Source organism: Leopardus geoffroyi, chromosome C3 (genome assembly GCF_018350155.1).
Source record: "Leopardus geoffroyi isolate Oge1 chromosome C3, O.geoffroyi_Oge1_pat1.0, whole genome shotgun sequence".
Classification (NCBI taxonomy): domain Eukaryota; kingdom Metazoa; phylum Chordata; class Mammalia; order Carnivora; family Felidae; genus Leopardus; species Leopardus geoffroyi.
Window position 1 is genome coordinate 84155814 of NC_059338.1, and position 72089 is coordinate 84227902.

The 72089-nt window shown below is 41.8% G+C and overlaps 3 long non-coding RNA genes across 3 annotated transcripts; 2 read left to right on the forward strand and 1 right to left on the reverse strand.

The window, feature by feature from the left end:
• The first annotated feature begins 15171 nt into the window (after window positions 1–15171).
• Window positions 15172–30293, forward strand: LOC123585462. The gene is made up of 3 exons (XR_006706202.1): window positions 15172–15317; window positions 16563–16640; window positions 29063–30293. It is a non-coding gene; the product is annotated as an uncharacterized LOC123585462 (long non-coding RNA).
• A 3978-nt stretch (window positions 30294–34271) lies between these two features.
• LOC123585464 lies at window positions 34272–47306 on the forward strand. The gene is made up of 3 exons (XR_006706204.1): window positions 34272–34410; window positions 42046–42190; window positions 45548–47306. It is a non-coding gene; the product is annotated as an uncharacterized LOC123585464 (long non-coding RNA).
• Window positions 47307–47408: 102 nt separating this feature from the next.
• Window positions 47409–48479, reverse strand: LOC123585463. The gene is made up of 2 exons (XR_006706203.1): window positions 48090–48479; window positions 47409–47746 (listed from the first exon to the last, which is right to left on the reverse strand). It is a non-coding gene; the product is annotated as an uncharacterized LOC123585463 (long non-coding RNA).
• Between the last annotated feature and the right edge of the window lie 23610 nt (window positions 48480–72089).

Here is a 72089-nt window from a genome sequence, read left to right on the forward strand (position 1 = left end):
TAGAGCTGATTGCTTGAAGAGGTAGCTTACTGCCTAAAGGTAGGCTTGATTTCTTTTCATCAGCCCATAAAGGAATCAAGTGATCCAACAAACTGTTATGGTTTACCAAGAGGTGGGGGGTAGGAAACAGCTATGACCGTGTTTCTGTGTTTACAATGAAGACATTCCGGCCTCCATCTACACACACACACACACACACACACACACACACACACACACACACGTTGCTCTCTGTCAACTTCCAGCGTGTAGCAGCTGGAAGCGTCCTTGGGCTTGCCTTTCGGTAAAGATTCGAACTCATTACTTAAATGAGAAGGCTGTGAAGCCATCTGCTCTTTTGCACTAAGTCTTATCCAGCAGACAGCCCTGGCCCAGAGGGCAGAGAGGAGACTGAGAAGAAAGGGGATCAGTCCCCAGCCTGGAGGTGGAATGGATCTCTTGATAGCTACCACCACCTGCCTACCCCACTGTTTCCTGTGTTTTATGTGAACAACTGGGGAGTCAATCATTTCAAATGGGAGGAGAAATTGTACAGAACACCCCCCAACGTTGAAGTCCTCATTGTTTGTGTGTCTTTAACTTGCCAGGCACTCCTATCATGTGCTCTTGAAGAGCTGGGTAAGCTTGACTCAGCTCTCAACCTCACAGTCCATGGATGTCCAAAGTCCTCCCTTGACCTTTTGCTAATTCCCAGGGGCTCCTCTCTCATGGTCACCCTCCACCTGAAACTTCTTTCTGTTTCAGTCAAACGAGGAATTAGCTTTTATGAGTTTCCATAAAAAATATATACTAGAACTCTTTTCTGAGATTTGGAAGTTCTAGGGGAGGTCCCAATACTGAACCTGCTATCTTCTGCCATCCACTGCCCTTTTCTGTCCCATCCAGTCTTTTCTCTTCCTTTATTCTTCCATGATTGGACCTGATGGCCCCAAGTCTTCTCCTTCTGTGATGTGAAGCAGGAACTTAGCTATCTATACCTCCTGGCGTCACGTGATCCCATGGATGTCCAGAGCAGAAAAACTCTAGTGTGAGCACTTCAGCCATGTCCTTGGAAGGCAACCTTGATTGCCACCAATAACATTGTTTTCTTTGTTATGATTTCTTTGTTTGCTGTCTAACCCTTGTAACAAGGCTGAGAATGAGATGAAGAAACGGAATCAGAGGCATAGAGTTTCTTGTCCTAATGCATACTGCTGAGAAGTAATGGGACTAGGACCGAACTCATGTGTCTCTGCTTCTGCAGCCCATGTTGTTTCTACTCAGCCATATCATATTCAGCACCAAGTTGAGGAGGAAGACACCGAGATGATAGGGAAAGCTTTCCCAGAGATAAAAAATCATGGTTCCTATTCTTGGCAGGACCTACCATCATTGATTGATAGACAGCAATGAAAGCAGATTTTTATAAAAAGGAGATACACATCTAATATCATTCTCTCCATTATGCATTCATTTCTTTGTTTCTTTCTTCTGCTGTAAGAAATCACCACCAATTTTGTGGCTTAATAAAAAATTTATCATCTTATAGTTACAGGGGTCGGACTTCCAAAATGGGCTTCATGGGCTATCGTCAAGGTTAGAAGAATCTGCTTCCTTGCCTTTTCTGGCTTTTAGCAGCTGCCTGAAATCCTTGGATCCAGGAATCTGCCCTTTTCAACCCATTATTCTGTTGCCACACTTCCTTCTGTAGCTCCTAGCTCCCTATGATACGGGTGTTTGTTGTGATTGCACTGGGTACATCTGGATAATCCAGGATGATATCTTCACCCCAAAATCCTTAATCACATCAGCAGAGATTTTTTTTCTCACAGGTCCTGGGATTTAAGATGTGGACATCTCTGGGGGAGGGCATTGTTCTTCCTACAGCACCTTCTATCATGATTTGTTTATTTTTTAGTTCAAACTACATTTCGTAAGTAGTTTTGGCCATGTAGCAGGCAGTGTGATAGGAATTGTGTACACGGAAATAAAACACTCTTTCAAGGAACTTACTCAAGGAGAGAGACAGACATAAAAACTAGTCATTAGGACCCGTGTGCTAAGTACTATAAAAGAGGCAAGTGTAGGGGGCTCCTGGAGCCCAGAGGAAGAGACTATCACTCCATCTTCAGGGCTGTAGTTCATCACAGTTCTCCTGGAAAATGAGATGCCTGGAAAGTCTTTAAGAAAAACTTGTTGGGATGAGCACTGGGTGTTGTATGGAAGCCAATGTGACAATAAATTATATTTAAAGGAAAAAAAAAAGGAAAATAGGTGAAGAGTAGGAAAGACTCAAGCCTGGTGGGTCGTGAGTATTATATGCAGATTTGTCTACATGCAGAGGGACAGTGAGTTTACCTAAAGGAGAAGTTCAGTATTGAGGAGGCAGGGAAGGACAGCCGTGGCTGGGTGTAGATATCTCTGGGGACATCAGCAAACAGGATGGGATGGCTGCAGGGGATGCTCTGTGGTCAGACTTTACCTGTTGTAAAGTCATACATTATGGGTCGGCTGAAGCTGTTGAAATGCTGTGTTCTGTCATTGGAGCTGGTCTGTACTCTTGGACTGTCTGAGCTTCAGATGGAAAGATCACTTCATCATGTTTGGGGGGAACTTGTGAATGTGGAGTTAATGTGGATAAAGGAGGTGAAGACTGGATGAAGACTCTTGTAAAGGTTTTAGGAGTAAGGAAAGAAGTGGAAAATGGCTATATCTCATAAAATAAAGAAGAATTACACTTAGTCAAACCAGTATCTATATATCTATATCTACATTTTTGTTGCCATATTGAGGATAATTTGATTTTCATAGCTTACTTTTCAATGCCATTATATTCTACAAACATTTATTAAACATCTACCATGCACTGACCACTGCATTTAGCGCGAAGGACACAAAGATAAGAACACATGGCCTCTGTCCTCCAGGATCTCATAAAACAGCATCAAAAATTCCAGAACAAGAATATGAACAAAGGGCTATGAAAATCTTTTAATAAAGTTGTGCGTGAACGCCCGGATATGAATGTGTGACCGTGTTTTGTGTTCGCTTTTGCAGTGCTGGCTGCATTTTTCTAGTATGCTTTCATGTAGCAAACCTCCCTTAGGTGCCAGCCACTTGTCCAGCCTCTGGAGGTTTTAACGGTGAGCAAGACAGAGAAGGTCCTGTTTTCGTGTTGCTTACTTTCCAATCGGTATGCCAGGGAGAGGGCAAACAAGATAATCATAGACATATGTTATAAAGCAAGTAAGTGATGATGTCAGGGGCATCTCTGGGGGGCCAAAGTTAGATTGAGTGGTTAGAAGAATTACCTTTACATTCCTACATTACATTTACGTTTCTACACTAAGTAGAAGCATAAAGGAGATGATGTCGCAGAGTAAGAGTCTTCTGGGGACTGTACCGAGGGAACTAGAGGCATTGGGGTGGGGGAGGACAGCAACCCACCAGCAGGAGACCTCCTCTGGTGCCTCAGGATACCCTGAGCTGTGCTTCTCTCCCAGGGGCAGGCGAGCATCAAGGGGGAACTACATACCTTTGCTGTCTAGCCTCCTAGCCTTATGTGAGCCAAGCAGATGAGGTACAACTTGACATAATTTGCAGTGTGTTAGGTTGCTATTGCTGCGAAACAAATGGCCACAAAGGTAGTAGCTTAAAGTGACAGCAATTTATTTTGTCACGGTTCTGTAGTTAAGAATTCAGGCCAGAGCTCAAACGCAGGGTCTACTCAGTGTATCACTAAAACAATCACTAGCTATGACAAGCTAGTACTATTTCCATCCCATCACACAGACGGATAAAACGTTTTTTCTATTGAGCTGAGTTCCCAGCTCTTAATCCTACACCATTTCTATAAAATGGTTCTCAAACTTCAGAAAGGGGTCATGTAATGATTGGTCCTTAGATAAGAGACAGAAGGAAATGATGTTCTTTCAAGTTGTGGTCTAGTATCTGTTTATCTAACCACTAGATTACTTTTTTTTACTCACTGAAAAGGGAGAGGCAGTGTGGCTGGTGGAATTAACCCCTCTAAGTAGGTTAACTTTATGTAAATGAAAAGCAATGAGTCATTAATTATAAATTCATGGCCAGATTCTCCTTTCTTTGATTTGTGAACTTTGCCACGTCTTCTGACCTTTATAGATTTATGTTTCACCAGTCTACTTATTGCACAATGGTCTATACCGTGTGCTTTTCATATTGTGCTACCAAATTTTGATCTATATTTTGCATTTCTTTTATCTTGTCATAAGGATATATCTTGCAACAGTGTTCTTCAAGAGAAAGCTGTGAAGCTGAAGTAAGAGGAAAGACGAATGGCATAATATAAAGCCAGCTCCCAAAGGAAAAGTTCATTTTTATCAGAACATACCAGAAATTTCTCTGACAAGCTTATAAAAAGCATGGTCAGGGTAGCAAACATGCTTTCTATGGACTTTGTGAAACATGCTTATACCAAAGGAGTTATTGTGGTTTAATTTTTTTTTTTTTTTTTTTTTGAGAGAGAGAGAGCAAGTGGGGAAGAGGGGCAGAGGGAGATAGAGAGTGAAAGAGAGAAAGAGAGAGAATCTTAAGCAGGCTATACACTCAGCACAGAGCCCGACACAGGGTTCAATCCCACAACCTGGGGACCATGACCTGAGTCCAAATCAAGAGTTGGACTACCCAGGCACCCCTTGTGGTATAATTATTGATGGCTTATTTTGTGTTATTTTGTATAGTATATTCTTGTGATTTCCTTAAATACAATTTTTTTTCTGGTATTTAAGTAGTACTTACTCATTCTAATTTTCCAAAACTTGTTTTTCTTTAAAAAAAAAAAAAAAAAAAAAAAAAAAAGCTTATAGGGACACCTGGGCGGCTCAGTCAGTTAAGCATTGGGCTTCAGCTCAGGTCATGATCTCATGGTCTGAGTTCAAGCCCTGCATTGGACTCTGTGCTGACAGCTCAGAGCCTGGAGCCTGGTTTGGATTCTGTGTCTCCCTCTCTCTCTCTCTGCCCCTTCCCTGCTCATGATCTGTCTCTCTTTGTCTCTCTCAAAAATAAATAAACATTAAAAAGAAGTCTTATACTCATGTTTTAATTCCTCCAAGTGTGCTGTCAGTATTTTTAGCTTTCTTCTTTGAACTCGGTTTGTCCATCTGTAAAAAAGATGGGATGAGAGAGTAAAGTCCATCTCCAGAGGTTTCTGGAATTGGGGGAGTACATAGTGAGTGGGGCCTCAGGTTTCCTACCCTTACTTCTACCAGAGATTCTGGCTTTATCTTCTTTATATTGTTCGGTTTTGGACTCTTTTACCTCCTTTTCACTTCCAAGTAACAGAAAATCCTACTCAAACTGGTTTAAGCGTAAAAGATAATCTATTTATTTACATAACTAAGAAGTCCAGGGACAACTGGCTTCAGGTACACCTTGTTCTACAGGTTAATTATATTTACTTTAGGGGCTCATTTCTTTATATTTCTCAGAGATCTGCTTCCCGTGCCAGCATTGGCCTCAGGTCGGAAATGCTAATGGCAGCAGCAAAGGAACTGGGTGGGGATCAATCCCCCACAATATAAATGGAGTAAGGCTATTTTCTCAAAGAAAATTTAGGTATATTTTATCAAGAAAGAGGCAAAATAGGAGCAATGGGGACCTACCTCAGGGTCCATTTAAGGTGCTATCTTAAAAAGAGTTTCCATTGTTAAAAACAAGTTTGAAAACTCTAAAGAAGGCCATTCCTAAGATCTTTTCAGCTCTACAATCTCTCTTACTCTACTTTTCTCTCCTTTGACTGTGTCATACTCCCCAGAATGTTCTAGATCCACAGCTGATCTAGTTAAAACTTGGAATGAATTAATAGCTTGAAGCATAAAGCATTGAGTATTACAAATAATGTCTCATATATTCTCGGCATAAGTCCTGGTGGTGCATCCCACGATTTGCATTAACCCAGAGGCCAACGTGTAATTATTCAAATGAGATTTTTCTTTTTAAAAGATGAGCGATTCCCTGAGGGTTGATACTCATACCCAATTGCCATTTGGTGAGCGGAACCAGTTATTGCCTTTAGTCAACGTTTATTACAGGTATCACTGAAGGAAAAGAAAAATCTTCCACTTATGATGGGATCTTGAAGGTCTGAGAATTCCGTCTACGCAAGCCTGGCTCTTGAAGTCAGCTCCCTCCCTGCCAGCTCTGGGATTCTCTGAGGCCACACCTGTCACTATGACTTTAAGTGGGGTTTAAGAGTAAATCCCATACTTGAGAGCTTGGAGACCCATGTCCTTGGTCAAGTACTGTGAAGTCAAACAACTGAATCACAAATAAGGCAATCAATAAATATATACCACGCCTAAGGATTTGGTGAGGGGAGCCTGGTCATGGCATCAGGGATACTAGCTTCACGGAGTTTGTTTTGTCCGGAATGCCTTCCTCTTCTTTCATTCTCATGGCCCATCTCAGAAGTCTTCCAATAGGCCACCCTCCATCAGATGCTAGAATTTCTATTTCAAGAGATTCCTAAAGTAACTCCTTGTGCAGCACTTAACCGCTAATGGCTCTTTTGGTCTTCTGCTTCCCTTACTGGCAAAAATTCTCAACCTCAATTTTCTCGTCTATAAAATGGGGATAATAATCCTTCATCAGAGTCACTGGAGGGATAAATGCTTTGAAAGTGCTTCATAAGTGTTTGTCATTCAATAAATAGTCAATACATTAGTTGTAAATGTAAATCCTATAAAAAGGTTAAAACTGAAGGCAAAAGTATAACATGAGGAAGAGTGAAGATTTGACTCAGCTTTTGAAGCAGCCACCTACAACTGTTACTGAAGTACTTAGTACTTCAGTAAACCATCAGTTTCACCTTGTCACTGACCATTAATCACCTGGGATTAACATGGCCTTGTAGATAGATTCCAGCGTTCTCCAGGCCTGCTCAATGCCTGCTGACAATCTGCATTGCTCATGTGGAATCTTTTCTTTGAAAAACAGGATCCCACTGAGAGGAAATACATCATCTCTTCCTTGGACGTGTTGAAGTGGGATTTGGATCACCCAGGGATATGCTAGAGACCATCCCTGTGTTGGTGGCAATATTATGGTAGCATTAGTTGTAACATCCAATAAGTTCTCTTTGAGGTTTATGATTCTAGGCCCCTGAATGAGTCTTTCCTCCTTCCTTCCTTCCTTCCTTCCTTCCTTCCTTCCTTCCTTCCTTCCTCTTTCCTTCCTTCTTTCTTTCGTTCTTTCTCTCTCTCTCTCTCTCTCTCTCTCTGTCTTTCTTTCTCTCTCTCTCTTTCTTTCTTTCTTCCTAATGCATTTTATTTTTCTAGATTTAGATGAGTTACTTAATCCTAGTTCTTCAAATTTCCCCCTTATATAGGTGGGAAAATAAATTCTAGTCTCCAGTTTATTTCCCCATTAAGAGATGATAACACATGAGGCAATAATGGAAGATTTGTGTTACAAAATCCTTGGAAGCAACATTGAAAATAAATCTGAGATTTTCCTCTAGGATATAAATGATTCATATGCCTAAGCAGTGCATATATTCCAAATACGTCTGCAGTTTTCTCTGGAAAATACCAAACTCTTATAGGGACCACATTGAATCATTTCAGCCTTTTCTGAGTAGGATCACAGTTTTACACAGTCAAAAATGAAAACTAAGAACAGAGTTCTGTTTCTTTTCTCCCCCCCCCACCCCCCACCCCGCTCTTTTGACAACCAGGATGGAAGCTGGTGATGGGAAGGAAATTGATATAACATTTGGAATACTGTCCCAGATATTCGGCTGTGGTATAACATTTGGAAGACTGTCCTAGATATTTGGCTGTGCTGCATTCCCCTCAACTACAGAACATTCAAAGCATCTGCTCCCTGATGATGCAAGTTTCCACTTGTAGAGGGGCGGGCTTACTTCTCTACCTGTTTCAACATCTTTGCTCCTTCCCATCTCCAATCATGGTACGTAAGCAGAAACAAAGGCTAATGACTGTGCTTGTTTTTTTGGCAATTTTATGGATGGGATTTAAAGTTAATGTACTATCCTTTCCTGCCTAGTGTCAGAAGCCAGAATCCTAAATTCACAATACTTTGCCCCTTGGACGTAAAGCCTATTTGGGCTCTGCTTAAACTAGGAAGAAAGAATTAGAACAGGGAGGCAAAGAGGTCAGAGTTTAAGTCATTGCTCTGTGTTTCTCGGCTGTTTGATTATGCATGACTGTGTCTTAGTTTTCTCATCTGTAGGAAGGGGATAATAATACAGACCTCCTGGGGTGTCTGTAATATTCAAATACAATCATTATTTAAAAGGCTTTGTTGTATGGTAGGCTCTCACTAATCATCAGCTTCCTTTCTTGTTTGCTTCCTCATTCCAAGTTTAATCTGCTGATAGAAGGGGAGATAACCAGCCACAGTTGGTGAATGGCAGCCTGACTCTAATATAATTTCATAGGTACAGAGCCAACCAAGGACAAAATGGGGGAGCCATTGACATTTGTCTTTAGCTTTCTTTCTTTCTTCCTAATGCATTTTATTTTTCTAGACTTAGATGAGTTACTTAATCCTAGTTCTTCAGATTCCCTTTGTTGTACCTTCTGATTGTTGTACCTTCTGATTCCCTCATGGTATTTGCTCCGCTCTTTCTCTAGGGCACCTGGATTTCTCATGTGTTTTTTTTCCTTCTTCTCATCAATCCTTGTCTCTAGAAACTGTCTGATAAACTCATTCCAAACTAAGGTGAAAAGGACTGGTAAGATTCAATATATTTTTGGGGATAGAGATTTAATCCAAACTAATGAACCACTTGCTGTGGAATACTGGGTAACAGCCAAGTCAATAGTTGATTTCCACATCTGCATCTCTTATTTATTCAGCAAATATGCACAGAACTCCTTCTCAGCGCCTGGCTATGGAGGCTTGACATGGTCACTGTCCTCAAGTGTCTCCCAGTCTTATCTGTCCCAGCTATGTAAATATAAATAATAATGACAGACATTCATAGAATAATTACTATGTGCCAGGCAATGTTCTGTGTGCTTTACATACATTAACTCATTAATTCTTTGCAACAACCCTATTAGTTGGTGACTGTGATCAGCTGCAGTTGGAGATAAGGAAGCTGAGGCTCAGAGGAGTCAAATAACCTACCCAAGGTCACACAGCTAGTCAGTGTGGTCCAGCTCCCGAGCTTTTGTTCTTTATTATTTACTGCCTCACTCTGCACAAGACAGTGTGATGACCACTTCTAGGTTTTGGTTGTTAGGAAATAGTGATAAAAAGACTATGGATGCTATATTTGGAAATGTAACAAGAACAGGAAAAATTATAAATATCTATCAATAGAAGAATGCTTAGGTTCATTATAGGATGTCTACATGATGAAGTGCTTACAGGGGCGCCTGGGTGGCTCAGTTGGTTAAACATCCTACTCTTGGCTTCGGCTCAGGTCATGATCTTATGGTTCATGAGATCGATCCCCGCATCAGGCCCTGTGTTGAAAGTGCCAAGCCTGCTTGGGATTTTCTCTCCTCTCTCCCTCTCTCTCTCCCCTTCCCAACTTGCACACTCTATCTCTCAAAATAAATAAATAAACTTGAAAAACAACGAAGTACTTACAACCACTAAAAAGATAAGGAAACAACTCTAAACTTCAAGAGAAGAAAAAAAAAAAAGAGGATGCCAAACAGTTTCTATAGTATGATTCTAATTTTTCAAAGAAGGTGTGCTCATGTATATAAATATCTCTGTATGTCAGGCAGTGTGTAAGGCACTTACCAACACAAATACAACACAGTCCTAGCACTGGGGGAGTTGCCAGTTCAGGAAGAGAGAGACATTTCAATATTGGATTTTTAGGCAACAATAAAAGGTCATGCATGGCGCAGCGGTGCCTAAGGCATGTGGGCTTTGCTGAGATCATGAGAGAGACCAGGGAAACAGTCCCAGGGAATATCAGCCTTGCCTCTTTCCCTCTGCAACTCCATATTCCAAGGACAGACTGGTTTGCTATGTTTTCATTTGCCTAAGAAGGAATGATGGAAAGTCAAAGCATATCTATCTTCTTCCAAACTTCCAGCAGCCTCCCCGTGAGTTAATGTGTGGCTTCAGCTCCTATGTTCCCAGCCGAGAGCTCCTGTCTCTCTCAATGCCCTCCCAGTGTCCCCTGTAATGTGTTATTTTAATACAGGACATACTCTGGTTTCTGGGTGGTCAGTGAGTTGAAGCTCAAACCCTGGTTTTTGACCTCACCTTTCTCTGTTTGGAACTCTCCCTAGACTTGCAGCTGGGTGTTTGGCCCTCAGATGAATGGCCCCCCTTCTCTGGGGCACTGGCAACCAGTCCTTCCCAAAGAGTGAAAACCATCATTTCTACTGACTGCATGCTGACTATGAGCCAGGCATATTCTTTGTTCCTTATAGCAATTATATGGGGTTGAATTTATCACCCTCACTTTCAAGGAGAAGGTGTAACTCCGAGCAGGTGAGACCTCTCCTGAGGTCTTCTAGACACTTCAGGACTGTAGTGCCTAATACAGTTCTTAGCACATAGACTTCATTAGCTGTTGTGTTTTTGACTCTCACAGCTACTAAGTGCCAGGTCTGAGACCACAATCTGTGTCTATATCATCAGAAGCCTTTTCTCAATCTGCCATGCTAAGCCTCCTCCATCTGGGTTCTTGCTTGCCACAATGTTCTTTTCTGGAATATTCTTCCTCTCTGGTTGCTATTACTTTTTGAGCAGAGGTAAGTGCATTTGCCCGGACAATCCCTGTAACTATCAGTAACTTGTGGTGGCTTCCAGATCAAAGGTCTAGGGAGCATGCCCAGGTGGAGGGTGGGAGCCCTCTGGATATTTGCAGGAACATGATTTCACATTATGTACCTGGTAGGGTAAGCTTTCATCCTTTTGCTGCCTCCCTCAGAAGCCTATCAAACAACTCTGTGCCTTTTCCTTCTCCTTTTTATCACTCTCTGGAACAGAGTTGGGACTTGTGTAACTGCAGTTCCTTTCTGTGGGAAAAATAATCTCATTTCAATATGTGTGGGTGGGTAGATTATAAGTAATAGGCTTGGAGCTCAGTTGTAGGACTAGGGAGGGACTGGGTTAAATAGTTGTATGACTAACAAGCTGCCGCGTTTTTATGGTCTAGAAAGAAAAGGTTGCTGTAAGGATTATCGGTTCAGATTGGAAATGATTCACCCAAAAGTATTCAATACTTTGGGTGGTAGGAATGGGGAGAGGAAAAGAATGTATCCCTCTACCTCCTGGAAAAGAACAGTATAAAGTGTACTCCGAGGAGTTTAATCCTTCCTTTTTTCTTTTAAGACTTCCTCCTCCTTGTGGGGAAGGTCTCTGAAATTATGGAGAGAAGAAGGTGCCCTGTAGGAGATACTGCTTGACATTCTATTTGTGTTTGGTATTAGCAGCTTGTTAGATGAAGTGAGATTTGCAGGTCAGCTCTCAGGATAGGTGATTCTGAGTAGTCACCTCACCTCTCTGGGTTTCGGCTAAGGGCCGGTTGGTCTAGATAACCTCGGTATCCTCCAAGTTCATTCGTTCATTGAGTGTTTATCGAATACCAATTAGGACTGAACAAGCTGGCAGTGCGCTGTAGGATCCACCAAGACCCCTCTCACTTCCTGCCTGAGTTCAGAACCAGTTGAGAGGAAGACACTGAAGTTAGACGGGTGGAGATTCACATGTCACCACTATTACAGACAAACACTACCAAGCATAGCAGGATAAAGGGAACAGAGACATTTGGTGGCTTTTCTACCACCAAACGTCACAAGGAAACTAACTTGTTCACCTGTTCTCAAGCACTCTGGACTATCACAGGGTTCCCCCTTTCTGTCTGCCTTGGTGGGTATCCTTCTTCAGCAAAAATTTGCAGCATGGAGGAGCAGGGCAGCATGCATGCTGTCTTTCAGATACACCCCCAAAGAATAAGAGACAGGGAGGGACTGTTCCAACAAGCTTAGCTCCTTCTCCTGAATGCATCACATCCATAGCAAAGTCACTTCCTTTCCCAGTGGAGGGTAAGACAGAGAGTGGAGAGAGGCCTAAGGGCTTAGGGTAAATTCCTCCGCATGGAAACCAGCAAAGTTGGAGATAATTGTGGTCAAGCCAGAAGACACTCTCCACACATCTGCTGTCACCGACATTTCCCAGCCTCTCTTACTATTACAAATTGGGGCCATGTATCTTCGTCTGGCCAAGGGATTTGAGTGGAAGCAATTGTCACTTGTGAGTTTAATCAGTAAAAACGCTCGTCTGTCCCTCTTATTCTCTGCCTTGGTGACCCTGGAGGCCATATGTTCTAAATAGCATGGCTACAAGACCAAGAAAATCTGTCCAAACTGAAACGGATTTTACATGAATTAGAAATAACCTTTATTTTTCTAAGCCACTGAGATTTGGAGATTTATCTGTTACCACAGCAGAGACTGTCCTATCTTGATGAAAATAATGCTGCCCCCTGAACCTCAGGGACCAGAGATACCGTGAAAACACAATGGACGTGATCTTTGTACTCATGGAACATTTAGACCAGTGAAGCAGATAAACAACAAACAGGTGAAAAAATAAATAGGTATATCCCGTGGTAAAGGCTGTGAAGGAATAATTGTGAAGAGTAGTTGGCAGGGTATAAACTTAAATTTGGTGGTCAGAGGAGGCATCACTGAAAAGGTGACATTTTAGCCAATCTAAAATGTTACATGTCAATAAAAAGTGAGAGTTCTTTTACACAGTAATCTCTTGCCTTTGAAATTCCAGTATATTCCTCTCATGGCATATATGCACTGGCCAATAAATCATCAAGAGGAACTCCTCTTGTTGGTGATATTCTGGCTAGTGCATATATGCCAAGTATTTCTTTAGCCCATTGCCACTGGCTAAGATAATGTTATCTTCCTTTCCCTGGGTGGTTTCTATTATAACAATAAAGCTTTGATTTTTATTTGATAGGTATGTACTTATAATATTAAGTATGCTTTATCAAACTACTTCAGATCCCTTGTCAACAACATTCAGTTGCCTTCTCCTTATCCCCACCCTGTGTAATGCATCCTTCCTGGTTGAAAATCATTAATCCAGGAGTATGACTTTGAAATCTCAGCATTCTAACCCCAGCGACCAGTGTGTGGTTAGAGAACTAATAAGCATATACTTCCATAGGAGCAACATGTACATTGTTTTAATGGAAAGACCTACACTTTTCTTCAACTGATGGCCCAAACATAGTCTGGAGTTGACTACAGTGGACAACTGCTTTTATCAGGCTGTCCAGGATTCCTTCTCTCTTATTGTGGTAACAGTTTCCTGATTTTCCACCAGGGCATTACCCTCTCCTCACTCTCCATTCGCATGATCTGGGTGAATTTGTGACTCAGGTCGTGGCTATCAAAACATGGCATTGTCCTAGTTCCAGTGATTAGTCCAAATATGGCTGTGTGACATGTGATTCAGTCTACTGAAAGTCAGGCCTGAGTTTTTTGTGGGAATTTTGATGGAAAAGAAGCTTGACCTTCTCTGTGGGACATAAACCTAGGAGAGCATAGGGCTCTAGCCACTAGTTTCTATCTCATCTTAGAATGCAACTAACACTAAAGGCGGTAGGCAACTTTAAGCAATAGATGATTCCATCACTCATGCCAACTTCCTCCTGGTCCTCAAGTCGAGTTGGGTTTTCTAAGCCTTGCAATGAAAACAAATTTAACTAATACAGAGGATAAAATTTACAGAAGGAAAAGAAAGATGGGACAAGTGTCAATTATACTGTTCATCTAAATTCTCTTAACTTTTTTCTCAGAAATTCTAGGTACAGGGGTTCCTGGGTAGCTCAGTCGGTTGAGCGTCCAACTTCAGCTCAGGTCATGATCTCATGGTCCGTGAGTTTGGGCCCCACATCAGGCTCTATGACGATGGTGCGGTGCCTGCTTGGGATTCTCTCTTTCTTCCTCTCTGCCTCTTCCCTCACGCTCTCTCAAAATAAATAGATAAACTTAAAAAAAAAATTCTAGGTACTTCAGAGTGGTAATGATAATTGCCCAGGAAGTTCATGTTCTGATAGCTTTACCTTCCTTAGTGGGAAACATATTTATTGAGAATAAAGAAAAATAGATTCTACCTAATTACAAGGTATTATTCAAGATATGAAATGGAAAAAAAACCCAAAAAACTATGAACACAGCAACTCCCCTCCACCCTCCAAAACAACAAAAAAGGCACATGAAACACATTTAAAAGCCAGGCAATAAAAACAAAAAATAAAAAGGGAAAACAACAAAAATCTTTCTGAAAGTTCTTTGCCCACTGGGAGCTTAAAAGAATGTTAACTGCCTAACTCCTTAAAGCAGACTTAAAGTGGGGTGCCTGGGTGGCGCAGTCGGTTGAGCGTCCGACTTCAGCCAGGTCACTGATCTCGCGGTCCGTGAGTTCGAGCCCCGCGTCGGGCTCTGGGCTGATGGCTCAGAGCCTGGAGCCTGTTTCCGATTCTGTGTCTCCCTCTCTCTCTGCCCCTCCCCCGTTCATGCTCTGTCTCTCTCTGTCCCAAAAATAAATAAACGTTGAAAAAAAAAAATTAAAAAAAAAAAAAAAAGCAGACTTAAAGTAATCAACTCGCACAGTGATTTAATTCCCTCTCATTCTCTGTCTCTCCCTGGGTAATGCATTACTTTTGGGGGTGTGGTTTTAATTCTAGATGGCCCAAAGGAGAGGAAGCAGTTCAAAATTGATAATAGGTCAATTATCAGCAAGTGGATAACTGCCTTCAGGGGTCGTCAGGTTATGGTCAAAAGCCAATTCTTCCTTTCTCCATTCAGGAAGGAAAGAAGGAAGGAAAGAAGGAGAGAAGGGAGGGAAGGGGGAGGCAGGAAGAAAGGAAAGAGGGAAGGGAAGTAGTGAACAAGCCTAGAGTTATCAAATGCATCATTAAAAGCCTAACTGTTGGGGCACTTGGGTGGCTCAGCTGGTTAAGCATCCAACTCTTGGTTTCATTTCAGGTCATGATCTCATGGCTCGGGCTTGGGCTCTGATAGCACACGGAGCCTGCTTGGGATTTTCTTTTCTACTCTCTGCTCCTCCCTGGTACACGTGCTCTAACTCTCAAAATAAATAAATAAGCTTAAAAAAAACCTAATTGTTATATGTTGCTTCAATTTTATAAAAGAGAAAATGGGGGCTCAGAGAGGGTGATAATTATAATTAATCCTTATTCAGTGTTTCATATGTCACAGGTGCTTTTGTAAGTGCCTGCTATGAATTAGCCTGTTGAATTCTCAGGACAGCCCCAAGAGGAAGGCAACATTATCCTCGGTCCGCGGAAGAGGAAACAGAAACACAAGCAGGTGAAGTAACTTTTCCGAGCTTACATAACTTGAGTCAGAGCCGGGAGTCGAAGCAAGGTGGTTTTGTTCCAGAGCCTGTGCTGTTAACCATTAGGCTGTTTGGCCCCTGTAGGCCAAGGGATCTGTGCAGGCTGATTTGCTCAACGTTTCCAAGTGAATTAGTAGTTGTACTGGTCCTGATTCTTTACTCCAGATAACATAGTTAGAGTTCGCTTTTTTAAAAAAGAGATCCATTAAAAAGTATAGCTAGCTCCCACAACTGACGAAGAGGCTGGAGAAACAGACGGTGGGCTAAAAGTCCAGGGAAGAATCTCAGAGCCACACCATGAGACCAAGCCACCCAGAGAGAGGCTGCCCCTGTCATGACTGGGGCACTGTAAGCCAGCATAAGGACTCCAGAACGGGGCTGCATCTGTATCAGTCTGTGCCAGCAGAATGGACTCCCTGAATCCTGCCTCCTTCTTCATGAACCTATCTCACTGCCCCCTAAATGTCCTCCAGGGCCCATTCTATTACCAGAATCTATACTGTATGTTGACCCACCAACAAGAAACATGAATTCCATGCTGGAAAGGAGACACTCAGGGGCACCTAGGTGGCTCAGTTGATTGAGCGTCTGACTTGGGCTAAGGTGATGATCTTGTGGTTCGTGAGTTCGAGCCCCGCATCGGGCTCTCTGCTGTCAGTGCAAAGCTTGCTTGGGATCCTCTGTCCCCTTCCCTTTCTGCCCCTCCCCCACTCGTGTGCACTCTCAAAAATAAACAAGCATTAAAAAAAAAAAAAAAGGAAAGGAGACACTTACACTTAGAGAACTACCAAAATGCCAAGAGGGTGTTCACATGGGCTAAATGACAGATGCCCACCAAAAATCATAAAACTGAGATTTGAGACCAGGTTCAGCCAGCTCCAGAGTCCATGTTCTTAACCATGTTATTCCACACTGCCTGCTAACGCCCTTGTCCCAGAGGACCCAGGGATCACCAGATCCAGGGGCCCTGGATCTGTGATGCCTCACATGCTCTGCTCAAAGCCCCTAAAGAAACAGCGGCTGCCAGACTCACATCCATTATCCAGGAGAGTATGTCTGTCTTGAATGCCACACCTCACTTCATTCTGAAGAACTAAAGTGGAAACTTGAGGTAGAAACCTGGTGGCACAATTAATACTCTCCATTGAGTCTAGAGCTCATGCAAAAAACCCAGTGACCTGCTTTCTCTGCTGAAGCCTCTCATTATTTGCTTTCAGACTGAGTGCTCCATGAGGGAAGAACCTGTGTCTTCTTCCTACTGTTTGTCCCGCTCCTGGGACTGGGCCAGGCGCATGGTAGGTGCTCCAATAATATTGATGAGTAAGAGGAGGAAAGGAGGGGTGGATGGGTGGTGGAAAAGTTCTCTTGAGTCTAAGTCGTCTCCCAAGGGAGAACCTATCAAGTCAGGTTGGGGAGAGAGTCGGTGGAGAGACAGAGAGCAAAAGAGCAGGCCAGAGATAACACAGTCGATCACACAACACTCCGGAGTAAGCCATCATCTTGCCGCTGACAAATCACTTCCCATCTCCCTGTGACCTCCCCAGCCCCTCCCGTTCACACTTGCAGGGCAGATGGCAACCCTCCCCACCACAACAGACTCACACTCCACAGTAATGAAACTTGTCCCTCCCTCCTTATGTGTCCCCCCTTATGTGTCCCTCCCTCCTTCAGACTCTTCAGCAAACCACAATTTTACCTTCCCCTGACCACTCCACATTCCACGGGGAGCCTCAATCCTTCCTTCCCACAACCACTTCTCATCCACACCAAGCACCAAATCTCTGCCACGGCCACTTCACACTTTATAGTCATCTCCAATCATCCTTCTCACACCCCTTGATATGCCAACAAAAGGCAGTTCTCCTTCCAATTGCCTTTTCCAACTGCTCATACATCGCAGTGAATCCCAATCCTCCCTCCCCATAAGTCCCTGACGTCCCAGAGTCAACCCAATGTGCCCACCACGAAAACACTGCTCCATGGTGAACCCCTTCCCATCTCAAACACTCGACACCTCTCAGTGGAAGTGGGTGGGCTCACCCACCACAACCTCTTCACACTCCACAGTAAACACCCTCAAGTCCTTCACCAAACCCTCCTCTTCACAGCCCTTTGACGCCCACATGAACCTCCGAGCTTTCTTCCATCTGCACCCCGCACACTCTCCAGTGAGCCCCCACCCCCTCAATAGAGCTTCTTTACCCCCCAAGGGAGACTGCAACTCACGTGACCCTCTGAGCCCCTCCATTCTTCAAATGAGCCTCAACCCCTCATTCTTCCACTCTTTGCTCACACTGTGCGGTGCAGAACCAGCAAAGGTAACACCGAGCTAGCAAGGGGGGGGGGGCCATATGCACTTCTCAATATTTAAAAAAGCCTAAAAGATATTCCACATTAATTTGCAGTAATACATCATAAACTGACTAAAATATTAAGTAACCCGTGCTTCAAGCTGGAATTACTGCCTGATTCCTGTTGATCAGTTTTGTTTAGTAATTTATGTATCTCCACTCAATAAAAATTGGGAAATGAATTAAGTACTAATGGAAAATTACAATTATTTGTTTTTGGATCAAATCCTTTTGAAATACTGGATCCCCGGGCAAAAGCAACGAAAGACATATTCTTTGTGAAGAAAAGGTGCACGGACACCAGCACTGCAGCCCAACTCTGTGTTTTAGAAGTCAGTCTAGAGTGGAGAGGGAGTCTCCAAAGTTCATGGCTGGGCAGGTCCAATGCTCTGCCAGCCTGTATGCACAGGGAGGGCAGGCATCTTGCACCTTCACTGGTTTAATTCCCCATGCACCTATTTATCAGTGAATTATCATCTTCTGATTTAATCTATTGTCCCAGATATTTTTTTTCAACTAAATAATCACTGATGCTTCTATTTTTCTTTTCCTTCCTTCCATCCTTCCTTCATCTCTCTCCCTCCCACCCTTCTTCTTTCCTCCCTCCCTTCTGCTTTCTTTCTTTCTTTCTTTCTTTCTCTTCCTTCCTTCCTCCCTCCTTTGTTCCTTCCTCCCTCCCTCCCTTCTTTCTTTCTTTCTTTCTTTCTTTCTTTCTTTCTTTCTCTTTTCTTTCTTTCTTTCTCTTCCTTCCTTCCTTCCTTCCTTCCTTCCTTCCTTCCTTCCTCCCTCTTTCCCTCCCTCCCTTGTTCCTTCCTCCCTTCCTCCTTTCTTTCCCTTTCTTCTTTCTTTCTTTCTTTCTTTCTTTCTTTCTTTTTCCCCTGATGTTTAACTAACACTGGCCACTGTATTAGAATTAGTCATTTGCTGACTATGCCAGCCAGCAGCCTCATAATCACAGCCTTGTCACAGAGCATGGCTGCCACAGTGACTGGAATGGAAATGGAAATAAATGAAGTGTTATTTTCCCCATCCTGAAACTAGAGAACTGCATCAAGCTCACAAATGTGAACTTGGGGAAGGAGTTTTCAAGTCCAGCAAAGGTTTTAGTTAGTGAGCCTGGCTGGAAGCTGGGTAGATCCTGTTTGATGGGTTGTATGGTGTGACTTTCTTGGAGCACCTCAGAAGCAATGCCTACTAGGGGTGGTGGGGCACACCGGGGAGGAATGAGCTAAGGCACATCTTGGTGATGTTCCGAAGGATGATTGGAAGGGTATGGCGATGTCTGGAAGTGATAAGCCTCAGTGTTTGTTTATACCTTACTGGAAAGCCATGTAAATTAATGGAAACTTCCTGGCAAAATACTTTGACTTGTAGCAACTTCACTGCCATTCCTGGATGATAATGTAGAAGTCATGTTTGCCCACACCCTGTTCATCTCAACCCTGGAGACAGTTGTCTTTCTGGCCATAGGAGAGCTCAAGTTTATGAACGGAAACAAGAAAGCATTGAATGTGGCTTTTAGCTGGACACCACAGGGAACCAGGGCCTTCCATAAACTGCCTCAAAACAGCTTCACACAGCTCAATTTGAGCCAAGTCCTTACCATCAGGAGGTTCACCAAGAGCTCCAAAAGTATGGTACTTATATAATTAAGACCAAGTCAGCAAGCAGTGTCAGGGTAGCCTGTGTCCCCACTGCTGTGTTAGGCATCCTTGTGGTAATTCATAAAGACATTCGCTCATTCAGTAAGCACTTAACTGAAAGCATGATGCCTGTCAGGGATTGTGTAGATCCTTGCAGATACAATAGTGAGAGAAGCCCAAATCATGTCCTCAAGGGGTTCCCACTCAGGTGCAAAGACACAGATGTATGTAAAGAGAATATTACACTATCGTGTGTCAACCCAACCCGTAAGCCCCTCACCCAGCTTCAGTGGAGAGAGAGGGAAGACTTCTGGAGGATGTGGCCCTTTTGAACTTAGTTGTGGAAGTGTAAAACATTGCCCAGTTAAGAAGCAGGGAGGGAGGAGACAGAAAGACATGTGAACAGAATTACCTGGAGAGAAAACATCTGCCATGTTAAAAAGAAAGCCACAGGCCCGGGATGGAGCCACTTGTGCTAGGGCAAGTCACCAAAGCAGGGCTTAATACCTAACCTAATTGCAGTTTCAACTTCTCCCAGAAATGCAATCTTAATGGATCAGTCAGGAATTTTCTGATTGGTACCAATCAGGTAATCAGGCCCATGTCACATGGGCCCTCTCCAAATCCCAAAGGAAGATGAGGTCATCTGCACGATAAGACCCCCTGCTCTTCTCCCTCAGGGAAGGTGACCTTGCCTGAAACAGTCCTTTCTTTTCTTTTGCTAATTATGCCTTGCATAATCCCATAAAAACCTTCCATTTTGTACAATTCCTCAGAGCATCTTTTTACTTGCTAGATGGGATATTGACTGATTCATGAATCACTTAAGCCAATTAGATCTTCAAATTTACTCGGTTGAATTTTACTTTTTTAATAGCCATGAAGCAGGGTTTGTTAGGTGTCACTGGCAGGGAGAGAAGAAAGGGGCCAGGGTATTTGAGCTTTTTATGCCAGGATGAAGGGTTTGGGTACTGATGAGAACCAAAAGTTACTGAGAAAGTTGCAGTCTCATTAGGGAAGTAAGTAGTCTAATACATATAATAATCTGATATATATATATATATATATATATATATATATATATATATATATCTCAAATTGATCATATATATCTGATATAATCTGATATATATATGAGAGATTGTGAGTGCCTATCATAGTATAACTCCACCTGAGTTGGAGGAAGAAATCCAAGTGTCAGAGTATCGGTCTAGTGAAATGGAATAGATGTAGATTTTAGGGTTCCTTCCAACTCTTGAGATACTATGATCCTATGTAAACTTACTGAGCCTTAGTTTTCTCTCTTGCAAATGGGAATTCTAGTAGTATAATAGGTTATATATTCTATATATAATATATATAATAGCATATATATACTATATATATATTATAGTAATATAATAGGGTATAACAGGGTAGTGGTGTTTATTGCAGTGCCTGGAAAAAATTTTTTTTAATGTTTATGTATTTTTGAGAGAAAGAGTGCACGTGCGTGCAAGCTGGCAGGGGGGCAGAGGTGGGAGGAGGGTTGCGGGGGGGGGGGGGGTGCGCAGAGAGAGAAGGAGACACAGAATCCAAAGCAGGCTCCAGGCTCTGAGCTGTCAGCACAGAGCCTGACGCGGGGCTGGAACTCACGAACCGTGAGATCATGACCTGGGCCGAAGTGGGACGGTCAACCAACGGAGCCACCTAGGTGCCCCTGTCTGTAAATTTTAAGGGCCCAAACCGGTGACTGTTATTTTAGCTGAATGATGAATGAGGGTCTTTGTAGAGCTACATGCCGTGTGAAAGGGGTACAGAGGCGGGGGATTGCCGTTAGGAGTATACTTGCCACGCGGCGCACCGAGACTCCAAGAGAACGAAAACTATAATGGAGGCTATGGCATGACTCATCCGAGTGTTTTCATGTGAGGAGAAAGGGAGGTGAGAATATAAGAACACTTGGGCAGAAAGGAGTAACCTGAGTGCTCTAAGAAGAGGCGGTATAGTGATGCACTGGAAAGAGCAGTAGGCAATGACCGAGGCACTACCAGATGCGTCGATTTTCCATTGAGTTCTCACAGCAGCCCTGCAAGTTGCTATTACCGTGTCCCTTTTTTCAGTGAAAGAAACGATGGCTCAGAGGAATCAGCGACTCATCCAGGGTTACAAGGTAAATGAAGAAGGGGGAAGTCGTATCTGGCGTCATCTGGCCCCAAAGCTGGCGTTCTGAACTAATCTGATGCCACTCACCTGTGTGAGGGCATGGGCCATCGGTGAGCCTGAGAGGTGTGGGAGGTGATCAGAAACGTCTTTGCCTGGAATAGCTGCCCTTGCCTGCACACACACACACACACAGACGACACAAACGTGTGGGAGGAGTTGATTGAGCACCTTGGGTGTCAGGGTCAGGAATGTAGCAAGAATCTGACAGAAAAATGAAAAGCTGTTGAGGGCGGTGAGCAAGGCAGTGTGTGAAACGGTCGGAGCACAGCTTCTGGAGACAGACTGCGCAGGTGTGAGCCCCAGCTTTGCCACTTGCCAGGTGTGAGATGCTGAACAGAGGGAGCATGAGAGAGAAGAAAGGTTGAAGCAACATGGACAGAACACACCTCACATCATGTTTACCTGCCCTGGTTCCTCAGAAGGAACAGGCAGGGACCAATGAACTTTAGAGAATTGGCGTTAGGAAATGTGCCTTAGCAGGTACAAAACTTGCTGTTTGGACAAACAGCGAGAACAAAGAACAAAGCACTCTGATGAACTAGACTGATAAGCCCTTGATTAGAATAAGAGGAAAAGAATAAGGGGAAACCACCACCTTTGATGATGTAGCCAGTGGCAAAAATGCAATGCAAAACAGACCTGTTGGTTGCCTCGATTTGTAGTGATTTTCCATAAGCGCTGCCCAGATCTTCATCAAAATTCAGGTTCTACAGCTGTAACAGCGCCGAGTAGCTGAAACTGCACTGACTCCAGAATGGAAAGGTTGGAATTTACAACACAGGGTCTTCTGCCCCCTGGTCATGATGTCCTTCCAGGTACGGCACACCTCTGAATGTGAGCTATCCTCAGTAAAGTGAGGCAATCTGACTTAACGCTGGTTCAAAAGTTGCATTACATGGAGGATGGGAAGGCACTTTGCAACTTGCAGTAGGATACGAAGAATGTTTGCCAGTGTTATGGTAACAACCTCAGCATAAGCCACGTCATTCCTGTGTCGGTTAGGTTCTTTTGTGTGCCTTAACTACACATAGGAAACAGAGAAATAACTAACTGATGTGACCCTATATACTTTTCCCTAGGAATAGAGTTGGAGAAAGCAGATCTCTTAGAACCTAGAGCGGTGATTCTCAAAGTGCGGCCCGGAACTAGCACCATTACCTGGCAACTTGTTAAGAATGCACATTTGGGGCCATGCCTTTGAACGACAGAATCAGAAACTCTGGCGGCTAGAACCAGTATCTATTTTATGGAGTTTCATAACCATTGACTTAGAAGAGACATGTGATCTTCTGGCATGACCAAACAACTGGCTACGTGATGAGAAACATTCCCAATAAGGAAGAAATTGGGACTTTGGTGATGAGCTCAAATTAAGGGATTACAAAGCTAGAAGGGATCTAAAAAGCTAGATCTAGAAAGTGTTAAATCTAAAAGGCTAGATCCAAAAGGCTAGATCTAAAAAGCATGGAATCAAGGTGGAATTAAAAAAATGGTTTTGTTAGAATGTCATCTTTCCTCCGTGCAGCGGGTTGAATAGTGTCCCCCCAAAATGCATGTCTACCCAGAATCTATGAATGTGAACTTACTTGGAAATAGGTTCTTTGCAGATGTAATTAAATTGAGGTCTTACTGGAATAGGGAGGGCCTTAGAGCCAATTAATGGTGTCCTTACAGGGAGAGGGAGATGTGGAAACAAAGAGACAAACAGACATGGAAGCAAATGTCATATTAAGATAGAGGCAGAGATTGGAGTAATAAATCTACAAGCCAACGAACACTGAGGACTGCTGGCAGCCACCAGAAGCTGGGAGGCAGGCGTGGAACAGATTCTCCCTCAGAGCCTCCAGGAGGAACCAGCCCAGCTGACGCCTTGCTTGAAGACTTCTGGCCTCCTGAACGGTGACAAAATACATTGCTGTTGTTTTAAGCCACCCGGTTTGTGGTACTTTGTGATGGCAGCCCAAGAAAAGGATCCCCTTTAGGGGCATCTGGGTGGCTCAGTTGGTTAAGCGTCTGACTCCGGCTCAGGTCATGATCTCACGGTTCATGAGTTCGAGCCCCGAGTCAGGCTCTGTGCTGACAGCTTGGGGTCTGGAGCCTGCCTGAGATTGTGTGTCTCCCTCTCTCTCTGCCCCTCCCCTGCTTGTGCTCTGTCTGTCTGTCTGTCTCTCTCTCAAAAAACAAACATTTAAAAAAAAAGAAAAGAAAAGAAAATAATCCCCTCTAAAAGCAAGTGTTTCTCAACCATTTAACATTCTGGAATGACTCCATGTTTCCCCACTTTCTCACACTCTTGATAATTCTTCTCTTCTAAGTGTGTAGACTTTTTTTCCTTAGGTCATATTGTCTCTGACTACGGCTCACGCTTTAATTTCCAGGCAGACCCTATCTGTGAAGTGTCCGATATTCCAATTCAGATGTTTAAGCATCCCCTGGAGATATGGTATAGAATAGTGGGTAAGGCATGGGCTTTAGGATGATTGACAGCTAGTGTGACCTTGGGAAGGGGGAGTTATTTAATCACCTGGAGTTTCTTCTTCTGTGAAACGGGGAGGAATTAGTACCAGCCTTGTTATAATGTTCTGGGACTCAAGGGTTAATAACTCAAATGGTTAATAAGCACATAGGAGATGAGCCTGACATAGGAGAATATATAACAAATATTAGGTCCTAATATTTTATGGTAAGTACTTAACTCCATTTGAATATCTCACATTAACTCGTTATTCTCATCCCCAAAACTGGTCATCCCTAGTGTTTCCAATCTCAGTGTATGACATCACTGTTCACCTGGTTGCTTTGGTCAAATACGTAGAAATTGCCTTTGATGCCATTTCCCTCACCCACCCCCTGCATCATCAGGTAGTCCTGTGGTTTATGTATCTCGCAAATATAATTAAGATCCGTGTACTGCTCTCTGCCCCCGTAGCTTCCCTCCCAGTTCTCTTGCTTCTCATTTGGACTGTAACACTGACACCTTGCCTGGTATCTGTCTCACCCTCGTCCTAAATGAGTCCATTTCCTACCGTGCGGCAGATGAATCGTAAAGAGAAAAACCCAAGTCTGATCGGGTCATCCTACAAATATTTGCTGATTGAGAGAATGGCATTTCCCCCAACACTCTGAAGGTTTCATGAGAGGAGAAACTGACTCATCTCACTTGTATTCTGCCATCTACCATTCGGGTTCAGTGGCCCCCAAATAGATGCTTGTTTAACGAACTGATGAAGGAACGAAGCAAAAACATCAGCAAGAATGGAAAGGGGGCTCAGGTTTCTTCTCAACGAACACCGTTTCTCCCTGGCTTTCCATACCACCATGAGTAAGAGAGAGACAGGACTGCCCTAGGGTTCTGGTGCTCCAGGGAAGACCCTGCGCCCTGCCTCCTCCTACATCCACAGCCTTACCACCAATGTCTTGGAGGCCATCATGCCTTGATCTTCATCTCCATCAGACACGACATGAAGAAGCTCAAGACACCCAGGTCCTCCTTTCTCCCCCAGCCATTCCCCCAACACAGCTCTTTATACAATCTGATCTGGCTGCCTCTTCACCTCTCCCCAGTTCTCAGACCCTCCCACTATGCTTTCTGCAATTCTACGTCAGTCACCAGCAACACCCCCTAAATCTTTAACCTCTTCTTTATAAATTCTGTTACACCCTTTTGCTCTAACAGAAATACAGATATTCCTGGGAATCCTGTCTGCTGATAAAGCACTTTTAATTTGTATTTTTTTTTTTTTTTTTTTTGCCTCCCTGTACCCTTAACCTGAAGGCAGGATGGATATCCTTCTGTTACCTCATTATGGCATCCAGACTCTTCTCCCTCCTTCCTCTCTGAAAAACCACCTTAAAGTTTATGTCATCTATTACCCTCCATTGCCCCTCCATATACCATCCATTACCCCTCCTTGGCATAGGCACCTTTGGACCTGTGAGCCATGCCCGCCCCCCGCCCCCCTCATTCTTTACTTTTTGTAACTCGAACTCATTCTTACAATCTCAATTTCTATTCACATCATACACTGGTGATTCCAATATCAGTGAGGATAATCCTTCCAGTAATCTGGTCTCTTATTTCTTTTACAGTCCCTCCATCCTCCCCAGATGTTGACATCTGTTACTCAGGTTCAAGCATCCCACTCTGCCCCTGCCATGCTCTGTCTTTCCAATTTTCCAATTCCAATTCCTCAACTCCATAAAGCTTTGACTGCACAGTGACCAACGATCTCTTGATCTCGTTGCCTATGTAACTGGGAATGTAAAAGAAAACAGAAGACAATTTTCTCCCCCCCCCTCACCCCCCGCCCACCACTTCTACCTTGTATGTATCTACACTATATACTTTCTCCCAGTTAGCACAAATGAATGTCTGGGTTTATGTCCGGGGCTAGTTGGTATACTTTTGCACCAGAACCTGTCCCCTCTTGCTCCAGTCAAGGATACTGCCCCAGCAAGCATTCTTTATCTCTCCTCCATAAATGTTTTTATTAGCAAATGAAGCTGGTGTATAATTCCTCCTGTCTTCAAAACTCCTTCTCTGGATACCACATTTCCTCCCAGCTACCATCACATTTCCCTGCTTCCCTTTTTAGCAAAGCTCTTCCAAAGAGATGCTCATTCTCATTATCTTTACATCTGTCTCCTGTTCTCTCTCGAACCACCCCATTCAGGCTCCTATTCTTACCACTTCATAAAAATGTCTCTTGCTAATGTCACCAAAGATCTGGCGGAGCAAATATCACTCCTAATTACTTAACCTTAATAGCATTTGACCAACTGACCTCTCCCTCTGCATTGAAAATATTTTCTCATTTCTTCCAGGATACCTTCCTCATATTCTTCACTGGTTCCATCTCAATGCCCTCTGCTCTTGGCTTCTCACTCCCCGACCACAAAACCTCAATGTGCTTCAGGATTCAGTCTTTGAATATCACCTTTCTCCAGATAGACATTGCCATGCAGTCCTATGGCCTTAAAACCGTGTACATGCCGATGACTCCCAAATTATTGCCAAGTCTGGGTCCCCTCTGCAATTGCCACAAAATGATATTCAACTACCAACTTGACAACTCTACACAGCATGTTTTTATCAAAACAAATTCCCAACTTCTTGCATCCCAAACCTACCCTTCTGCATCCTTCTTCACCTCAGTAGATGGTAACCTGATCCCTCCTTTAGAACAAAAGCTCCTAGCTCCTCTATTTTGCTCACACCCCACATCTAATCCACTAGCAAATCCTGTTGGTCCTGTCTTCGAGATATGTCTAGAACCCACCTACTTTTCACCATCTCTAGCACTACCACCCTTGTCCAAGCCACCATCATCTCTTATTTGGGTTATTTCAATAGCCTGATACCTGATTCCCTTGCTTCTGCCTTTGGCTCACTTATATCTGTCCTAACATATCAGTCAAATGGTTCTTTTAAAATATAAATCTCACAATGCGGTGCCTGGGTGGCTCAGTCAGTTGAGCGTCCAACTCTTAATTTCAGCTCAGAACTTAATCCCAGGGTCATGATCCCAGGGTCATGGCATCAAGCCCTGCATCGGGTTGTGGGCTGAGCATGGAGCCTGCTTAAGATTCTCTCTCTGTCTCTCTCTCTCCTTCTGCTCCTCTCCCCTGCTCACACACTCTCTCTCTCTAAAATAAAATAAAAAAAATAAAATAAAAAATATATAAGTCCCACAATGTTACACGTAGCTTAAACCCCAGTGGCTTTTCCTTCTTGATTAAAGTAAATTCCTACAATGGCCTAAGAGTCTCTATAAGATGTAGCTCCTACTATTTCTTTGGCTTTATCTCTTCACTCTCTTCCCCATTGCTCCCCAGTCATTTTGGCCGCCATGGTTGTCTCTGAGACAAGTCAGGCAAGCTCCTGCCTCAAGACCTTTGTGCTTGCTGTTCCTCTGCTTAGAATGTGCCTCTCCCAGATGTCCCTCACTTCCTTCAGGTCACTTAAAATGTCACTGACTCAGAGACACCTTCCTTAACCTTATTTTAAATAGTGCACTCCTTCCAGGAAGGTCCCTTGCCTGTTTTTACCTGTTTTATTTATTTCCTTAGCAGGTTTCACCATTTAATACACTATATTTGGATCTACTTAGTTTATTTGATGGCATGTTCTCCCATTTGCAAGTAAACTCCATAAGGGCAGGAATTTTTGCCTATTTTGGTCTCAGCTGTATTCCTCATGTTTTTTAAAGTGTAGGACACATACTATTTCCTGAGTGAATGAATCAATGAATCTATATGTTAGTTCCCCATGCATTGGACTGGAATATATATAGTAAGAAAAAATATATATATAAGAATATATATATATGAATATATATATAAGAATATATATTATATATATAAGAAAGAATATATATGAATATATATGAATATATATATAAGAATATATATATATAAGTATATATATATATTCAAATATAAGATGCTTTATTACTATCTCTGCTACTCTCACATTGGCTCTGGGTTAGCCACTTAACAGCTCTTCCTTTCCAGTGGAACGGTGAACTTCTGGGGAATTAAGTAGTTCATAGTGCTGTCTCCATATTTCTCTGTGTCTCAAGTACCCTGTACTCTGCTTTGAGGACAGGAGGAGTTTGTGTCATTCTTTTTCCCTCAGAACATTCAATCTTTTTAAGACTTCGTTTTGTCTTCTAGACACTGGTCACCAGTCCAGTTTTGGTTTTCTTTCTCTTTTTTTCTTTCCCTCCCCCCAGCCAATTCTCTCCCTCTTCTCCCTGACTGGATTGTGCTTGATAAACCATCCTTGTTTTGTTAGAATTTAGATGAAACAGAGAGAGAGAGCAAAGAAGAAATCTCATTAAGCCTTTTGGAAACCTTCACATAAGTCATGTCACTGTCCTCACTCTGCTTCCCGGATTCTTTGTTTATTCCTAGGCATCTTGGCATACCAAACCTCCTCATAAGTTTAATGGTGATTAAGCTTTTAAAAGTTTTTTTTTTTTAATTATGGACAAATACCATTTTACTTCACTCATATGTGGAATTTAAGAAACAAAACAAAGAAACAAAGAAAAATAAGACAAAAAAACCAGACTCTTAAAAATATCAAGAACAGGGGCACCTGGGTGGCTCAGTCGGTTGAGTGGCTTTGGCTTAGGTCATGATCTCACAGCTCGTGAGTTCAAGCCCCGCGTCAGGCTCTGTGCTGACAGCTCAGAGCCTGGAGCCTGCTTCGGGTTCTGTGTCTCCCTCTCTCTCTGCCCCAACTCACTCTCATTCTGTCTCTGTCTCTCTCAAAAATAAATAAACATTAAAAAAAATTTTAAAAAATATCAAGAACAAACTGGTGGTTGCCAGAAGGGAGGTGGGGGGGGGGGAATGAGTGAAATTGGTCAAGGGGATTAAGAGTACACTTGTGATGAACAGTGAATAATGAATAGAACTATTGAATCATTATACTGTATACCTGAAACTAATATAACATTGTATGTTAATTATACTTGAATAAAAACGTTTTCTTATGAAAATTTCACACAGGTATGACATGGAGAGAATAATATCACGAACTCCCATGTACCCTGCACATCTAACTCCTGAGATCCTTTTCCCTTTGCTGCTCTACAATCAATGACATTTTTTTTTCCCTTCATGTGAGAACAGAACCAATTTGAACACGAGGACTTTGCTGCTTTGAGTTCCAGAACACTGTTTTGAAGAATATAGCGAGACAATGGTATGAAAGCAAATGCTTTGGTCTTCAGAGAGCTGACTGTGTCAACAGAAAACAAAATAAAAACGGTCTTATGATATCCTTGGAGGCAGAAGTTGAAGGCTGCTCTTGAAACCAATTATAGAGAATCTTGAGAAAACTGATCAGATGCAGGGAAGCCTTCACAAGCGGGAAGAAGATGGCCCCTCTGGCGGTAGATGGGCTTAGGCACAGAAGAAAGGGAAACAAAACGGGCAAAGCATGACTCTCTGAGTTTCATCTTAGCCATGGTGTGAATGTCATGTTGGAGGGTGTTGAAACCTAATATCATTTAGGAGAATTTGCCATCAAAACTCATTTACCTGCATCCTTCTGCAAAGCCTTAGGAGTTTGCAAGCCCTTCAGAGAAGCCCCATAATCAGCATGAAGCTACCACCTGCTGTGGTACAGGAGTAGTGGGGAAGCAGAGGGGCAGAGGCCATCTCTCACACACTACGTGTGCCCCATCTAAAGAGAGCCACAGTGCATTATTGCCACCAGCCCCCAGAGGACCAGGAGATCCTGAGCTTGGAAGAGGGTTGGAGTCCATAGGAGGGCCCTGCAGAATGTGGACATCAAGGCTGAAGGCCACAGCAGCATCTGCCATTGGCAGAGGATGCCAGCATGATGGCTGGGGCTGAATGAGAGCATCCGTGCTGCCAAGGCAGTCTGAAGAAGAAAGCAGGGTGGGAACCAGACAGCCTCCCGTGATGCCACAAGGCTACCCAGTCTTCTGTCTGTACACCAGTGTCCTCTTGGGACATAGGAAAAGAATACTGAAGAAACCCCAAAAGACACACATGCACCTAAAGAGCCTGAGGTTATCTGAAAGGGACTGAAACCACAGCCTCCCCAGGAGCCTATAAGCTCTCCAAGGACCAGTGCAAAGTTTTATCCATTTTTGTGTCCCAAGCAGCTGGTACAAAACCTTGCACTGAAAAGTATCTCTAGGGGCGCCTGGGTGGCTCAGTTGGTTGAGCGTCCGACTTCGGCTCAGGTCATGATCTCACAGTCTGTGGGTTGGAGCCCCGTGTCCGGCTCTGTGCTGACAGCTCAGAGCCTGGAGCCTGTTTCAGATTCTGTGTCTTCCTCTTTCTCTGACCCTCCCCTGTTCATGCTCTCTCTCTGTCTCAAAAATAAATAAATTAAAAAAAAAAAAAGAAAAGAAAAGTATCTCTATAGAGGACCACTGAATGATGAATGGACAAACCAGACAAAATCATCAATGTCCACAGCCTTGCAAACGACTGGAAAGATAGGCCTGAACTCACAGAGAAAATGACCAAGGGAGAAAGGCAGATGCCTGCCCTTTGGTTTAATTGTAAGAGTATAGGAATGAGAGCCTCTTTCAGATCCTTTATTATGGGTGAGAGACCAAATTCAATTTAATGCAATAATATGACAAAATTTTGTAGACATAAGCAATGTTTAATATAAAAAAGAAAAAGAAGGTGTAATTTTATTTTATTTCTTTTAATTTTTTAATATTTATTTTTGAGATAAAGAGAGAAAAAGACAGAGTGTGAGCAGGGGAGGGGCAGAGAGAGAGAGAGGGAGACACAGAATCCCAAGCAGGCTCCAGGCTCTGGGCGGTCAGCACAGAGCCCAGTGCGGGGCTTAAACCCACGAACTGTGGGATCATGACCTGAGCTGAAGTTGGATGCTTAACCGACTGAGCCACACAGGTGCCCCAAGAAGGTATACTTTTTAAAAGGAAGAGAAGAGGAAACAAAGGAGGAAAACACAAACCAAAGCCAATCTTGGGTTGTGTTACTGAAAGCAGAGCACATAGGTTGAGGGAGCTGAGAGGCCCGCTAGACCTCCCACTTGTAAGTCAGCATTCAGAGTATGGGGCTGGCTCTGGGTATCCCATAGTGGAGGAACATTTAGAACCTGTGTGCATATAGAAGCAAACCTGTTCTGGCTTCTGGGAGGATAAGACCAGCTGGAGGACAGCCCTGTTGTCTCTGCTGTGGAAATCCTAAAGCAGCCAATTGACCTTGCCCATGTGAATGAGTCCAAACAAGATGAGCAGAGCTGTGTACCCAACCCATGGCTGACCACAGATGCATGGGTGAGCCCAGCTAAGCCCAGAAAAATGGCCCAGCTTACCTGTAGACTTGTGAGCAAAATGAATACTTATTTTAAACATTGCCTTTTGAAATGGTTTGTTATACAGTAATGACTAATACTCCACTGGAGTCAGGGAGACATTATCTCCTGTTGTGTGAACTTAAATTGTTGACGCTATACATTCTTATATACTAATTGGGAGGGCCCTGTGTAATAATTTATATTAAGTAGTTTTCATAGTGCCCAGCACATAGTTAACATTCAACAAATTTTGTCTATTATTAGTATTTTCACAAGTAAGCTGGAGAAAAATACCAGTGGGGAAATAAAGACATTGCTTGAGAATAAATTCCATGACATGCATTCTTTCACACCACAAAAGGCGAAATAGTTATTTTCTTCATCTTTTTTTTGATATATTTACTTTGAGAGAAATCACTTCTTTTACACTTGTGTGTACCGGGCACATGTCCAAACAGATACAAAGAGCTATAGATGATGACACTTATCTCCTTCTTTATGACAAATGTGCACGTTCCGTGTTTTATGGGTTCTCCCATGAAGGCTCTTTCTCTGCCTGGATGATGGTGGGTATCAAACTTTAGAACTATTCAGGGCCAAGGAAATAATGCATTCTTGTAACCTTGAGCCCTTCTTAAGCGGAGAAAGAACAGAATGAACAAAGAAGGTCATTTTATGAGAACATAGTACAACAAAAGAAGAGGCTAAACATCATACTTTCTAACAACCTCTAGAAAAAAAAAAATTCTCCCCAGAGAACTTTATATATTATCTCATTCATAAATTCCAGAATCCAAAGCATGAACGTAATGTCTCTTTTTCTGTAAGGGTGAAGGTGTCACAAATCAAATAAGTAATGCTTCAACTTAGCACTGCAAGGGACAATCAGGTCTAAATGTTGGCCCTTCAGTCCAATCATCCATTTTATTCCTGGATCTCCCCAAAGGCTTTCTTACATTCATGACCAAAGACTTCTGCTCCTGGGAATTTTGCTACTTCCTAAAACAGCCTATTTCATTAGTTGTGACTTAATGAGACAAGAATTCAAGTGCAATTAGTTCATTTGGGAGGTTATCCCAGTATATACAGTAGAGGCATGGAGAACTGACATTTGGGATTTACGGGGAAATGAGGATAGAGTATGTTTTTAATTAAATGATAGCTTTAGATTATTGGGGTTTAATCCTGCTCAGAAACCCTAGGAACCTCAGAATTACCTAACATGAGGGATGAGGTAGCTGGGGTATTTATCCACCAGGTTGCACAATTATTGCTTGTATCTGCTATCGAGAGGAATTAATTGCCAGGCCAGGGACAGGCTGGAATTTCAGAACAATTTTCAGCCTTGTAGCAAAAGAGCATTGCACTGGCAGCTGGTTGAGTTGGTGCGCACAGACATCTTAAGAGTTGAGGAGATGTGAGTAGGGCTCCAACAAAGTGTGCCTCAAGGTGTAAAAGTCTACTCCTCATCGCAAAATTGTCTGTTGCTTTTGCCTTCCTAGGATGTCCCACCCGGCCCCCTTTGGTAACCCCTCCTGGAGAAAATATCCTCTTCCCTTTCTCAGTCCACTTAATTTGGAAGGAGCTGATGCTAGCTTCCCCCAGCATACCACCCAGCTCCAGAGTCAACACATTAACCAGTCCTGGATGATAACTTTAAAGCATCTCATACTCATAGTGATTGGTTTAGAGGTGGCCACATAATGGAAGCCAGCCTATTCAGAGCAGTTCTTGGAATTTTTTTGTACAGCAATTAACAAAGGGCAGATATTATTTCTGCTGGTTGCTAAACTGATATGTTTTAAGCCTAGATGTTCTTGTAGTCATCTCTGTCCAACCCTGAGAAAGAAGCCAACAGAAGTAAAACATATTTCTGCTCACATTTTGTGAGTATCTGTAACCGGCTAGGTCTGATTGTCCCTGGACTTTGGACGTGATCAGTTTGAATTGGGCCATGCCTGACACACTTATTTTAAGTCTCTATTTGTTTGCAGTGTCATTTCTTCTCATTTGTCCTAGGCTTACTCAACAGGGACATATGAATCAATCCCTCTCGCTTCCAAATGCCATCCCGTAAGAGAGATCAAGAAAGTTATGTTATGTAAGCAGCATGTGCACATGTAGTGATTAAAAGCAAGGGTTTTGGATTCTGACAGACCCAGATTTGAAACTTGGCTCAGGCATTTGCCAGTTGTGTGGCCTAGAGGAAGATATAAACATTGTAAGCCTTATTTTTATCATCTGTAAACTGGAAAGAAGGAGGCAGTGCCGATTCTGCAGAGCTCTTGAGAGATAAAGCTTGGGATTTGCTCAGCAATATTATTTCTGAATAGCAAATGGCCAAGGAGTTTGGTGGCTTTTGAAGAAAAAAGTTGCAGAATTGAAAACAATAGTTGTATTTGATGGTTAACAACCTAATGACATAAGTATTTGCCTGGCAGAGAGCAAGAACTCCATAAAGATAGCCACAATCATCATATCTTTTTCCTGAGCTTTCTCGTCTTCTCTAGGGTGAAACTCTCTGCCATTTCTAGGCATACACTCTTCATATTTTTTTCCAATATAACCTCACTCAAGCCAGGGCAATGAGGTAAAACATCTGAAATGATGAGTGTCAGTCAGGACTAGTAAGGGTTGTATGATGGGTAAATGGCAATATGGATATGGCATGATTTCAGGTTCCCAGTCCTATCATTGACTGCTTTTATCTGAGCATAGCCCAGGCTAAAAATATATCTACTTGAAACCTTGCCTGGCAGGCATAGGAGTGGCTTACTCCATGGAGAAAGTTGTCTCCATTTTTCTTAAAGCAGAGCTTGTTACTAGGTATGCAATCCCAGTGAGTGGACCCATTTGACTTTGCAGAGGTGCGGATACTAATGACTCCTCTCTAACCGTAGAGCACACCTGAAAAGCTAGCTGCATACTGTGATGGATGAGATCCCTGAAAAACAGAGGCTTCGGAAAGTTACATGGCCTGGACCAAATCACAGTGACCCCATGGAGTGATGATGCTTAGGGGCTGGAATTTCACCCCAAAATAGTAGGTAGAAAGCAATTACATGATCTATGGCACTTCCTGGGCCAGAGACTATGCTCAGAGACCCTAGCATTCACTCTTTTTGTTTTTTTATATGAAATTTATTGTCAAATTGATTTCCATACAACACCCAGTGCTCATCCCAACAGGTGCCCTCCTCAATGCCCATCACCCACTTTCTGCTCCCTCCCACCCCCCACCCCCATCAACCCTCAGTTTATTCTCAGTTTTTAAGAGTCTCCTATGGTTTGGCTCCCTCCCTCTCTAACTTTTTTTTTTTCCTTCCCCTCCCCCATGGTCTTCTGTTAAGTTTCTCAGGATCCACATAAGAGTGAAAACATATGGTATCTGTCTTTCTCTGTATGACTTATTTCCCTTAGCATAACAGTCTCCAGTTCCATCCACGTTAGCATCCACTCTTAACTGTGCCTCTCATTCTTAAACCACTGTGAAAAGGTTGCTTGCAAATTCTTCCAAGATTAGACACTTGTATTCAGGGACTTCCTATTGTCCTATCTGTGCTTGAGTTTCCTGAGAAACACTCTGAGATGGAGATTTGCGTGCAGGAAGCTTACTGGGTAGTGTCTTCAGGAACAACATTTGTAGGAGATTTTGGGAAGCAGGACAGCAGAGGGAGAAACTGAACAGCAATTTTCATTCAGTGGAAGCCTCAGACAACCCCACAGAGCCCTGGATCTGGGATGCCTCTGCAGATCTTTCCTGAAAGCAAGGAGGCTTTGCCTTTGTACCTTTGCATCGACCAGGTATGGAAGAGGATGACTCAAGAGAGAGGGTATAAAAATATCCATCAAAAGGGCCAAGTAGCTGCCTTCAAAGACGGCAATTCCTATCAGCAGCTAACATCCTCTGCACCTGGGAAAATGAGTGCCTCGGTCCTGGATGGCCTACCATAGCACCCATAGCAACTTGATCATTTGGCTTGATGTGAACCAAAAAATAAATCTGAAAACACAAAACCAGTGCTCTGCCTACGAAGTAAGGGAAAGGGAAACGGCATGATGATATAGAACTGGCTTGGGATTCAGATTTCGTTCTGAATACCTTACTCTTGATGTGGTCTTGGCACAATCCCTTTATACTGCATAGCCTCTCAGAGCATCAGCTTCTTTGTTATTTATAAAACGATGATATTGGTAATATATCAGTCATGGCATATTTGGAATGACATAAGTCACTTGAAGTGCCAAGAAGTGACGGGCATACTGAAAGCACTTCATAACTAGCAGTTTTCTTCCACCTTGAAGACACTGAATGGTTTGTCTGCATGTCACTCTTTATCCAAACTTTGTTGAGAAGAATGTCCCAGAAAGTTTGAAGCGTTCATGGCTGGTCGAATGCAGGAAAGTACAGACAAGAAATGGGGAGAAAATGCTGAGACGCAAGCAAACACAGAATGGGTTGGGAGTCCCAGAAACAGTCTGAGGAATCAGGGTGAGCTTCTTGGAGGAGGAAGAATCTGACCTGTATTCTGAATCATAAAGAGGGTGAAAGTGATGACGGGACAGTGAGGATGACACTTCAGGGAGGGGGCTCTCAGGTCCAAAAGCACAGAGACAACTGAGACCATGGCACATTTGATCACCTGTAGGTGTTACAGTACATTTGGAGCATAATCTGGGAGAGAGGTGGGCAACAGAAAGGGAAAGCTTCATTTCAACACACTTGGTAATGGCAGCTCTTCCTTCACCACTGCGGCTTGGGGCTCTCTTGGTTCAAATTCACAAAGAAGTATTAAAGGAAGAAGGTAGCTAAAAGAGTTCATGGCTGTGTTTAAATAAAGCCTACCTAGAACTGAAAACCACTGGGATGGGGCCCACGGGCTCCATCTTGTTAACAGCTCTGGATTTCAGGCTTTTTGGTCCGGCTGGTTAGACCAATTTTGATAAGCAGCCATGTTTCCTTTGGATGATTGGAGAAGTTATCCTCTCAAACCATGTAGTCAAATGTGATGAGGCTTCAAACAGTGCTGTAAGTTCACTGCAAGCCCAGTATGTTCACAACACCCTTACTAGGAGTAGCTGGGTACAGTGAAGTGGGTCTACCCAAAAAGGCGAGTCTCTGAGGCCAGACTCCACCTTGCACTCACCCAGTTCTGGAGGACTGGCTGGGGAGCGAAGAGCCCCATGGCTTGTCTATGCCATGATTTCCACTGTAAACTTTGTTTTCATTCTCCGTGAAAGAGTACTTTATGCTCTGAACTTCATGAAAGTTGAAAAAAAAAATCCACTTGCAGATGAAATTTTTCAAGTTTGGACTCAGCCCAAGTAGGGTTAAAAAAAATTGGCAAGCGAAAGTAAAATATTCCAAGAGGCTTTTAGCAATGTAGAGCGTTAACCAGAAAATAATTAAAACTTACAGAGTGCCTGGTTCGTAGACTTCAATGGGGGTGGTAGGCTTACTTATACACATGCCTTGTCCAGATTCACTAGCACACTTCCTGAAATATCATGATATGCCTACACAGGACTTTATGCCTTCAAAGCTCCTTTACATTAGTAACTCAGATTTTATCATATTATCACTGTGAGGTAAACAAGGCCAACAGATGAAGAAACTGAGGCACGGGAAGGTAAAGTTACTTGCCTAATACTGATTACGGCTAATATTTTGTGGGAAGAGTACAGTCTACAGAGACAAGACACAGCGGGGGTCCACAGATGGTGCTGCTGTTAGACTAGTAGGGATTGAAGCCTCAACTACTTATAAACTCTGAACTTTGACTTACGTGTCTGGAAAATGGGAGAGTAATATTACACAGAGTGATTTAAAGATCAAGTGAGATGGTGGTGGAAATATTCCTTGTAAATTATAGTGTCACTTAAGTGATTTAATGCAATTAAACATCTAGTTAGGGATGTAAATGGGAATTCAATCCATGTCCCCTAAATCCTGGGTCAGCATTTCTACTTCCAATCGACAATCATGATTCATTTCCAATTACCGTCACCGGTTTATCTCGGAACTGTTCGGTTTAAGACTACTTACGAGTTTTAAATACACTGCAGAATCCAGTTTAGATTTCTCTCTTAACGCCCCAGTCACTTTTGCCCCTCATCAAGTGGGGTTGAACATGATTCATGTGGAGTGTGCTGTTTTTCACTCACACCGATTCACTCTGCTTCCTGAAAAATGGCCTGTTACGTAATTCGGAGTGACACTGTTAAGCGCTCACGAACTGCATTTCTATTAGAAAATACAACCTAGAGAAAGACATCACCCAAGTCCTCAAGCACTCTGTGTTCTCAAAGACATCAAAAGCAAGGCGTACCTGCTACTCTAAACATCTGCCAAATCATGTCTGCTTTTTAAAACTATAACAAGATGAAGCCAACCAACCGCCCCCAAAACCCAAATCAAAACAGTGACCAACGATGCACAGAAGTTCCCCAAATGTACCCTATCAAGGAACCGAGAACATAAACATGAGGAACTTCCTATAAATAGATGCTAGCTCTTTATCATTGCTTGTCTCTGATACACAGACTTTAAACATAATAGTGATATGTATGTCTCTGTTTCCATTTCCTATCTTCTCAAGTAGACTGTGAAGCCTGAGACGGTTATCTCATTAATTCTTGTACCCCCACGGCATTTGGGTGGGGTTGAGGAACAACATGTACTAAGCCTGTATTCAGTGCCAGGGGCTGTACAAACTCATCACATTGATCATCTCATTCATTCTTTGAAATAATTCTTAAGTGGTAGGTATTAGCCCCATCTGACAGGTAGAGAAGCAGGCTGGAGTGGGTAAAATAACTTGCTCAGAATCACATGTGTAGTAAATGCTAGAGCAACAATTCATACTTGAATCTGCTTCCTATGACACCTCTTTGCCTTTCGTCTACTTAGTGGCTGATAAATGGTAAGCGCTTGTGGACACAGCCTAAGTTGTCATATTACCGTGCCTAAAATTATGCTTCTATAAGATGCAGCATCATGGGTAGAAATAGACCTCAAGATAAAATTCTATAAGGGCTAATTCTTAGATATCATATTTTAGATCTTAATTAAATCACCATATAACATCCACCCATGCAGGGACAAAAGGCATGCACTATCATTGTAAATTATACCTGTCATAAGGACTTTAAATAAATTAGTTTAAGCCTCAAAACAACCCTTAGAGGTAGGCATCGCTGTTACCTCTATTATGCTCATTTTACACCTTAGTAAAATGAGGCATGGAAAGTTTGCCAAAGCAGAACTGAGATTCAACCTTGGCAACTCTGGTTCCTTTATGCCTATGGTTCTCAAACTTGATTGTACTTAGAATGACCTGGAAGTTTTCTGTACTCTGGGAAGCCCACACCTCACCCCTACAGATTCAACTAATGGGAGGTGAGGTCCTGGCACTCTTATCTTTATCAGTGGTCCAGGTGATTCTATTGTACAGACAGGGCTGGAAGGCCTGACTAGACTAGACCACCTCTGAATCTTACTGTGCAGAAACCTTGCTCTCTAAGAAGCTGGAACTGAGCACATGTATATAAATACACCCACCCTTCTAAGTGACTTCTGCCAACCAGGCTGTCTGAATTTTTTTAAATGTTTATTTATTTATATTGACAGAGAGAGAGACAGCACAAGCGGGGGGAGGAGCAGAGAACGAGGAGAGAGAGAATCTCGAGCACACTCCTCACTGTCTGCACAAAGCCGGAAGTGGGGCTCCAGCTCACGAACCATGAGCTCATGATCTGAAATCAAGAGTCTGACGCTTAACAGACTGAGCCACCCGGGCGCCCCAGGCTGTCTGAAATTCTAATACGAATAGCATTAATAAGACAATTGGTTAAGAGTAACTGAACCCACCACTTGAAATGAGAACTGTATGTGGTTTTGGTGCTGGGCACCAGGCTCGGGACTTTGTAGAGCTCTTTTCAGTGAATCCACAGAACAGCCCAGCCAGGTAGGTATTACCGCTATGAGTCAGGTATGGCCAACAGATTTCATCTTGCTTCCTTGTAATCTGGTTGATTGCCAGAGCTTGAAATCTTTACAAGCTTATTTTCAGCCTTTTTTTAATATATTAAAAACTACACTAATGTGTAGTTCATTTTAAAAAAGAATACCCCCTATTATAGAAAAGTGAATCCATACTTCTTCCCAGCATCATTAAGTGCCCCTCTGTTGTCACACTTCCCTCAGCTGCTAGAGCACAAGGCATATTTGTCAATTCCTTTGTGCCAAATGTTACCTGCTTGAGGACTGCTTGTGTAAGAACCTAATAGTCCCCATTTGGGTGGCCTCTGTGTTTCTAATCTCTTTGTAATCAATATTAATTAGGATTAATGACCTATTTTTAGCTGTATCCCAGAGTCGCCCAGTCTTCAAGTCTAAGTGGTAGGATTTATGACACCAGAGATTTATTTATCTTTGTACATTATTTAATTTCCTTCGATTCTTTACTATGGAGGTATAAGGTTACCTTTCTGCCATCTTTGTAACTTCCTGATCTTCGTAAGAGGAAGTGGCAGATTAGAATTTCAACCACAAAGGAGAAAGAATCTGTACAACAAGGCCTAAAGTTTCCTTAACATCACATGTTTTCTACTGTAGCATATTTTAGACGATCGCACTGGATATTTCCATCTTAATCCATACAGTTTATTGGATACTTAGTTTAATAGATTCTATGGAAAATAACAGGACAGATTCTGAAAACGTATATCTGACTTTTCCTGTGGCTGGGAGAAATTGACACTGGCCAATTATAGGTGTATTAATTTGTTGACTTAATTATATTGAATTACATGGAGTGTGGTTCAGCAACGTCCAAGATAGGAAACAAATGTGTTTCTGCCCTTTCCTCCACACTGAGGTACCATTAAGATAACTCTCTAATAGCCTGGGTGTGTGTGTCAGAAAAAACTTCATTCTATTAATAACTGATGCTACTAATACTGGGCGTTTATCATACTGATACCCACAGTGGCTTTGAGAAGAGTGAATGATAACTTGTATAGTCAAACCAGAGTTGCTTTTTTTTTTTTTTTTTTTTTAAGTCATATTATACAGGGAGTTGACGGAGGTGTGAGTTCAGCTTCTAGAAACTGTGCCTAAGGTGCTAATATGTTCAAACTGCAAGGGACTCAGATGATTTGGACCAACTTCTCTTAGTTTACAGATGAGGGAACTGACACGCACCAAGCTGAAATGAGTTGCCCAGGCTCACACAAGTTTAGCAGGTGACAGAACAGCCTGACTAATTCAGCGGGTTCTCCCTGCTCACCATTTGCATTGAGCTGCGATGCCTCCCTGACTCTTTCCCCACATCAGCTTCTTACAGTGATCTCTCACCTCAAGTGACAGTAAAGATTCAAGCGAGCACGAGACCCAGAGCCATGCCTTAATGCTATTTTTTTACACCTGAAAGGAGGCTTAGCTGATGCTTGATTATTCCTTCGTCAATAAGGGAAGCCAGAGACAAGGACCTCTCTAGTGATCTGCCATCGTTTTAGAATTTCCTCATATATAAACTTTCCTTTTTTGTTTATCACAAATGATCATGTAATGATATGTTAATATTGTGTAACCCTAATGTTCCCACTGTCAGCTATCCAACATTACCCAATCTTCTTTTCTTAATTTTAAGTAAATTTGTGAACTATCTAACAGTGTCTCAAGCCGATGTTAGTACACTTAGTTCCAGCTCATTGTGGGCGATCCATTCTAGTTTTTAGGTCTCCACACTTTAGTAAAGAAATAGTTTATCTCCCCAGTTACAAAGGATTTTAACCACTAATGGTATGATAGCTATCACACACAACATCAAAGCATGGGGCTGGCATCTTTGGAATGTACTGATTTTAACATTTGATAAGCCTACAGCTTCTATGGTCTGAATTGTTATTTCCATTGATGCCTTGATTTTTTGATAAATACACCACAACAGAAAGAAGTCAAAATTATCTCTAGGTAAAATAAATTTGTTTATTGGGAATTGTACAGTAGTCAGTGCAATGGGGAAATTTGTACTTTGATGGCATAAAATATCATGGATATTTTTAATAATGGCTCTAAATATAATGCTGGACATATGGTAGGCAAATAAATAGTTGTCCCCTGATTAAGTACAGCATATTGTTCATTTTCCTTCAACACAATGTTAGTGCTAAGTATATTATATTCTATTACATGTAATAATATATCATTCTAAGTAAAACCAACCTTGCTAGATATTAGGTGTTGGGGAGGGAGCCCTTTTGCTGTGCCCTTGGTGTTTCCTTCTATGGCAAAGAAGTTCCACCATGCTGACGCTGCTGACCTCTGTCCCCCCACCTCTCATTTCTCGCTGGAGCAGGAGCCCTTCATGTGACTTGTGAGTTTGCAAGGAAAACCCAGGCCCCTGTAACCGGCATCCTTCAGTACCTCCCCTCCCTTGTCCAGATTTGGCTTGCTCACAGAGCACACACATTTGCCACCGTTCTTGGACACGCAGGGACATTTATGCAATCATTCTGGCTGAAGCCTGGGATATTATAGCACTGTCTATGCCTGATGGATACCCCTGTCTGCTTCTGGGCTTTAGATGAGGAGGCCCACGTGCCTGATATAAGCCCATTTCCCAGAGTGGTGCTTTCTATGTAAAGGTAATATTTTCATCTTTCATTCATCCAGAGGCAGAAAGACATTATGGATGAGAATGTAGGCAACAGCCTCAAACAGTCGAGGTTCAAATCCCTACTCTGTACTTGCCCAACTAGAACCGGAAGGGTTTAATGAGTTAATATACGTAAAGTATTCAGAACAGTGCCTTCACAAGGTAAGTGCGCTCTAAAAGTGTTTGGTATTAATGGTACTTTTTTGTTTGGTTGTTCCATTGGTTCAGAGCACAAACCTGGAAAAAGGGGTCATGTGCTGGCTTCCCCCACATGCCTGCATAACAGAGTTTCAGAGTAACTTGCAAACTTAGTGACTAGGCTCATCTTACCCCTAAATAGATTTCACCCCCAAAATGATCATTCCTATTTTAGAATGAATACTATCACTCTGAAATTCTGCAGGAGTGCAGACCTTCCGTAAGGCTTCAGACCCGCCTGAATCTGACCTCGGCCTGCACTTCCAACCTTGTCTTCCTAACACTGTGCTTTGGCCCCAGTCTTCCTCAGTTAGACTGAGCCGCTCAAGGTTCCTGAGTCGCGGCACGTGCCTTCACACCATAGCTGGCTCTACTCTTGCTCCTCTGAATGATTTCTCTCCCTTGTCTGCTTGTTAAACCAGACCCTGCTTCCATGGCCTAGCTCACAGCCCTACTCCTTTGCCACACCTCTTTTTATTCCTCCTCTGTCGTGGATGCCTCTCTCCTTCTGTGTTGTGAAAGCAAAAGAACATATCATCGCTATCACAACTTGCTCACCCACACTCGCTGACAATAATGTGAACTGTGACTTCCTAAGGGTCTGGACCTGGGACCAGATCGTCTTTGCTTTGGTACACTCATCCTACCCCTCCCCTGACTCAGTGGTGCCCCTCATAAACGATGACCCAAATACTAATCCATCAAGAGGTCGCTCAACGCCTTCTCCAAAATATTAATATCAGTTGTCTACGTCTTGCTACCTCACCCCTATCACCATTACCTTTTACCAGGTCTACTCCCATGGCCTCCTAAATTATCTGCCTGCTTCTGCGCCGGCTCCAGTCAGGTTGTTCCCCAAACAGCCATCAGAAAAATGGAACATCAAATTGTGTTACCTTTCTGCCTAATTAATGATCACCCTTAGAGTGATACTGAAACCTAGATTTGGACCTTTCACGCTTCCTCTCTTTTTCACCTCATCGTGTACACCCCCTCCTGTCTCCTCACTCACTGTGTTCTGGGCACACTTGTCCCCTTTCAGGTTTTCAAACTGACCAACCTCTTCTCCACCTCAGCCTCTTATACATTCTGTTCCCCCTGCCTGGAAGACTCAAGCCTTATTATGATTTTTTTAATTGATGGCTTTAAGTCTCAGCTTCGAAGCCCCCTCCTAAGGAAGATGCTCCTGATCCTGGGTCTAAACTGAGGACCCTCCCCCGGCCCCTGTCATGTAATTCCTCTCACATGTAATCCAATACCTCATTGTTTCCTTCACTACACTCACAATAACCTTTAACCTATGTTTTCTGGTGCTCCCTACAAGACTGGAAGCTCTGTGATGACAGGAATGAAGTCCTTCTTGTTATGATTCACTTCTCAAGGCCAGTCACAGAGCAAGAGAGAAATGACAATTCCTGAATGGCCTGGGAAGCCTTAAAGATTCTTGGCATAGGAATGGGAACCAGAGCTCACCTGGTCAAAACCTTTTGTTTTACAAGTGAGAAAGTCAAGATCCAGGACTTGTAATGAGCTCTCCTGAGGCCCCCCAGTCAATGCTTGCCTGGCGTCTCCTGGTGTTTGGGGGTATTCTTCATTATCAAGTTCTCTTGCCCTAGGCTTCTGGAAATTATGCAATAACTACAGATCGTTAATGAAATAATCTGACAGGAAAACCAACGCTTCATGCATTTCAACCTTTCACTGAGAAATGAAAGCAAAGCCTAAGGAAATGCCATCTGACTAATTTCTAACCAAGGCAAATCTTCTCTCTTAGTCACCCCTAACAAAAATGTCAATGTTCTACAAGCACAGTGAAAGCTGCCAAGGTCCATGGCAGCTTCCCAGATCAGTTCTGGCCTACAAGGAGATCTGGGGTACACTGCAGAGCAGAGTGGTTTAGTGTTTCCGGGGCAAACAGAGAAAAACTAGCACCTTAAGCAGACATTACCTTTCTTTGACCTCATCTGTGGTCTATTTGCCAATTTACTGTATTCATGTTCCTGTTTCTTTCCCTCTCAGGGTCTCAATTTTCTTGTTTCTACAATAGAATGGTTGATATTGGGGTCCTTTGGTCTTGATATTCTATAGTTTTGATTTATGGAGTTCATTCTCCTTGATCTTTAATGAGGACATATGATTTGCAGAGCACTTTTCTTAGATCTACCGTGCACAGGAAGCCAGGTGATCACTTCAGCTCATAGTACCATACCATTAACATCCTCTACTGTCCTGAGCACATGTAAGGTGCCAGTGAATCCTGGAGCTAACACCTCCTGTTTTATGCGCCCTACGTTCTCACTGTCTCTGCCAGACCAGTATATTCACAGGGAGAGAAGGACATTCTCAAAGCTGATGATGGGGCTTGTAATAGACAATGCAGGGTAGCCTGACTACCTGATCACAAAGGATCCTTTCCAAGACTGCCAACATTGCCTACCAAATGCCAAATGACTGTGGCACTTGTTATTTAATCTACAAATATGTACTAAGCAACTCTTAGGTGATACACATTGTGCTAGGTACTGAGGAATCAGAAATAATTAGAAAACGATCCCTGCCTTCTAGAAATACACAGTCTCATGGTGAGGTAGGCAGGCGAGCTATTATCATGCAGTCAGATATGTGCACGAGTAAAGCAGCTTTCTCTTGGTTTGCTCACAGGAAAGGTTATCACTAACTTCATCTGGGGCCTTTAGAATGGGCTTCGTAGAGCAGAATATTTGAACTACCTCATGGAGGGGAAGAAAGAGTTTACCTGGTAGATACAGAGGAAATCCACCCCTTGTGGAGAAGTAGCAGCACACAAAAGTATTGAGCATGGGCTTGGGATCTTTTAGAATCAGTGAGGAATGTGGGATGATTTTGTGGTGACATCAGGGAAGGGAGAAGATGAAGAAGGGGAGAGTGGAGATGATGCTGGTGAACAGGTCACAGTTGGATTGAGAAGGGTTTTATATACCATGTTAACGGGTTTGGACTCCATTCTACACAGAAGAATGGAGATCTGGGCCAATGTGTGTGTGTGTGTGTGTGTGTGTGTGTGTGTGTGTGCATGACACAATCAGGTTTGGGTGTTTAGGAAGAAAAAGGCAGCATGGGAAGGATGGAAAATGTAAATTAGGCACAAGAGAATACAGCTTCTGGGGAGCAATGGACATTCTGGTAGCTACACTGATGAGTAAGTGGGGAGGCAAGCTTTGGAAAAGTGTTTTGGAGCTGATCGGTGAGTGCAAGGTTACGTATTTATACTAAGGAGTTTATGTCAAAAGATACGGCTAGGACTGCTACTCAAAGCTTTTTTTCCTGTGGTTTGTATGACAGTTGTTAACGGAACACATACTGGGAGCCCTGCATGGCACTGAGTTGTGTGGATTGAAATAATCTATGCTGAAGACAGGACTTTTCTACAGGAGGCAAAAGTTTCCCACCTCCTGTATACGCTTATGGCTAAAGTCACGTCACGCCTCAAGGAGTGCGTGGTTGACATTCTCTCATGCAGCTTTGACAAACTTCTGGCATCTCAGATCCTCCATTAGCCACCACACAAGAAAGCTAACCTCGAGTCTGGCTCCATCACGGTTGGAGAAAAGCTCACCTGCATTCTCAAGAAGCAGGCCAAACACGACTGTGCTCCTGAATGTAACAGGGACAAGAGGACCAGTGTGAAATCTGGATCTTTGGAGGAAAGAATGCATACGTTTAAAATGAATAAACAGAATTCTTCTCTCTTCTTCCCATTGGCAATGCATCTGAAGGCCTTGACTCAGCATTAGTGGGCCTTTAATGCTCATGCTTGCCCATCCCTCTCGACGGTGATTGATTCCATTGTTGGCTGTTTTCGCTACATGAATGTGGGATCTTTGGAGTGCCTAATTCTTTGCAAGTTCCATTGGAGGGTGGAAAAGCTAGAACAAGCTGTAACCAGTCGATGGCCCAGTGACTCAGGAGCTTAAGCATTTAACTAATTAGCAGAGAAGAATGTGGCAAAGATTGCAGTTAATAAGAATGAAAGAAGAATCACTGGGGCCTGAGTTATGCAAGCTTCTATTTCCTTTTGGGACCATATCAGAACTTCAGGAGAAGAAAGGCTACCTTTTACCTTTGAGGAATTTTCAGAGTTGTTTTTTTTTTTTTTTTTTTTTTAATTGGTGACTGACGAAGAGAACAATTTCAACACCTCAGAAAAATGCCTCATCATTTCCTCTTGTGAAATCTGGGTGCTTTTGTATGAATTCACGTTAGGAATGTGGATCCCCATCCATGAGGGTCATTTTTAACCGAAAGCTGCTATCGAGTGGTAGTGCTGGTTAGAAAGGGAAGAGTACTTATCTTCCCCGAGCATTCTATGACCTATATTTATCCTTCGAAGGCAAGAAAATGTCATACGTGAGAGCACAGTCTTTTGTCAAATATGTGAAAATCCCAGCTCAACCTCTTCCTAGTTACAGGACTGTCCTCTCTGAGCCTCAGTTTTCTCATCTTTGAAATGAGACGAATTACATCTGCTTCCCAGGGGGTTCTGAGGATTAAATAACAACCTGTGAAAAATATTAACCTGGTGTCAGGCACACAATATTCATTTAACCTTATGGTTGTTATTATTAACAAAAAATAAAAGAAAGAGAAAATGCACACTTACATTGTCTGTTCACATTCATAGTGGTATTTACTCAGGCTGTAAATGGGATTTTTCCAAGTAAAGGGAAAAGTCTGGCTTCTACTTTTATTAGATAAAAACGGTGAGTTAAAAAAGTTACCTTTATGAATGATAATTCCTAGTGGTAAAGAAAGATAGAATTTTAATACTTTATTTTTTGACCTTTTTATTTAGTTTTTGTTTATTTTTTCCTGCCTCATTTCAAAAAAGAATTTCAAAGTAGGTTATAAACCTATAAACAAAGACAAACTAAATTAGGATTAACTTTTTTCACCCATAATTTGTTTTCTCCTATAATCTTCTCAACATTTAAAAAAGTTGTATAATTCCCCAATTGACAAATAGAGGTTGCTGAATATGTATTTATTGAATTTAATTGAAATGAGCAGAAAAAAAAATTCAATAAATGTTTTTCTTCGAGAACTTTTTTTTGTCAACATGTTTCTTAAGTTTGACCATAATATGGATTTCAACTTAGAAATAACGAGATCTCTTTTTATTACTTAAAAGCTCATGCTAATCCACTTTAAAATTAATTTTGATACTTTAATTATTTTGAAAAGGTATTAAATTCACACAGTCCAAAATCGGAAAGGTACATAAAGCATCCATGGAAATTTCTCTCCTATTCTTGTTCTTCAGTCACTCACTTCTACCTGGAGGCATCCTATGTTCTCAATTTCTGGTTTCGATCCACTGTTGAAGTTTGTGAAAGAACACCAGGCCAAGGTCAGCATGTGGAACAATGACCACTGCTTGCCTTTGAGATTAGAGACGTGTGGGTTCTATCATGGATTCTTCTCCTTAGTAGCTTCACGTCTTTGGGCAAGGGGCTTGCCATCTCCAAGATCCAGTCTCTAACTCTGTAAGTGAATAAATTCTTTGCTGGGAGGTTATGAGGTTTAAAAAAGAGGATACATGCAAGTAAAGACCACATTCTTTCATCTTCTGTGTATTTCAGTCTTTGGACCTAAAGCTCCTTTGACTGTTACGTGCTTTAGTGACTCGAATGCATGTTTAAAACTTTCAGACTGGTCGTTTGAAAGATGAGGGAAATACTGAGGCATTTCTTCATCTTCCCATTTCTGGGGTTGCTGCATGAATGTTGATGCATTTATGCATGTAAGATCCATGGACTTTCCATGCATTCCTCACTGCTATGGGCTTCCTTTCCCCTCCAGCTGTATCCTTCTTATTCTTACTCACCCAATTCCAATGCCATTGACTTCAGAAAACCCTTTCCTTGCCAAATGGAGCAGGAATTAGATTTCCTTTAGTTCAAGTCCACCTTTCTTCTACAAATGTAACGGACTCTACAGCGTGGTGGTTATGTGTGTTAGTTTTGGAGGCACACAGACCTTCTTTGGAATCTGGACTTTGTCACTTTCTAGCTAACTAACTTCAGGCATCGAACTTACTGTGCCTAAACCTCAGTTTTCTCACTGGAAAATTAAGCTAGAAATACCTCCACCCCTGGGATATTTGAGGATAAAAGGAAAAATATAATAAAAGCACCCGATATGTAGCAAGTGACCAGTAAATGGTAGCTTTTGTAATTATTATTCCGAGACACAGGAGAGGCCTAGATACCTTCCAAATGCTCTTCCCTGTCTGGCCAGCAAAAATGGGGGCTTATGGATATGCAAAGAAGCTAGTGTTTTATAATGGTGGTTAATGATGCGTGGTACTTCTAGTTGCCATTTGCATTTTGTTTCACATCACGGTCTTCAGTGCATCACTGAGTAAGTGTTGACTGCATTCACGAGAATAGGCTAGAACTAAGCATCGTGGAAGAGTATCGAGAGTACATCAAATCTGTTTGCAAATTTAGCTTCTTGCTTGTATTATGGTTGCTTTTCTACCTTCCTTCCTCCCTCCCTCCCTCCCTCCCTTCCTTTCTTTCATTTCCCTGACTCACTCCTTCCCTTTGTTCCTTGTCTATTGTAGAAAATAAATAATAGACTGGTTCTGCTTTCAAGGAAGACACAAGGGAAGAAAAATCGTAATTTATTAGATGGCATTCACACCCCAGTCCTGGTGCTAGACACACTTTCTACATGTTCTCATTTAGTCTTCACAGCAGCCCTGAGGTATTAATTGCCCAGAAAGGGTAACCAAGTTCTTACCAAAGTCACACAACTAACAAGCAAATCTGGGATTTGAAAATAAGAGTCTCTGATTCCATATGTAGTTGGTAAATGTGGGCACAATGTGTGTGTGTGTGTGTGTGTGTGTGTGTGTGTGTGTGTGTGAGTGTATGTGTTGAAAATATCAAATATCACAAGTTCCCTGAAGACACTAGATTCACTCTTTGGCAGACTGATGGTGTCTCTTGTCCCAAACTCCATCTTGCTCTCCGTTCTTGCACTTGGAGAAAGTGAATAAGTTTTGGGGTCCACAAGCCTTCAATGCTCTTGTACTTTTTCTGAGGTTGGAAAATAATCTTCATATCTTTCCCCTGGAGCTTCCACTCTTGTTATCTGCTCACTCCTGATGTATGCTTGCCTCATCACCAAAACATGGTGCCTGACAGCACCAGCAAATGTTTGTTTAATGGATGAATTAATAAATAAATGGGAGAGTGAAGGAGAGTTGCTGATATTAAGTCATTTATATGTTGGCCTTTGTCTTGTTCTTCTGGATTTCTGATATTGGTTTCTAGCAGAAGCTCAAAACCCCTCTTTGTTCTTCTGCTCCTCTAAGTTACCCTTCCATACACATGCACAAAGATGGGGAGGAAGGCTAATTTGGGCAGTCAGTTTCAGGATGCTAACTGAGTGGTTTTAAAGAAGTGGAGACATAGGGATTGGATAAGAATCTTTCTGGGGAAATGTGGATATGGCCTTTAAAAATGGAAAAGTCCAAAATCTATGAAAAGTAGAGGATTAGGGTTTTGGTCCACTTTAATTTGAGGTTAGTTGGCAATACTTTGTCCAGGAACAAAAGGAATTTTCCGTGTAGTCTTGTCTGATTTACTGGAGTTTCACATTGGGGTTTGGGGCTAACAACTCAGCTAATACTTATTACTTTTCCTTTCTCTCAGAGATATAAAGGGAAAGGGTGGTCATGAACATTGGTGAGATTCAGATATTTACAAGTTCCTGGCCAAATACCATATCTTTCGACACCAGTCTCACCCCTACCCTCAAAAGTGACTTCTTATTTCAATGCCCTTTCTCAGTGTTCTGCCATGAGGCAATCATATTCTCCATGCTGACACGTTCATCTCATTTCTGATGGGTTAAGTGCTAAATATACTTAACTCTGAGATAGTGTTAAGATTTAATCTGTGGGATTCTGGGGAAGAGAAGTTAAGGTGTTAATCTCATTTACTGGATGATTTGGGTCTCAAACTGATTTATCAATAAGTGTTTCTCATTTTGACCACTTTCTTGGGGGAAACTTCTTGGACTTTGCTCCTTCTTCACTGCACCTTTTCCCCTCAACAGATATCAAGGTTTGAGGAAACATACTAATAGAGAAATCAATTGGTTCTCTTAGTGCTCCCACAATGTGATTCCTGGGAATTGCTGATTCACCAAATTCATCTTGGTCAGGTGTATATTTACCACTGAACCCATCAATTCTCTCAAACTCCTTTGGGTTTCAGATCCCATTGGCAATTAATACACTAAGATAAAAGCATGGTGTGTTTGCAGAGAATGCTGTGGATCTGCTCTCTCTGGGGTACATGGAAAAGTCCTTAACTGCAGTCCTGATCTACCATTTACATAGTAGATTCTCTATAATCATTTGCCTTGTTCAGGTTGGTGATTTTAGTCTCTCATCTCTGAATGACTGAACATGTCTAATTCCCATTTTAATCATATTACCTGGATGAGCAAAAGTAGCTCTACACTGATTTATGCATTTTAGCTGCCAAGGAAAAAAAAACCCAGTCCCACGTGATGCTTAACCTATATTGAGGGCAGCGACAGGCCATAGGCATTGGTGTTCTTGCAGACTATGAGATATTTTATGTTCTGGTAAGGGATAAAAATTCCTGTCTCAAATGGCTCCCCATCATACTGAGATCTTGCAACAATAACATTACTGATTCAGACATTAATCTTAAGTATCTAGGGAGCCCTAAAACATTGTAACCCACTAGCAAGGACCATGGTAATTGCCACGTAAATCCCCTCCATAATCTGGCTCTTATTATGAAGCCAGCCAAGGTTTGGCCTTAAATCATCCTGGTTGAACAGAGCCTTGTAGAAACACTATCACCTACACCTATCTCTGCTTCTTTTCATTAACCTGTTATCCTCTTTACAAATGGGGTTTTTCACCCACTCCTTTCCTCCAGATTAGTAATGCCCTGTTAAGTAAACAAACATGAAATTTCAAAGGGAAACTGGAAAAATAATCATTACCAGCTGCCATGTTAAGCATTGCGGAAATGCTCATGATTTGCAGAGAAAAATCCATGCTGCCCTTTGAAGGCACTCAGGCCTTTAGAGCTGGATAAATGTATAACTTCCAGGCCAGGCTCCATTCTGTTTCAACAATAAGTTCTGAACCTTGGGAAAGGTGCTGAGAAATGAACTTTGGTTTTCGCCACAATCCATCTGGAGCATTCTGTGACGACACTGACTTTGAAGTTAGGCTGACCTGGCCAATCCTACCGCTCACCAGCTTGGGTGAGTTATTCATTTCTTTGTCCATTCATTCAGTCCAAAAATACTTTGTGTTGTATACTTGCTAGGCCCTGCCTGCACCAACCCCCTCCCGCCACCAAAAAATCCCCCCAAACGCCCAGAAAGACAATGGGAACAATGGGAACTCAAAAAAATTTGACCAGACTCAGAAGGTCAAGGAGGGCTTCTTAGAGGAAACACTGTCTAAGATAAGACATGGAGGATGAAGAGGATCCACCTCAGTTTTCTCATCTGTGAAATGGGCATGATGTACCTACCTTGAAAGTAGTTATAACGTTAAATGAGATGATGGTCCTTAAATGAACATCTGCAATAGACTCAGATTTGGCACCTGATAAATCTTACCAGCGTTTTTATCTGGTTATAACTGTTATATTTTTCATTATATACACTTTGGAAATGGCATAGATATACTAAAAAAAGGAAGAAAATAGGGGCACCTGGGTGGCTCAGGAGGTTAAACGTCTGACTCTTGATCTCAGGTCAGGTCTCGATCTCAGGGTCCTGAGTTCAAGCCCCATGTTGGGCTCTGCAATGGACGTGAAGCCTAGTTTAAAAAAAAAAAAAAAAAAAAAGAAGAAGAAAAAAAGAAAGAAAAGCCACTTGTATCCCACATTCTAAAATTTTTGTACCTTTTGTTGACATTTTAACATATTTCCTTTCAAACATTTTTATTCCTTGGTATACTCACATTTGGGAGTTATCCTCTTAATGTATTTTGGATCCTTATTATTTTAAAGTTAGCTGTGTATCCTAAGTATTTTCCCACATTGTCACACAGTCACTGTAAACATTATTTTCAATGGCTATGTACTACATCAAATGGATTTATTATAATTTAGTTAATAATTCACCTATTTCTATTCATTTAGGCTGTTTTCAATTTGTAGCTATTATAAATTGAATTTTAGACTATTATAAATCATGCTTAAATGAACATCTTTGTGCATAAATCTTTGTGCCTATTTTTGATTATTTCCTTAGGCTAGCTTCCCAGAAATAGAATGGCTGGGTCATAGGCTATGAATATTTTTAAGGCTCTATAGTAATATTGCCAAATTGTCTTCCAAAGGGGTTATAACAATTTACATTCTGACTGGGAGCGAATAAGCTGGCCTATCTCCACATGCGCTCGCCAGCTAAATCGAAGTTGCCTTTGCTGTTATTATTACCATGTGCCATTTAGGTCCTCAGGGGCATAACAGGTTTTCAAAATTCAACAAGATTTTTTTTTTTTTTTTGCCTCTAAATTTAAAAGCACTACTTATACTTTATAACTACTGGGAAAATAGAGAAAAATAAGCAAACAAACAAACCAAAGAAAACCAGAGTATGAATAATCCCGCTAATCAGAGATAACCACTCTCAAACCAGTATTTTAAAATCGTATTTTCAATGTAGATATGCGTTTTCATAATTGTTCCTTTGCATTGTCATTAGTATTCTTTTTAACATGTCATTTCAAACAATTGCCTCTACAATCATTTTTCTGATAGATACATTTTATTTTTTCTCTCACCCATGGAGATGTTAGGAACTAAGCATCATTATCAAATTCTGTAGACTAGGGTTTCTTGACCTTGGCACACTTTGCACCAGATAATTCTTTGCCAGTGGAGGGCTGTCCTGTGCACTACAGGATGTTTATCGAATCCCTGGCTTCTACCTATCAGATGCCAGTGGTACCAGCCCACTCACACCCAGACTTGTGGCAACGAGATATCTCCAGGCATTGCCAAGTGTCCCCTGGATGGCAAACCTCCCCCGGGCTGATGCCACTGGGCTATACGACTATCCCCACCGTCCTGTGCTGCTGGAATGGCCGTGATTGTCCTGGATTTAAACTACCCAGTGAGGGCACTTTCACAACCAGCTGACATGGCACATTCAAATTTTGGACAGCTCTGCCCCAAAGTGTTTCCTTACATGAATCTGAGTCTTCCTGAACTTTCTAGTCATGATCTTAATTTTTCATTATATATATATATATATATACATATATATATATATATGTATATATATATATGTGTATATATATATACGTATATATATATATATACATATATATACGTATATATATATATGCAGAAATATTTTGTCTTTTGTACAACTTTGCCAACATTAGAAGGCTACTAACATATCCAATACTAACATATCCAAATGAAACAACTCCTTTATTTTTCCCCATTCTCTCAGACATCCTTTCAATTCCCTCCCAACACTTTCTCCGTCTTCTGAGTGTGTTTCTCTTTTTGTTCTTTTAACCTCTTTTTGGTGTGAGCTGAGCAGAATAGAGGAAACCAGATTTTCCTGCCTCTATCTCAGTCCATAGACTATGAACCTTATGAAGTTGCCTTTATTCAACCATGCTTGATCCACCCAAATGGAAATTTCATATTCTAAAATCGAATATATTTCAATGTATTCAAACATCAAATTTACCTTTCTGGAGACTATATCACATCAATGACTCATATTTCATTTATTATTGACCAGAGACTCTAAAATCATTCACAAATTCCCCAGCTTGGCTTGTCTGATTAAGCTGAGAGTCAGCTGCCCCATTACTAATGACCACGTGCCTTATAGTAACTAGATAGAAAATTATAGAAATATAGACAGATATAATAGGAAGGGACCAAAGAAACTATTTGATTTCACATCCTCCTTTTATAGACCGAAACCAATGCTCAGAGGTAAAATATTTGCCCACATTTCACAGCTACTAACTCATAGTAAGATTTCATCTGGAAGCTTGATTCCCAGACTGCTGATCGATCCTAGGACGCCAAGGGAAACAATGGATTGGGTTAAGGAAAAAAAAAAAAAAAAAAAAAAATATATATATATATATATATATATATATATATATTTATATATAAATATTCTGTTACTGTAGGTAGATGGAGATAGGGGAAGAAAATAAAGATGGACTTCCAGGTACAACCTACAAGAGTGAGGTCTGCAAAGACAGAGAATTGACAAAAAGCTCAGGAAATTAGCTAATATGTTTTGATATCAGTGGCCAAAGACAACAAAATATGTTTGACTGGGCGGATCTGAACGGGAAAAGGAATGGATCAATAGAATACTGCGACTTCTAAGCATTTGGGTCCTCCCTTTCGATAGAGCCTCTTCAAATTAATCTCATTAATTGACCACAAGAATTTTGGACAGACAGCAGCAGTTGCTACTCTGGATCTGTGAGTAAATTAATCCTGGTCATATGAGTCCCCTGTATTTCGCCATCTCTCCTATGTCTTTCCTCGTCTTTCTCTAGCTGGTCAAAGCTCTATTCCATTAGAAAGAGAAAACAATTTCTAGAAGGAGCCTTCGATGAATTTAACCAAAAAGTTACCACCGGTATCACGTTTAAAAACAATAATAATTAGAAAAAACCATCCTCACTATTTTGTTTCTAACTGGCTTCGGTTTCCCAAGCACCTATCAAGTTCAATAAATGGACAATATAAATAAACAATGTGGCTATTTCGCAAGCCACTTGCACATTTATCTCCCCTCCCTGCAGCCTTTTCCCTGTCAACTCATAAACTTTGTATGTGCTCTGTGACTCAGCATACCTGCGACAATAACTATATGGCCCTTTATAGATATCAACAGGATGTTTGATTTAGGTTAGCCGTGAATAAATACTGATATCACTAACCCTAAACATCACAAGTAAGATAAAAATAAATATTCTGACCTTGCGGTGAGTGAGTAATTGGACATGAATTACATTTGTCTTTTTGATAATGATGCAAAGCAGAATGGCAGAGCGAAGGCACATCCTGTATTTATGTGCCTTCCACCACAATAGGTAATTAAGTGGAGCTGAAGAGTTTAAGGTCAAACTGAGGTTCTGCCCTTGATTCGCTGCTTTCAGGAACACGGCAGAGATGGAAAAGGTAAACAGTGATGCCCTCCAATGGCGAGGACATTTAGGACCCCGGGTTTTAGAATCAAGGAGAAAAACTGCTGTCAAAGTCCTGCTCCGTCTAACCTAGTGGTTTCTCTGGGCACAGATGAAATGAAATATGAACATGTTGTACAGTAGGAGACACGCACGTGGTAGAAATTAATAGTATTGCTTCCCTATGGGGAAGTGAAATTTCTGGTTCCATTTCTTTAAGTAAATGGTTCCTAACCCTTTAGAAGTGGTCGTGCACCTTTTTGGAAAATATGATACTGTGCGCACACTTCCCAGTGGAAACACAAACACAAGCACCCGCCCCTCATATCTACCACATACGCACACGCATGCACAAGCAATCTCTCACACACACTCCATACATATCACACACCCGGTATACACCACACATGCACTCCCATCCAGGATTCCCCGAAGCCTAGAAAAACAGCTCGGTACAAGGTGCTTGGGGGCAAACAGCTTTAGATCCAATACCCTTCATCCAATGTGCCAATATTTCCCAGTCTCTTCGCATTTAAAAATCAAAGCAGAGAAAAGCCTGCAAGCTTGCCCAAAGTCAGGGCTGGTTCATGGGTGGATGACCTGTGCAGACGCACAGGACCCTGCACTGCCCGCAGTCACTCATCCTGTGGCTTGCCAAGCAGAGACTCAGTCTCTCCCCGCTTCCAACTCCCCCACCCAGCCTTCTCCAGCACACCCTCTCCTCTTAACGCTGTGTTTCCCTCCATCACACTCATCCTCATTTCACATAGAAATGTTATACATTTACTGTTTGATTCCCTAATCAGCTCCATGAGAGGAGGGCTTTGATTTGTGCCACAAGCCACACCTAGTACCGTGCCTGGCGCACGGCCAGCCCTTCGGAAATCTGTGTTGAATGAATTAGTGAATTCAGCCCAGCCACCTTGAGAACAGAGCATACTTAACACTTAACCAGTGAACACAATTCGATGCCATTCTATTGTCCCTTATTACAGCACCGCCCTGCACACTGAGAAAATTCAGAATTCTCTGGGGGTCAGCAGATACCCATGACGCTCTTGGAATAAGAATCTGTGCATTTGACTGGAGGAAAAATAGGAGGCGCTTTTAATGAAAACGAGCTTAAATTTTGCTGTCACACAGATTACTAGGATAGTAGAGAGAAAAAGAAAACCCTAACACTTCTTGAGTACCTACTCTGTGCCAGGAGATAGGTACTTACACGCAGTTTACCTCATTTACTTTAATGATCCCTCAGCACACTTGTGTATGCTTGATTATCTCCATCTTCCAGAAGAGGAAACTGAGGCTCAGTATCCCCCACCTCAGCTCCCTCAGCCAACAAGAGGTGAATATGTCAATTAGCCATCACGAAGTGATAACTATGGTTATTATTACTGTTACAACGTATCAAACTTTGTAACTTGGGAAGCTCACATCTTCCTGGAAACGATAGTGTACCGTGTATGGGGATAGTCAGGTTTGGGAGCCAGTTTTCTTCCTTGCCTTTTTGTTGGGTTTTGTTTTCTTTGGTGAGAGTTAAGGAAAGGGGGTCAGGAGGCAATCTGGTGTCAGTTATTCATTTCCTCCTGTATTCATTTACTCAGGATTTACGGTGCCAGGCTCTGTGCTGGCTGCTTGTGGGGGGGATACAGAGGTGAATCAGACACTGTCCTATTCCGAAGAAGGTCACTGCTTCCTGTCGGCAACAAAACATACAGTTATTCCATAAACATCCCCTAAGCACCCACACTGTGTGCCCAGCCCAGGGCTAACTGACAAATGGAATATCACCCTTTTCCTCATGGAGCTCCCAGTCTGGAAGGAAGGCCCCCGACTTCCAGTTGACGTAATGGTCAAAATGCAGAAGCTATTGTAAGTGGCTGTGAGAAGAACAAGGGTCTGTCTTGCTCCTGGATGTATTCCCAATGCTTAGTGAAGTTCCTGGCACATACTAGCTGCTCAATAAATATCTGTTAGGACACTGAAGCGCTTCAGTGCCATCATATATGGGTCTAGTGTGGTGGGAGATAGTATCTGAGAGACAGGTGATATCAGAGAGGTGATATTTGAGCTTTTCTTAATTTAAAATGTTTGCAAGGAAACGACACAGGAGGAGATAAAAGATCATGATGAGTCAAAGACTAGCTGTGCTAAAATGTGTGTGGGGACAGTGGGGTTTGACTGGGGTCTGAGAACAGCTGGGGGGGGGGAGGGGACAAGAAGCTGTGGAAGTCTGGACAAGGGCCGGTTGTGAAGGCCTGTGTGCCTGGCTAGCATGCAAAGACGCTGTCAGACTTACAGTGCAATAGTTTTGACCAGACGTAAGTCAGTGGCAGTGAGGATAAAAGAGTGGACAGGCAGAGTTATAAGAATGTGGAATCATATTTACTATGCACAAGTCATTATGAGAAAGATACTATTATCTTACCTCCAGGAGAAAGGTAGTGTTATGCCCACTTTACAGATGAAGAAATAGAGGTTGATGGAGATTAAGTGACTTTTCCATAATCAGTTTCACAGTCAAAATTTGAGCCTAATGTATCTGACCTGAGCCAAGTATTTGGGAAAAATGCAGAAGATATACGATAGAAGAGGCTGATGAGGTAGACCCAGGATTGTAAGTGTGAGACCCTATGGGCTTGATCTAGTCAATACACTGAAGAACCTCTTGGGCTGGCACATTGTCAGAAGAGTTTGAATTCACATACCTACACCACAGACACCACTATTCTCTATTGCCCACAGAGCGTCTTCACATATTCATGTGGGCTTTCTGCCCAGGGAAGACAACTAGCCAAGATGGCTGGATGGGGAGTCTTAAAAAGGCAGAGCTCATTAAAACTCCTCTTGAGACAATAAGAAAATGTCAGTAAAGGGTTGGGGGTTGAACTGAGATACAGAGGCAAAGAGCAAAAAAAGAGTTAATTTGGAATTGACATTCGGAATCTTTCGTGGGGAGAGAAACAGGAAACCAGGGGATTTGTATTCAGTCCAGATGTGAGATGGGCAGGAAGAGGGAAGGACCATTCAGAAAGATAATAGGTTTCATTCTCTGCCCTCTGCCTGGAGCAGAAGAGGGGGGGTTGATTGCGAGGGTACAGGAAAGGAGAAAGAGCTAGGCCCCTGATCTCTTAGCATTCCCTTCTGGTGGAGTCATCTGTGTGAGTGAAGGGTGAGGAGGTCTAGTGACCTAAGTCCCATGTTTTCACAGTTCCTCACTTACCTAAAATGTTCTGGCTCTTATAAAAGCAGCAATGATTTACAAAGTGGTAATATTCAGTGTTGGTGTGGTTATGGAGAAATGAGCAACTTCATACACAGTTCTGGGAGGAAACTGGTAAAGCCTTTTGAGACAAAAAAAAGTTGGCAATATTTTCTAAGAGTATTTAAAAAAAAACAACACTTCCAGAAATCTGTCCTACAGAAATAACCTGAAATGGAGATAAATGTACACACAGATGTTCATCACGGTATGTAAAATAGTAAGAAAACTATAAAACATCTAAATATCTGATGTCATAGCAAATTTTGGTATCTTCATAAAATGAATAATATGCAACAGTTGCGTGCAGAATATTGTGTAAGAGCATTCAATAACCCGAGACAGCATTTGTGTTATAACATCAAGTGAAAAGAGCAGGATACAGAGTTGTATACATGATGTGATACGCATAGAAAGAAATTCCAAATTCTACATGCCAGGGGTTAGCGAACTATGGCCCATGGGCCAAATCTATTCCACTGCCTGTTTTTGTAAATAATTGAAACACCGCCACACTCATTCTTCATGTGTTGTCTATAGCTGCCTCTGTGCTACAATGGCAGAATTGAGCTGTTGTGTGAAGGACCATCACTCCTCAAAGCCTAAATATTTATCATCTGGTTCTTAGAGAAAAAGTTTGCTGACTCTTGCTGTATGCTAAAATGTTAATCGTGATTTTTGTAATTGCAGAATGGTGTTTTTGAGAAAGCTTTGTTATATTTATCTTTTATTTTCACAATAGACGTATTATTTTTATAATGGGTCAAAAAAGGAGTATCTAAAAATATCTGGCTACAAAAGAGAACAGAACATCCAGTATGATTTTGCTCAGTTCTGAATTCGGCTATGCAAAGTGAGGCAGTTTTGCTTACGTTGCTCTGAGTATTAGGAAGTCCCAAAGCTAACCCCCAGGGGTGATGACCGTAGTACATCCTTCATAGGTGTGTGTGCAAAGGGAAAATCTCATGTGTTCCATAGCTACAGATATGGCTACTATGCTGATTCGATGTCCCTTGCTGACTAGTTGGGGAAGTATGTGTGATGATGGAAAGAGAATCATTTCCCCCTGGAGCTGACCTTGGACCAGAAGAGGATGCCTAAACACTTCTGGTCCCCAGTTGCCTGGTCTTCAAAACCAGCATAATAACCCATCAACCTGCTACTAGTCAGAAGGCTGACTCAGATATCTTCTTGACCTTCTGTCTGGCTCTCAACTTTGCATTTCCACGATTTATCACTAATATTTGTTCAGCTTTCAGCATCAGCGATCTTGATCACTTGACTTCCAGAATTAGTGGGATGCAGGGATGGCAGTCAATATGCAGGAGAGAAAAGCCTCTCACTTTTCCAGGAAACTGTCACACATCACCTGATGCTACCTGGTGGCCTCTGGGAAAGAGGGCCCCAGGTGGGATGGTACCCCTGCTTCTTCCCTCTCCCCAGCCCATGCTTTCTCCAGTGGCCTTGATGTTGTGTGTCAAGGGTCCTGAGATGACTGTCGTTCCAGGGATTGTTCGAAGAAATATGATGTCTGTGGGAAAGAAACGCAATTCTGTTCGCCATGCATCAGCCACCAAGAAAATGTACTAAAATAGCTAAGAAGGCAGTTCACCGGAAGAAAAATTCAAATAGATATTTTTCTTTTAGTTCATAGTTCTGGTTTCTGTTTTTAATGGGGTTTTCATGGGGGAAAATATTCAACCCGAGAGCTGGACATTTTGAGACAGCAGAGGTGAGGACACCCACGTATCTTTCATTGTTTCCACAATTTCCCAGCCAAGTTCAGGTGCCATCCCTCGCAGGCAGACTCTTTTCAAAGTGTCATGTGGGCGATGTAAGACAAAGAGCATGCATTTTCAGTTCTAGGAAGAATACATTCTGAGGATCTACTTACAGCATGGTGACTGTAGTTAATAATGTGTATGTTGGAAAGTTGGTGAGAGTCAGTCTTAAGCATTCTCACCGCAGAAAAAAAGAAAGGTACCTCTATTAACTATGTGAAATGATGGGTGTGTTAATCACCTTCATCTTGGTAATCATTTTATAATGGCTATGTATATCAAATCATCAGGTTGTATACTTTAAAAACCAAAACCAAAACCGAACAAACAAAACCCCCCAAGGTGTCCTGTGCCGATTATTCCTTTGTAAGAATGTAGCCAATGAGAAAGTTGACAGATAGCTAACTTACATGGAGAAAAGGAAAAAGAAAGCTATCTTGGATATCCCTTCTACTGAATCACTTAAATTATCTTCCTGCAAATAAATATGTTCCAATGGGTGACTTTCCTGTCCACGGCTCTGTATGCCTAGGATTTGTTTCCTAAAAACTGGAGGCAATGGGAATAGATAGACCGTATCTTCCATTCCATTTCACAGGGCAGGACAAGCTGGTGAAGACATCACATTTCTGGTTAAATGCAGAAGGTTGGAAAAGGCTACCTATCTTCCCCCCAACCCCTAATTCCTGCCTAGGAACTTACACATTCTTACCCATCATTTCCATCTTGAGCACTGCAATTCTGACACTCTTGCTGAAACCACATTGGACTGACTTTAAGCACCAGTTTCTAAGGTCATATGTGAGCCACACAACAAACTTGCTTTATGACCTTGGAAGTACTGATCTAATACGACTAATCACGACAGTCACCCAACTTACTCACATATTCAACTCTAAATAACCTGGTTCTCTCAAATATAACCCACACACAAAGATTGAAATTCTCTTTGGTGCTAAGAAGATGGACGTTCAAGTTTTAATTGAGAAAGTTTAGAGCCTTTTAACTTCATTCCACCCATGTCCCTTCACCACCACCCAACCCCACTGGCAGGAGAAAGATGTTTACCGATGACCCTGGCATCACAATATAAGAGGAACTTTTATAATTCTGAGATGTTTTGTAAATGCTCTCTTCCTCCGAGAATGCCTTCACTTCTCTCCTTTAACTACGTGCTTCCATTTAGTTTCAAGACCCAACTAGAATTATCCTACACCAGGGAATTCTCCCTTAACTTCTATAGCCATTAAATGGATCTATGCCATTTCATTCCTTTCCCTTCTAGTACAGAAGTGACTTGCCATTCAAGAGTCAGACTGTTTGAATTTCAATTTTGAATCTCTCCTCAGTAATTTGACCATTCTAGGCATGCTATGGATCCATTTAACCCTCAGTTCTCATCCTGAAAATGGCTCTAATGAGAGTATCTACCACACAGAGCTGTGGTGGGAAATAACTGAGATAAAGGGCCGTAAAGCCTCGGCATGGTGTTTACAGCAGAGGAAGAAAGCGGTGCAGCTAATCCTTACAATAAAGCGGTCACTGTATTTGTGAGCTTCCAAAGCGAAAGAATTCTTCCCCGTTTATCCCTGAGTCTTGAGCTCCCAACCAAGCCTGATAACTGCTTACTGGGGAAGGAAGGTGTGAGGCTTAACTGAAATGAGGTCACTTGAGGAAATCGTAAACTGGCCCCTTAGCAAGGAGATAACTACAGTTATCTGTAGTAACGATGGCAAATAGTTCAAGCAGGATGTGGATGACTTCTTGGGATCCCAACAGTGCTGGGCCTGAGGGGTGGCGGGGAGAGGACATGTGTGCAGTTTACTCTCCAGAATTTAGCTAAATCGTCTGGAAGAGGGCTGAGTATTTTGGGCACTTACCTGGGCAGCCACTCACCCTTCCGTCCTGCGGGAAAGCCCACTGGAGCACTGTGATTTCCAGTCGTTAGTTCTATGTTCCGTTGTGTATTTTATTTCAGAGAAATGTTAAGTGTCTCGTATTGTGGGTTTTTTTTTCTTGTATAAATAAAATCCTATTAATACCAGGCCTGACTCTGTATATACTGAACCTGATTTGCAAAGGTCTCTATTTTCCCTACCTTGCTGGTCAGATCACAGGATCAAGGTCAGGGCTAAGCTCATAAGAGGAGCACCCCCTGTTGGTCGATTGAAGCATTTGTGTTCGCCAGAAATGTGAGGGTGCAGACTGACCAAGGACTTGGAGCCCGGGAGGGGAGGCAATAAAGCGATCTGTCTCCGTAAGCATGAGCTGACTCAGTCTGGCTTGACATCTCCAGCCTCTGGCTCCCACACAGACTATCTCCTTCCTGCTTTCCACCTTCTTTTGAAATCCCTGTAGAGTACAAATTAGAGAAATCCCTCCCTATTACTTCTCCTTCACCACTACCACCAAATGACTTTATAATAGCACTTAAGGATGTATTTAAAACATTGCCTCCTTTTGACATCTTCAATCATGCAACAAATACTTTGAGGGACCTAAGCACTGTACTGAATACGCGATAGACAAAGATGAACAAACCAGGAGTGTTCCCTATTTCCATAGAGCTTACAGACTGGAAGCTATAAGCTATGCTTGTGTGATACACAGCAACCACTTCCAAGATAATCATTACACCCACTCGACAGATGAGGAAACTGAGATAATTTAGTGAAAAGAAGAGGAGCTAGAATGAAGGGTTATGGGTTTTTCCTGCACTATGCATTGAGCCCCATTAGAAGACAGGACACGACAAAAAAAAAAAAAAAAACACAAAAAACAAAAGGTAAGGGAGAAGATATTAAGTATAAATCCATTAGTTTTCTCTTAAAATTATTTGTGAAAGATAGGGAAGGGGGTAGTGGATGGAAAGGAAGATGAGTTCAAACGCTCAACGCCAGGTCTCCCCAATCCATCCCCTTGTTGAAATGCCTCATCATTTTTTGGACACCTTTCAAACCCTAGGAAACACTCTAAAATTCCAAGCTAGGAGGAGTTTCCTTTGCAAGTCTGGCCATTGTAACTTTACCAGAAGCTGGTCAATACTTCCTCTTACCAGTTACAAAGCACAGTTTTTTCTGAATGAATTTTGTATTCAGTAAACAGTTAACCCTTCACCTTTCTGACTCACACTATTTATGCTATTGCTTAGCTTTGAGAATAGGATGAAGTCAGGGTGCCTGGGCGGCTCAGTTGGTTGAGCGTCCAACTTCAGCTCAGGTCATGACCTCATGGTTCATGGGGTCAAGTCCCTCATTGGGCTCGGGCTCTGTGCTGACAGCTCAGAGCCTGAGGCCTGCTCCGGATTTTGTGTCTCCCTCTCTTTCTGACGCTTCCTGTTCATGCTCTGTTTGTCGCCCCCCACCCCCCGCCCTGCTCTGTCTCTCAAAAATAAGTAAACGTTAAAAAAAAAGAATAGGATAAAGCCTAGGGCAGCTTTTTTGTGCATCCCCCCCAACGCTCCTACACACATACACAAACACACATCACACATATTTGCATCTTTACATGCAACCACTAGGAAACATGCATATGTGAACACACATGTACACAAAATCAAGTACATACCTATGCAGATTCACTACATGTGTAAAAACCCTTACACACATGTGTGTACATACACATGTGTGTGTACACACACACACAGACACACACAGGCATGGTGTTGGCTTTGTACTCTCTGTGAGAGGAAGTAGAAAGACCCAAAACGCTCAGACTCCCAACTGAACATGTAAGAAACCTGTCAGTCCAATGCCTTTGGTGCTGTTTTCTCCTCTAAAAGAAGAAAGATATCACTGCTACTGTTGTCTGTTGAGCTCTCCGTACCCATCCTTCCCTATTGCTAGGGTGTGGGGAGTTCATCCTTGCATCCAATGACTAATATTGTTTTCTTGTTTTTCTTCTACAAAAGTAAAATCATAAGGATTACTGGATAAAGTAGAATGAACTTGAATCCCACGTATAACACACCTTGTTTATAGCAGACACAGAGAATCATGGAAGAATAGAGACTCTTTGTATTTCATTAGAACAAAACAAGATATCCAAGAACACTCAGTCCAGCCCCTTCATGTTTCAAGCAAAGGTTAGGGAAGGTTCAGAGACCCGGAGGGCTACGTGATCATCCTGGAGTCCACACTGCTCACTGTGAGTAGACTGGACAGAAGCCATAACCTTTTTGGTATCCAGTGAACATGGTGAGTAAAGGCTACTATTACTGGGAAGCTATTCTCCTCTTCTGCTGCAAATCCTCCTTAGTATTCAAACCAGAAATCAGTAAAGTACACAACATAAAGTAAAGTGGGATTTGGGGCAATTATCCAGTGAGCCTTTGTTACAGATAACCAAAGCAGGCAATTCAAGTCTCAATTCAATTTTGCTGTCTTCATTTTGATGGCTAAAATAGCCTACTTAAACCCAAATTTGTGTGGAGTCCTTTACTTCTCTGAGGTTGGACTCACTTTCCAAGCAGGGAAGGTGGGAGAGAGAAAGATTGAAAGAGAGAGATTGAAAGAGAGAGAGAGAGAGAGAGAGAAGGGGGGAGGCAGTTCTAGGCAATGTGACATAAAATAATTTACAAAATTTTTTAGAAGTTTATTTATTTTGAGAGAGAGAGAGAGAGAGAGAGGGAGCAGGGGAGAGGCAGAGAGAAAGAGAAAGAGAGAAGAGAGAGAATCCCAAGCAGGCTCTGTGCTAACAAGCCTGAAGTAGGGCTTGAACCCATGAAACTGTGAGATCATGACCTGAGTCAAAATCGAGTCAGACATTTAACTGACTGAGCCACCCAGGAGCCCCAATAATTTACAAATTTTTTAAAAAATTTAAATTGAAGTGAAGTGCACAAAGGGCTCAAATCTTTTTTTTTTTTTTTAACTTTTTTTTAAAGTTTATTTATTTTTGAGACAGAGACAGAGCATGAACGGGGGAGAGGCAGAGAGAGAGGGAGACACAGAATAGGAAGCAGGCTCCAGGGTCTGAGCCATCAGCCCAGAGCCCGATGCGGGGCTCGAACTCACGGACCGCGAGATCGTGACCTGAGCCGAAGTCGGACACTTAACAGACTCAGCCACCCAGGTCAAAGGGCTCAAATCTTAAGTGTCCAGCTCACTAATTGCTGAGATATATGCATCCCTGGACACGCCTATGTAATCACCACTCAAATCAAGACAAAATATTTCCATCACTTTAAAAGATTCCCTTGTGTCCTTTCTGAACCATATCTCCTGATATAACCACTATTATGACTTCTATCACTATAGATTTGGCCTCCCTGTCCTTGAACTTTATATAAATGTAATCATATTGTGTGTTTTCTTTTGTGTCTGACTTCTTTCACTGCACATAACAGTTGTGAATTTAATCCATGTTGTTGCATATATCAGCAGTTGGTTTTTATTGCTCAGTAGTGTTCCATTGTATGATTAAACTGTAATTTATTGATTCATTTTCAAGTTAATGGGCATTTTAATTTTTTCCAGTTTTCAGTTATTATGAATCAAGGTGGTTATGAATGTTTTTGTACATGCCTTTTAGTGTATTTCATTTCTCTTGTGTATATATCTAGGAAAAGGGTTTCTGGGTCACGGTGTAGGCAAATGTTTTGCTCTAATAGATTGTTCCAACAGTTTTTCAAAAGCAGTTGAACTTATTCACACTCTAATAGTAATATATAGAGTTCAATTACTCCCCAAACTTAGCAATACTTAGTATTGTTTGTCTTTTTAAAATTTAGGCAATTCTGATAAATATGTGGTGGTAACTCACTGTAGTTTCAATTTGCACTTTCCTAATGAATGATCTGCATTTTTTTGTTCAAGTATTTTTTTGTCATGTTCAAGTGAGTCTTTGTCCTTTTGTTATTAATTTGTAAGAGTTCCTAATGGATTCTAGGTATGAGTCCTCTGCCAGATACAAACATGTATAATATTATAAAAACCTATCCCAGACTGTGGCTTGCCTTTTCACTCTGTTGTCCTCTGTTTTAAAAATATCTACTACCCCGAGGTACGAAAATACTTTTTTCTTTTTCTAGATATTTCACCTTCACATTTGGTGTGCATTATATCTATAATTAATTTGGGGGTATTGTATGAGGTACAGGCAAGGTTTATTTTTTTTTTAACACCCAGATCTATTCAGAACATCATATTCTCTTCTCCGAATTGCCTTGAGACTTTTATCATACATCAGTGACTATGCTTGTGCGGACTCTTTTCTGTTTGATTAGTCTGTCTACTCATATCAGTATACATGGTGTTAATAATTATAGCTTTGAGGAAGGTCTCAAAATCTGACAGTGTAAGTCTTCCAATTTCCTTCCTCTGCAAAATTTCTTTGGCGATTCTAGGTTCTTTGCAATTCTATGGAAACTTTAGAATTGCTTTATGTCCAACAACAAAAAATTTAAAAAAGTTTCAGAGATTTTAATTGGGATAGGATTGAATCTGTAGATAAGTTTGGACAAGATTTATATCTTAGACATACTGAGTCTTCTAAACCATAAACACAGTAAATCTCCTCACATATTCAAGTCTTTTTAAATTTCTCTCAGCAATGGTTTCCAATTTTCAGTGTAGAGGTCTTGGAAACTTTGATTTCAGTTAGTCCTAATAATTTGATATTTTCTGCTGTTGTAAATGTTACTGTTTAAAACGTTGTCTCCAATTTTCTCAGTGCAAAGAACTACAATTAATTTTTGAATATAAACTCTGTGGCCAATGACTTTGCTAAATTCCATTATTAGCTCTGATAGTTTGTACATTCTTTTTGAATTTCCTTTCTACACAATGATACCATGTCGGAATAAGACAGTTTTTCTTCTTCTTTTTTAATCTCTATGCCTTTTATTTCTTTTTCTTACCTTATTGCTCTACCCAAGACTTGTATAATATTAGCCATAAGTATTAATAGGGAGAGACATATGATATCTGTAGTTTGAAGGTGAGGAAAATATAGTGTGAAATATAGAGGTTGAAGAGACAAAACCCAATTTCTCTGACCCTATAATTGGCCCAAGAGAAAGAATACTGCCTCTGGAGCAGTTTTGGTGGGACAGATCTTGTGTTTGTATTAACAAACCTCTATCACTCAGGACTGAGTTAATTATTCTAGTAGGGTTGTGTCCAGTGCCCTATGTGACTCCTTGATCTAACCTTGTGAAGGAGTGATAGATGGAGGTTAGACTATCTCAAAATTGATTTTTCTATACTCTTCTACTACCCATGCAATTTTCATTAATTCCTTCCATGCCTTAGTCACTCATTAAACAGGTATTTATTTATTTATTTATTTATTTATTTATTTATTTTTTAAATATTTATTTCTTTTGAGAGAGAGAGAGAGCGTATGTGCATGCACATGAGCAGGGAAAGGGCAGAGATAGAAGGAGAGAGAGAATCCCAAGCAGACTCCATGCTGTTAGTACAGAGATCAATGTAGGGCTCAATCTCACAAACTGTGAGATCATGACCTGAGCTGAAATCAAGAGTTGGCCACTTAACCAACTGAGTCACCCAGGCACCCCTAAACAGGTGTTTATTAAGTGGATCTTATGTGCCAGGCACTTTGGAAGACACTGGGAAATCTATTTGAAAAATAGACACAACCCATCTTTTTTTAGCCTATAATTTTGTGCCTTTCAGCTGTCAATAATAAAAAAGCTACATTCTTAGGTTTAAAAATATGTCTACTTTTCCAATACAGTTGGGTATCTGGAGGCATTTGATTTTAAGCTTAGTGCAAAGGAAAAAAAAAAAAAAAACATTATTGAGGACCAAAGGTTTTGTACTCATCCTCAGACTATTGGTTTTTGATTATCTTAAGACCACTATGGCTGCCGCAGTTCTAAACATGACAACTTCCCCTCCAAAATGTCAACAAAGAAAAAAGTGGAAGGGCAGGTTTTCTCTAGTATTGATCTCTTTTGCTAAGATATAAAATCTCTCTTAGAGGCTCCCCTGAAGACCTTTTCTATGTATCAGTGGCAGGAACTCTATCACAGGTCAACCTTAGCTGTAAGAGAGGTTGGAAAATGAGTAGCTGGAAAAGAAGAGGGGTTTACCATGGAAAACACAGATCAGCCATAGTGATTCCACTAGAGCTGTGCATACTGTCATCTCAGAACAAACAGGGATGCTATTAGCAATGAAAAAGGGGAATTGTCCAATACACAGGCAATAAGCAATGTTTGCTACAGGAGGAGATAATGTTTACCATATTACATCATCAATTAATTTAGATTCGGTCAGCCACTTTCATTAGTTTCTCTACCACATTGTTCTTTTCTTTCATTGTATTTACCTCTATTTGATATACTGATTAGAACACTTATCTGATCTCTCCACCTACTGGCTATAAGCTCCATAAATGCAGAAAGCGTGATTGTTTTGTTCACCACTATAAGCCCAGGTCCTAGACCAATGCCTGGGAAGTAAGTGCTTAGCACAAATTTGTTAAATTAATAAATGAGTTATTGACAAATGTATACTTAATAAGTAGTAAATGAATGACTAATAGATAAACATGTAATTAAAAATTGTAGCCCTTTATTATGACATTGCTGCTTGATTAGTTATAGTCGTATCAAGTTGCCTTCAACTTCCCCAACTAAACCATCATTCATGATTCAAACATGGGGGATATTCAAAGGTATGAAGAGTACTATGAGATTTAAACAAGAGCTTGAGTCAATTGCTAGACAAAATTAGAATAGAAAAACACAATTATGTCAAAACGACTCATTTGGATATTTAAGGTTATCCCAAATTTTCCCATAGTTCCTATCTCTACTCTGCTATCTTTTCTATTTTTTTTTTTTGTAGCTTTTTTAATGTTTATTTAGTTTTGAGAGAGAGAGAGAAAGAGTGTGAGCCATGGAGGGGCAGAGAGAGAGGGAGACACAGAATCTGAAGCGGGCTCCAGGCTCTGAGCTGTCAGCACAGAGCCCGACGTGGGGCTTGAACTCATAATCTGTGAGATCATGACCTGGGCCAAAGACGGACGCTTAACCGACTGAGCCACCCAGGCGCCCCTGCTATCTTCTCTAAATCTTACACAATCCATACAGGAACAATTAATTTTTTATGCTTCTCCAAATGTTCATTCATTCATTCATACATTTATTCATTCATAAGACAAATACTTAACGTAGCTGGTCTAAGCTAGGCATTGTGCCATTTCATGACTCACTGTCTTAGGACACTCTCTGCCTTGAATATGTTTCTCTACCTGCTCATATGACACATTCTAACACATATTTTAAGACTCATTCAACTATCTTCACATTAGTTAAAACTTCTCCTACCCTGCACAGAATGAGATGTTCTCTTTTTCCTCTGGGATCACATAACATTCCTCCTATATCTCAGTAAGAATTTTTGAACTTTTGCTAAATTCGTTATTTGTTTTCATACTTTTCTCCTTCACTAGACGGTGACTCCTTCAGTGCAGGAATTTGTAGTGATCAGATCTGTGTAGTCAAGTGTCTTGCATAGTCTCTGATATCAATAGCACATGTTTGCTGTAGGCATATTCAGTGAATGCAAATACGAATATGCAAACATGTGGATGTTCAGTGACCCATTTTGCAGGTGAGAAAACAGGCTTTCAGAGGATCCTAGCAAGCATAGATCTTGGGCAACAATCTGGATACTCTGAGTCTTATGCTGGACATAACCCACAGAACCCAGCTGTCCTCTTAGTATTCCCTTGGGTGATGTTCCCCTCACCCTTGCCCCTGTCACTTTTGAGAAAGGCGTGGTCATCCCGAAATGGGGTGGTAACTTATTGGTAGAACCAACCCTGTAGTGTTTGCCGCTCACCTAGATGCTCATGTGTGTGTAGCAATCTGCGGATTCATCTTTTCCGTCTTCTGTGGGTGTCTGCTCACAGGCAGCACCTGAACAACAACAGGGCCAACCTAGGGAGCGGAAGAGGGCATTTTCTAGTTCTGAACATAGATAAGCATCACACACTTTTTCCTCCTAACAGTAGTGGCCTCAAAAGTTCCAACATAAAAGAAGAAGGCAAGGAGGCCCACTGCAGTGTGTGAAAATTTAGAGCAAACCTTGCTTTTCTCAGGACCCTGTTTTCCTCCTCTGGAAATTCACGCTTTCATACTTGTAGACAAGTATTACACGTGCATCACCCTATTACACACAGTGCCTGGCTCATCATAGACATTCAGTAAATTTTAGCTTCCTCTTTTTCCCCTCTAACTCTAGGTTCAATAAACTAGAAAAAGCCTCACTTGACTCTGAGATTTGCTTTTCAAACTAGCTTATTTCAGACTATAATTATATGATCTAACATTGTAACCATGTTTACTATTGCTGTGGGTGAAGCATTTTGACTTTTTTTTCATAAGAACTCTGCTTTTGTTTTCGGCCTATTTCATAGGAGCAAAGCTGAGACTGAGGAAGGTCAGATGAATTTTTACTCAACAGACGTTGATTCAGCATTCATTTTCAAAGTATTTATTAAATGCCCACTGTATACTATTAAATATGATGAGGTTGATCATGGGGCCAAAACAGTGTTCTGGACTAAGCTACCTTGCGAGACTCTGGGAAACCTCTTTGAGAAAGTGACATTTAAATTCAGGTTTGGTTGTGATTACACACCCAGGAGAGTGTGGCCGAGTTGGGAAATGAACCCATGCCTGCTTGACTCTCAAGATCCTGCTCTGTCACAAATTCTGGTCCCAAATCGTGAAAGCCAACTTTCATCCCTACCTACCTGCAATTGTTATGGTATGACACATAGCCCGGTGGCCTCAGATGCCTAGTGGACCTATTAGTGGATTCTTTGTGCCAGACCTAGCTAAAATGCCAAAGCCTACATACCCATCATGTCTGGCTTAGTACAAAGTCATCGACAAAGAGAAGCAGTTACAGCAGTTAAGAGCAATAGGTCTGACCACAACATAAGGACAAAGTTTGTTTCCCTAAAGCAGAATAAACCATTTATGGAGCAAAAGCCTACACAAGCAGTGAATGGAAGAGACAGGAGGGGCTTTAGTGTTCTAGCTTTCTCTATTTATAGATGTAGATATTGAGACTCAAGAGAAGTTACATGACCCAATCAGTGTCATTCAGCCAGAAAACAGCAGAATTACGATTGGGATCCAGCTCTTCTGGAGTGCCGGGGCGGCTCAGTCAGTTAAGCGTCCGACTTCAGCTCAGGTCATGATCTCACGGTCCGTGAGTTCGCGCCCTGCATCGGGCTCTGTGCTGACAGCTCAGAGCCTGGAGCCTGCTTCGGATTCTGTGTTTGCCTCTCCTCTGCTCACTCTCTCTCTCTCTCTCTCAAAAGTAAATAAACATCTAAAAAATTTTTAGTAAATTTTTAGTAAAATTATAGTAAAAATATAGTAAAAATTTTAGTAAAAAATTTTTTAGTAAATTTTTAGTAAAAATTTTTAGTAAAAAAGTTTAGTAAATAAACATCTAAAAAATTTTTTTTCTTAAAAAAAAAAAAAAAAAGGATCCAGTAATGGATTCTGAATCCCAGTACTGAGAAGAAACCTGATGTAGTGTCAAACCATGGGCTGTGGACTCACATCTGACACTAGATCCAGACTCTGTCCTT